Source organism: Lytechinus pictus, chromosome 15 (genome assembly GCF_037042905.1).
Source record: "Lytechinus pictus isolate F3 Inbred chromosome 15, Lp3.0, whole genome shotgun sequence".
NCBI classification, from domain to species: domain Eukaryota; kingdom Metazoa; phylum Echinodermata; class Echinoidea; order Temnopleuroida; family Toxopneustidae; genus Lytechinus; species Lytechinus pictus.
The window spans coordinates 11,457,894-11,518,841 of NC_087259.1; the positions used below are offsets into that span (position 1 = coordinate 11,457,894).

Here is a 60,948-nt window from a genome sequence, read left to right on the forward strand (position 1 = left end):
CCATCCTCATCACCATCATCATCACTATTCAATTAATCTCCACATTCAATTTTCCGCTACCATCATCATGATCATTAAAATATCGGCAGCATCAACAATGATTGACAGTATTTTTCCCAATGCATACGTCGACATCATCTTCATAACGCAAAATAACAACATCAACAGCATCAGCAAATTTTACAATAAAAATCATAATAATTTCTTTCTCACAGCAGACCCCAAATGTGTTTGGGATTCATCAGGTTAGATTAATGTTTTCATTATTAAAGGAAATCAATATGACACCATTTACAATAGATAAAATAAAATGGGGAAACAGAAAATGATATTTTTAAAAGTAAAGTGCGACTTACTCTTGAAACGAAGGAACTGATGTCCAAACGTCTGAAAACATTGATAGGGTAAACATTTCTCTCAAATTCTTCTTTTTCTCCGTCCGCATGAACTAAGATGTTCTTGCCTTCCGTGTATTCAGGGTGTGTCTCTATGTTCAGTTTGTCCAAAAGTTCAAGGATTGTCCTTTGTTCTCTATAGAACATAGATTTTAAATACAAAAGAAAATACTGTATGTGGATTTATTGGATTAGAAAGAGGAAACATGCAAGTTTACTTAAAATTATATAGATGGACATAATATTGAGGCCCTCCATTCTTTTTGTTCTATTAAATATCAGGCACTTGTACTGTTCTCTGACTGTGATGATCAATCGCTATAATGTATAAATTATCATACATTTTTTCCTTGAATACTCCATTTAGGTTAAATAAATTTTGTTCAATAGTTCAGCACTCCCTGGATAATATTTACAATCTTTATTATCACAATTATAGTTACCATTATTACGGAGTATTGCGTTACGTGACCATGCTAATTTATCAATCAGTATATCATGTACATAGGGAAGCAAACATGACTTCAAATCTACTTTGGATATCAAATTTATCATTCTTTACTTACGTATTGACCCACTGGTCACCGAGGTCGAATCGCCTCGTCCCTGTGGCCGTGTTTAGCATGGGTGAATATATTCTGCCACCCACATTATCTGTTCAGAAAGACACATGAATCTTATTTAAGATCATAGGCAGAAAGATTAAACAGATTTTATACAAGGAATACTCCAGAATCTGGAAGGTTACATCTTATAATTATTATAAAAAACACATTTTGTTATATGTCTGAAATACTAACTATGAAGTCAAAGATATTGTCATGAATATCTGTATTTTCTTAATAGGAAGTTCGCCCTGTTGTAAAAATACCAGAACAAAAATATAGAGGTAAAGGTTTGAGGAAAAATCTATCAAATATTACGAAAGTTATTATGTTAATTTTTTTATTTGTGACGTCACAAGCGAGCAGGTGCCCCTACATAAATTTCAATTTCCTGATGGCCCGGTAAATTGCCAATTCGTCCACTGCCAACTCGTCCACTCACCTCATGGTCTACCTTAAATAATGCCACTCCGTCCGCATTTTCGTCTAACAGCCATTTGGTCCAATAACAGTTTGGTTAAATCATCACTTCGTCTCATTACTAATTCGTCTATGACCGTTTCGTCTCACAACCAGTTGGTCTAATATTTGTTTTATTTTCATTCATTAATTCTTGCCCAAATAACACTTATCCAAACTAGACCAAATTGTATATGGACTAAATGACTATTGGACCAACTGGTTATTAGACGAAATGGCAGTTGGACCTTGTAGATATTGGACGAGCTGATGGTAGACCAAATGATAATAGACGAGTTGCCAATTGGACGAATTCGCATTGGACCAAATGAAAATAAACGAATGGCCCACGGTCACTAGTTTGGCTCCGCATGTAGACAAGCTTTCATAGCTAAATAACAACATACATCCAGTTCAGTAGCTTTGATGAAAGAGTAAATAGCTTATCATAGCCTTCTTCCCATTATGAAACAACATAGCCTGATAGATTTAAAAATAAAATGTTTGGTTCCCAATCACTTTTATACTCTTGAAGCCATTATTCAAGTTGTTTTCATTTGTAACATGCTATAAGTCTCCATTAAAGCACCCCTTGATATAAGAACCTCATTCATCTCACCCCCCCCCCCCCTTCATCTCACCCCTTTCCCCGTCTATCCCCCTCCCCCACCCCATCACCCTTTTACATACCTTTTGCTTCGAGAACGACGACACTGAGTTCCGGTTGCGCCTGTTTGATGGTATAGGCGGCCATCAGACCAGACAACCCTGCACCGACGATAGCGACGTCGACAGCGGGCTCGGGTTCGGGGAAACGGTTCGAAACGAGCTCTGGAAGCGATGACGAGATTTTGGGCGACATGGGGTCAAGTTTGCTATTGTTATCGTTTTCGTCGCCAGTGAAAGATCGACCGAAGATGAAACTCCGGGATCGGGTCTTGACGGGCGAGTCGGTTCCATCTACTTCTTCATTACCCGTCACCACCTCCTGTAAGAAAAAAAAGGTATATATTAGGAAATTACAATATCGGTTTCTTCATACACCCGTCGCACATGATATACCACTTAGCGTCACAGTTCCAAACGCCATTGATTAACGCAATGAACCAAGTCAAAAACAAAGGACCGTATTTTTTTCTTTGCAACGGTCTAAGAAGTTATTTCGTAGAATGATTTCAATGAATCATAATGCAACTATATCGATGCGTTATTTTAAGACGTCACTCACTAGCAACCGAAGTTGAGATCAGTCTATTTTCAAAGGATTTTCACTACCTTGTCGATGTACTTTGAAATAGAAACTATATCAAGAAGACTGCAAAAAGGATTAAGGATTATAAAGTAAGGTTTAATTATGCACAACAATATGCAGCAAGACTGAATTTTCGAGCGTTCAAGCTTAGTCTTACTCACACAAAATCTGTGTAAAGTAACGTATGTACTATACATGCACAAGTAGATTTTCATCAGTGAAAAAAAAATCAAGACTAAAAAATGATAAAGAATTTATAAAGACATGTACAAAAAAGGGGAAGCAAGTTTAAGACCCTTATCGAATGTATCTTTAGCTGTTCTTTGGCATGTGACACCATATCTCATTACCCCCCCCTCTCGATCTCTCTTATAAAGTTTCCACTTTTCTATGACTTCTGATCATACAAGTGTAGCAAACAAATCGGACGCCGTATACAATACGTGTTTATGTATTTCTATGTATTCCCAAACATGGTTGTGAACAAATTGTACTCCTTCCACTCCGTAATCCCGCGTTTTTTTCGCAATGAAGCTCGAAAGTATTCAACAAGAAAGGACGAATTGTATTCTTCGAGGGCACACTTCACAAAAGGGGCACAAAAGGCTCTTAAAATCAAACAGTACTATCATATAGCCGAGCTTTGATACAAAAATGAACTTGGTATTCAATCTAAATGCTTACACAGATCCATAGCATTCAGAACTGATGCAAAGTATTTGTGAACGTATTAAATCTTTGATAGCTGCACGAACCCGAAAAGCATTTCTGAATAATATGAGAAATGTAATACAAAAAGTACCGACATGAGGCATTCTATGATAACTGATGTTATTTTGACACTTAAATATGTCCTGTCCGTGGCATCATTTGCGATGTGTTTTTCCCCCAAAGAAATAATCCTGTCTTTCATTTCATTCTGATGTTATTTGTTATCTCTATAACAAATTCACATGCGTTTTTATCATATTTTTAGACGAAATTCTAACAACTACATGTCTTTATTATGTAATTCCATATCTGTTACTATTTATTAATCAAATGCAATACGAGAAATGTGGAAGAAATGGAGGTGCCAGTTATGCTTCTACAAATTACAACAGACATCGCATGACGGGCTTAGATAAGGGCTAGCAATGTGTTATCGAAACAACCATTTTCTACATGTTCTATGCTTCGATGTGGCCCAGTCGTTAGACTATAAACATGATAAATGTGAGAAATTCTAGGGTGTCTTCTTTTAATAAAGAGAAAAATGGGTTCAGTAAATAGAAATGGTAACCGGCTGAGGAAATCAAGGAGAAGGTTCTTTCAGTATACCTGCTCATAAAACATCGAGAGAAATTCAGATATAGCGGAGAGGGAGAATCCTCTGTTATGTCCAACTTTTACAGATGTATTTCTTTCTTTGCAAAAAGTGCAAAGTATCTTTTGACATCCTTATACTTTTTAAATCCATCTTAAGGTCATCCATTATTTCATTTTTTGCTCTGATGATTTCCTGAAGAGAGAGTTTGATATATTTTATGAGAATGGGATTACAGGTCAACAGGGGGACAAAATCGTGAGGAATATAGGTATTCGACCGTTGATGAAATAGCCGGCTAAAGAGGTTTGTACAGAGTTGCTAAAAGAAGCTGGAATCATCTTTTTGTCCCTTTTGTGCCTGGTCGTGTTTGGCTCACGATGCTCGTATGGATCTCGAAAACTCATCGTATCTTCTAACATTATACTGCAAGGTTTCCGTGCGACTGCCAATATGTCCATCTGTTAATTTGCATGGTTAATCGTGCGATTTCCGTAATAGACTTGATCTTAATTGTAGCCTTTTCTGGTTTTCAAAAGTCAAGTCTGACTAACTTTCAGCTGACATCGTAAGCCCTAAACACGAAACTCACTGCATACAAAGCAGCTACAGTCATGACAGTAGCAACGGTTCATTTCAGACCATGGGTATACTGTATGGAAGCTTTGCTAATCGTATATAGAAAGTACGGTTTTGATTCATCATCCAGGGGCCGCGGAACGGTTTTCAAAGTGGGGGGGGGGGGCTGACCATGCAAAAAATCACAATCATATGGTCATTTTTACGTTTTTGTACATGGTTTTGGAAGCCCCCCCCCCCCGCTTCCGCGGCCCCTGTCATCAGCAGCAGCAGCAGCAGCAGCTTCTTCTTCTGGGTTGATCTGCCTCTTTCAAGATTGAAGATTCTTGCAGATTCTTGCAGCTGTGCACAGCATCACGTTCGGGAGTGAAGCAGCCCGTTATCCTCGTACCCTTATTCATTAAGGATGATTTGCACCACCAGTCTTGATTTAAATGCATCAGTGGAGTCCGTTACCTCTTGTAACGCGTTTTTGTTTGCATCGTCTGGGTCTGTCTTTCAAATTCTTTAGAGAGTGACCTCAGAGATAATTGTTACTTGAAGAAGCGAAGAAGCGAAGAAGCGAAGAGGTGATTCGTGTTTTTGTGTGTATATAGGCCTGTAGTCTGGGTCTTTCTTTGAATTTCTTTAGTGAATGACCTCAGACTATTTTTACTTGAAGAAGTGAAGATGTGAGTTACCATGCCCTAATTGCCTTGTTATGAATACAGGTTTACCCTCTCCTATAGTGCAGTGACTGTAAGTCCAATACTCTATGAAATACGAACCTATCTATGGATGTTATCTACGACGTATCAAAAATACAAAGACAAGATATCCTATGAAAGACAGACTTAAGAATAAGATAATTATCAAAATATGTTACTCTACTTGTGGTCTTAGTCCTAGGGTCTAATTGTACCTAGAAAATAAAAGTTCGCCTGATCAGAGAACAATTTCTTGGTCTGATGAATGTTTTGTGATAGCAAACTTTCCAATTTTGACACTGCATGTAAACTTCATTGGTCAATCGTGTGATTAAGCTTTCAACGGCTTTCCGCCCTTTTCTTCCCTTTTTCCCCTCCTTATATCTTTTTTATTTTCCATCCTTATCCCTCTCTATTCTGCCCGTTGTGCGCCGCTTGAAATTGGTACGTGGGGCAGGCGCCCCCATATCCCTTTAGAGTAACCACAGTTAGCAAATTAGTATTTTGGGATTATAGTCATTGTTTGGGTTGTGTCGAATTTAAAGGGATGGTCCGGGCTGAAAGTTTTTATAGCTTAATAAATAGAGTAGAATTAACTGAGCAAATGCCGACAATTTCATCAAAATCGGATAACAAATAACAAAGTTATTGAATTTTAAAGTTTAGCAATATTTTTTTTAACAGTCATGAATATTCATTAGGTGGGCTGATGATGTCACATCTCCACTTGTTCTTTTGTATTTTATACGGAATTAGGTTTATTCAATTTTTTTCCTCCAAGAACTAGAAAAATTGGATGGACAACCGATTCAGTGCATTATATATTTTTTGCTGCAACTTATTTCATCATAAGGGAGACATATTATTCACACAAGTATGAAATAATGAAAAAAAATATGATTTTATGTAATAACATAAGAAAACGGAAAGTGGGGATGTGACATCAGCCCACCTAATGGATATTCATGACGACTGTTTTCACAAAATATTGCTAAAGTTTAAACTTCAATAACTTTATTATTTTTTTTCCGATTTTGATGAAATTTTCGGCATTTTGCTCAGTGAATTCTACTCTATGTATTAAGATATAAATATTTTCAGTTCGGACCATCCCTTTAAAAATAAATGAATATAACCAATATTTATGCAGCCATCATGCGTTAGTCTCCCCTCTGTGGAATGGAATTCTTGCAAGGTGATATTCTGTAATTGAAATCATGTGGATGAGGTATAGCCTCGCCCCCCCCCCCTTCCCTCCAAAGTTACAAGGCCTGCATGCACCAACATTGATACTTATATATATTTACCCTCATATAATAAAACCTCAAAATAGAGAGCTATTAGCCAAAAGGGTGCGCGGGAGAAAAAACTTACAATGTAAGTAGGCCTCTTCATCTTCAGGTAAGACACCGTTACGTAACGATCGACATCAGCATCATCCATAGTCGCCGAGATATCTGTCCCGTAAGTTGTCCCGTTCATAATGAACGCGCCAAAATAACTTTCGCAGACGACTTCAGTTTCTCGAGATTTCGTATGACACAGCGTATAATGGTGAACCAGCAATAAAACGGAAAGCACTTCACTTTTATTCAATTGAACTGAAGCAGGGTAATAATAATACACTTCTAAATAGCTAAATAGCTATTCAAATAAAGGGAGTGCCAGTCTTGCTTGCTTGTAGTTGATCGCTTTTCACCAGAAATACAAAGTTCCATAAATGACACTTCGATTATACAAGCACAATCTTGTTGCGTTTCAATGCGTTTTGTTCAGATTTCGACTTCACTATAGGAACTTCGAGTTTACTGTACCGTGTACCTCGTCCCGGGGAAATGAGAGCATTTATTTCCCTTCAAAAGCTTTGAGGTTTTGTGTGAAAAGCAAGGATTTCGCGCACCTTGCCAATCCTTTTATGTCTCGAAACGGACCGATGCGTTTGAATGTTTCTAATCAAAGCTAGAGCTTTGACTGCGATTACAAGCATGGTCGGACCGCCGAAATCGCAGGTTTCGTCCTGGGTTTCGTCAAGGTCGTTGTTACATCCAGGACGCATTTTGTTAAGTTATATTAGACCCCGGTATTAGCTATAGATATATATATATATGTGTTATTCCCACTATCCTTAACCCCGGACTATCCTTCAAACCAACTATAGTATTTCATTTATTATTATTATTTTTGTGTGAGTTTGGGGGGGGGGGGCGGGGTCAGACCGTCTTTCTTACCCCCCATCCATGTTTAACGTTGATGATTTTAAAGATACCCCCTTCCCTTTGCCAATAGCCCCCCCCCTATCTGGTGCATGGGGTTCAAATCATGTTTGTAGTTTGGAAAGAATAAAATAAACGGGAACACCTGCCATCCCCCTCCCAGAAAAAAAAATCGTCAACCTAACGAGATGGCGTCCTTCTCGTAGGCAAATCTTTTCCATTAAACGTTGGCCTACTTTGACATGACTTTGTTTGATGAAATAACATCGAGGTGGATATAATATGATACGGCATGGCATGGTATAATTCTAATAATTTAACACAATCTAGAAAAAATGATAGTCTAGCGACGTCATTGTTACACACACTCTCCCCCTCTCTCTCTCTTGCCCCCGATCTTATTTTGGTTCTCGTGATATGTCATAATTTAACACATGCGTCCCCAACATAATAAACATTTTTTATGCGTTTTGCTGTTTCTTATGATGAAGAATTCGTGTAAATTGAGCTTTTTTATGTTTAATATTTTTTATATAATTATTTTGTAAAAGGTTATGCAATTCAGTTTTTCAGCCGCTATAGATACCCTTGTTTTCATAAACCGTTTTAAATAAATAATTAAAAAATTACCTTATAATGTACCCGTTGGGAAGGCCGGGTGATTGGAAGAATTGGTACAATCAACCGTTTCCCCCTTTTTCTTAATAGGCCCAAAAAAGGGTTACACTTCGTTATTCCGGAGGTTCGTAATTCCGAAAGTTCTTTATTCCGAAGGTTCGTAATTCCGAAACACGTAAATTGCCTATACCTCGATGTTCGTTAATCCGAAAACGTAGAAGGGTTCGTTAATCCGAACATTTGTGGCGTTATTCCGAAGGTTCGTTATTCCGAAGGCTCGATAATCCGAAAACGAAATAAGGTTCGATATTCCGAAGGTTCGCTAGTCCGAAAACGAAATAAGGTTCGTTGTTCCGAAGGTTCGTTAGTCCGAAAATGAAATAAGGTTCGTTAATCATTACGTTTTCGGACTAACGAACCTTCGGAATTACGAACCTCATTTCGTTTTCGGATTAACGAACCTTAGGAATTACGAACCTTACTTTGTTTTCGGACTAACGAACCTTCGGAATTACGGACCTTCGGAACTACGAACCTTCGGAATAACGAACCTTCGGAATATCCGAACCTTCGGAATAACGAAGCTTCGGAATTACGGTTGTATGCGCCAAAAAAGTATGGTGACTTAAAAATGTTAATAATGAATGAGCAAGGTGCAAGAAAACCTGACATGTTGCTTTATCCTTTCATAGATTTTTTGGAAAACTCAATTCAGCTGTAACGCTTCAATTACTGAAGGTCTATATGATGTGTATATTTTCATATTAAATATATATAGGAAGAATCTAGGCAAGAATTTAACTAAGCTAAACATGCTAAAAATGAAACTCTAGCCTTCTACCAATGTAAAAGGTTAAAGGTCAAGTCCACCCTACGAAATTTCTTCTCAAATAAATAGAAAAAATGAAACCATTATTAACACCGCGCTGATAATTTAATCAAGATCGGAATGTAAAATGATCACATAACGGTATTTGACAGTTTCGCTTATTTTCACAAACACTTATAACATCATTGATAGTATGCAAATTAGAGAGCAGATGGTATCACGCACTCACTAGGCCTATATACCTTTTATATATATATATATCCTTTGAAATATCAAATAACGTATACCCTTTCCCCTGCAATGATATATTCGTTTTATACTCCTACTAGAAAATGTGTAGTCTTAATTTCGTAATTTCTTACTATTCAATCAAAGGCATCTTTATTATCTTATGTATATCAAACGTCCCTCCCGCTGACAGCACCAACTCTTCGGATGTCACTGACTGCAGCAGGAGCTGGACATAGAGGAAGATCCCGCGTCCAAGACTGAACCTTAATACCTTGGTCACATTTGCTCTACGGCGACCGTACGGCGAGTCGAAAACAGCCGTTTTATTAATTTTGATTCAAACCACCTATATGTAGTTGGTACAAAAAATGTTCAAACGGCTGTTTTCGACTCGCCGTACGGCCGCCGTAGAGAAAATGTGACCAAGGTTTTAGTACTACAATAACCTGGTTTCTATATCGGTAAACACCAGGGAAGTGTTGAAACAACAGTTTTGAATCAAATTGATATTGTTTTTACACTCTTGGTGTTGCTTTAATGCCTATCTGGTGTTACGGTGTTGTTTCAACACTTCCCTGGTGTTTACCGATATGGCGTTTTTGCAGTGTATGTATTTATGTTAAATAAAATACACACGAAAAAAGAAATGCAATCGGCTCCATCATTTGGAAAAGAAAAAGAAAACACTTCTTTTTATCGCACCCATTCCCCTTGACACCAAGGACCCAAAGAGCCCCCCCCCCCCCCCCAAGATCCGCCAAGTAAAAGATTATGTGCAGGGAGAAATACAGACGAGGCCATAGTCACAAAGCATTTGGTATATAGGTCTACTAATCGATGTCCATGCCTATAAGTATACTAGTAACTAACCATTTCCCCACTCGATTACTTAACTACTATTATTTTTTTCATGGAATAGATCTATTGACGTGTTTATTCTTCAAATTACCATAATATATTTTGGGCAACTTATTGGATTATACAGTCTGTTGATTAGACCCTGGAATATAATTGCTTTATTTATCAAATATATTTTGCCATATTGTACAATTAATCAAAATTATAACCCTGCTCTTGTGTGGCAAAATCATTGCTGGTAGATAAGTGATAGTTGAAAATATATCCATAATTATATGTAACATATTTGCATTTTCAGCACCGACTGCGTTTAATTGGATATGCGGGTTGTTAATTGAATTAATGTTATTATTTTTTTCATTTATATCTATATATCTTAAAGGTTGTACAGTATGTCGGAACCTGAAAACTCCGAACAAAAGAAAAAAATGTGAATGATATCAAAAGAAAATACGTGACTTAATTTCATTTTGTTATTACTGTTACCGCTTTCCTCTCTCTCTTAACAGTTACTGGTTAAGATTGTAGGTTGGAATATGTCTCTTTGCCTTTCTACATCTACTTGGGTGTAAACCCAATAATGATTGAACACGAGTATTATTTTAAATGATAAATCGATGTAAACATCTGTAAATGGCAGTAGAAATTGTACATTGAAACAACACTTTAAAAACGGATTGGTCAAAATCACCATTCTATCGGTTGATATTGTGTCCGACCGATAATATTGGTCAAATCAACAAAATTCTTGGTAAATTTTACCCAATAATTTGGTTGCTTTTGACCATGTTTTCTCAGTTGGACACATAACAAACGGAATGGTCATTTTGACCAATCGTTTTTAGAGTAGATAATGTTGTCATCATGTTTTCTATCAATTTTTATAAGAAGGAAAAAAATGACACGATATTTGAGCATGGTTCTGCCGATGTGATGATTTTCTATTCGCTGTGCTATAAATAAACATGCACTGCATTCCTTTACAATCTATGGACACCATAACCATTTCCAATCGATATAACGCTCTTCAATGGTGTTAATATTAGCGACTCATTTGATCTACCGCAAGATTCTCAACAGTTCGTCAGGACAAGCTATATTGGATCCCTATATACTATATACACAGTAAAAAAATTATACAACGCTGTTTACTATATGAACCTTACAGTAATTGCTTAAACAGTTTAAACAAGTGTTTAAATCTTAAGCAACAAAATTTAATCTTCAATATCTTATCTTCAATAAATTAAACATGATTGTTTAAACGGTTAAAAAAAATTGTAAGGTTCATATAGTAAACAGCGTTGTATAAAATCTTAAACAGCGTTTTTATTAAACAAACAAGCGATTTGCCTTTTGTTTTCTATACTTTTAATACAAATGAAATTCGGCCTATTCGTACCAGATCCAGCATAAAGTGTGCATTAGTTTGGCTAAAAATGCTAAAATAAGACAACATGCATTCTCATTGATCGAAGTAATTCATTTTCATTTTTTTGTAGTAAGGAAAATTCAATGGCCTAATTATTACCCAAACATTATCGTAAGCATATGACAGGTGTGGGTACACATTCATCCAAAAGTGTGAATGAAGGGAGACTCGGTAAAACGGGACAACAGGGAAAGCAAAATTGAAATACGGAGTAAAAAGAAAAGAGGATTAGGTGTGGAAAAGGGTGAACAAACATTCACAGTAAAAAAAAAATTATACAACGCTGTTTACAATATGAACCTTACAGTAATTGTTTAAACAGTTTAAACAAGTGTTTAAATCTTAAGCAACAAAGATTAATTTTCAATATCTAATCTTCAATAAATTAAACATGATTGTTTAAACGGTTAAAAAAATACTGTAAGGTTCATATAGTAAACAGCGTTGTATAAAATCTTAAACAGTGTTTTTACTGTGTTGCATATTGAATAACACAATCTAGTACTATTTCTATAAAAAAAAAATAATGATATAAAAATCACCTTTCTTACAGAAAATAATTAGACGAAAAATAATAAGCTATATATACTCTTATCTAGAATGAATCTACTCACTTTAATGTTGTCGAACACTTTCTCGGCATCGTCACCTAACTTTTTAAAAAATGCTTCCATGACAGAGATTACAAATAATAAATAATTGAGGAAACCCTCACGAATTTCTGTGGCAAAGTGTATATCTGGTGAGCACTTAGAATCGACTACGAACCTCTGTTCGCGTGGTGCCTATACTCGGGTATTGTTTACATAATTTGGATACAGTGTGCGCCAATCATTAAAAAAATATATGAAAGAAAAGACACATCAATTATAAACTGATTTTATTGGAGGATAAGATTTGACCTCTACGTCACTGTACGGGGTGTGAGAGCAAATGTACCGATGCCGATACGAGAGGGGGCAAATATGAAAAATCAATTATATTTTTTTAATGCTGAATAATGCTATTAATATAAGCAGGGGCCGTTGAAGCGCGGGGGGGGGGGGCTTCAGCTCCTCCACTTTTTTCCAAAACCGTGTACAAAAACGTAAAAATGACCTTATGATTGTGATTTTTTTTCCATGGTCAGCCCCCCCCCTCTTTGAAAACCGTTCTGCGGCCCCTGCACGGTCTAATAGTTCCATAACCAATCAATCACTAACCTCTTCCACTAATTTAATTTTATTTATTATTAAACATTGTTATTATAATTTAGTGTGTATTATTGTAATGTGTAAATATGTCCCCTCTTTCAATATCACCTACCCCACCCCAACCCCTGGCCTCTCCAACGTCTACATTTTTCTTTAACTCTCTCCGTGACTCAATCTCGCCTTATATACTCCCTCTTTTCCACACCCTCCCCCTCTCTCACTGTTTTAATTTCATTCTCTCTGTCTCTCTCCCTCTTCAGGTCTGTTTTCCCCCAATGTACTACATCTCTTCAAGTATTTTGGATTTTATATTGCACCCAATCATGTTTATTTATGTTTATACTTGTATTGTTATATCTTGTCTGCCCAATTTAATTTTGTTTATTGTGAAGGGCCCTCCGTGATAGCAGTTTGTAAATTCAATAATGGCACTATACTTTTTTTGTGTGTGTAAACGAATATCTTTGAAAAATCGTTTCTCAAAAATGGAATCGTTCAGCGCCGAAATTTTTGGACATTCTTTTTTTTTTCACTTTTGCCTCCCCCACCAGAAACAACCCCCTGAATTAAAATGACTTGAGACAGCCAAACACTCTTTGTTGCGATGCATAGCATTTTTTTTTAAAGCTGATTTCCTGAATCATAAAAATTTTAGGTGTATTTTTTCGCTCAAACGTTGGTATAGATCGCTCTGATCTTGATAAAAAAGATTGAACATTAAAGGCAATGAGTGATAAAACAATTTTTAAAGAAGGGGGTGAAGGGCGCAAGGTAATTGTGAAAATGCAAATGGAGTATAGGCTATTCATGTACAACACTCCGAAACAAAATACACGATGTTGTATAAGATAATATGATTATCCACGATGAATAAAGAAGCGCAATATTCGTATTTCCCGTTAGAATCAAGAGCGCCCTCCCCCAAAATATAATATAAAAAAAAATTAGGAAAAAAAATATTTCTAGTCTAGTTTTCGCGGAATACGATCCTTCTTAAGTTTCTAAAATCCCGGACTCAAATTCATGGATGCAGCTAGCTATAGGGTCCACTATTTATCTGATATTAGTGAATTGATTACGAGGCCTCAATCTATGTATGTTCGAACCTCTGGGGAGGTTTAGGGTTTTCACAAACGAATTTTCTTCCAGCTATTTCTCATAATTATAATCAGATAGTGAGAGCCATACTTTTAGTTTACAATTCGCTGTGTAAAGACTTGGGTTTATATGTAAACGAAAGATGAAAATTGTAATGAATATATCTTATGATTACAATGTATACATGAATACGCAAAATGTTGACTATTGAATGAGATTCAAGTAAACGGGCATACACTCCAAAGAAAGGGTTTACCCAACATGGGGTAAACAAAATACCCAGCAAATATGCATGTTCCCTTTTTACCCAATATTGGGTAAAATTTCACTCAGTGTTTTTCGAGTGTAACTAGATATGAAATATGTTTGTAGAGAAAGAAATACGTTTAAAAAATTACATTCCACATTCAAGTATTTAAGCACAGCATGGAACATGGTATATCTCTTAACTTAAATCATATAGAATATTCAATTAATAAAAAAAAAAGAAGATCACTAGATCTTACCTTTATGTTTTCCAGCAAATTTTCAACTGACAGTTGCTTCAAAAAACTTTTTCTTCCTGATGACATCTTGATTTAATGATTTCTCTTCGTTCGTTCGATGCTTTTATTTTATTGTTTTAAGTCTAGGTTGGTCGTTATATTGCTATATGTTCGCGAAGTTAATCAGACTTTTTTTAAGTAATACGGGACGAATATGAAAGAGGTCGCCGTCTTTTGGTTAAGCCAGCAGTGTGAAATTAGAGAAAACTGGCCATTTCTTCGGCCTCTTGCCGAACTTATACGAAGAATGCACGTTGCATCTGCGTGGCTATCTTGTAATTCAATACTTTCCCAAGGCAAAGAGAAAACTAAGTTTTGAATTACTTTCATATGGCATTGTCTTTTATGAGACCATGCAGTTTAATGGACGATTTATTATGATGGACTCACCCTCATGAAATGATATTACCTTATTGTTACGCACAAAGGACGCCTATAAAACGATTGGCTTAAAAGCTGCATGGTTTAGTATAATGATCAGTGAATTGTTGGTGAGAATACACTGGTATAATAATATTTTACATAATATTAAGACGTGACATTCGATTCGTGATTGTCTTTGGTCTCCAGTCAATAAAACAAAGCTTAATGACTTGTCTAACCTGAGGGTCATTTTGGTCAAAGCAAAGTGTGTACCAGCATGATAATTTCTAGAACACATGCTTTTGGATTCTATATATCCTCTATACCGTTATTGGCGACAGAGACGTCGCCACTGACTGCAATTACAGCAATTGCTGAATGCCTTTATTGGGCTGCCCCTGCGCCTTAATATATCATGATGCCCCCAAACGTATCATTGTCATATTCTAATTCCGTCACCCCCCCCCCGATCGCCGCCCATGGTACTGTGGCTATATCACCAATGACGAATATGGGATGGGGGCTTGGTAGCCACGGACCCCTATACGACTAAGAAAAAAAAAAAGAAAAAAAAAAAGGAAAGGAGAAGAGTGAAGTACTTTTGTCTATATATCATGTCGAATCTATAAATAAAAATTACATCATCTATAAAAGGTCGATTTCGGGGCTCACTCCCTTCGCTCACACGCATCTATTTGATATATATTTTGCCCCATACGCCATGTCTGACCATTGTTTTTTTTTTTGGCTTATTAAGTTTCTTGTATTTATTTTACAATTAGCTTGGAATTGCTTCATGAATATGGGTCCGGATCCAAGTTGCCAACTCCAAGATGCCCAAATTAATTGGCATATGCCTATAGCTTATTCCACTTTCACTATCACTTTGTATAGTCATAATATTGTTTAAACACGCCTATAATGCTTATACCGTCATAAAAGGGCTTCTAAATTCAGGCATCACATGTGAAACACTATTTTTTAACAAGTTATCATATTTGTTTATTTGTTTTAAATTCCCATTTAAAATCACGCGGGACGCTTTAAAGCGCTATCGACTTGATGAGATGGTGAGATTTTCTTTTACCTTCATGTTAATCACATTGACAATAAAAAATATTAATCCAGACTTCATGTTCCAGAGAGCAACGTATCAGAGTATCAGTGGTCATTCCCAACAGTACAAAACTCATTCCAAACTGCCGGGATATTAGGAAACATTTCTTCGGCAAAAGAGTTATCGACAGCTCGAATAAACTCCCAGAAGTCACCAACACATGACCAAGTCGCCCACACTCCTCGGGTTCCGCGGCCCCTGTATCATAATTGACAAGCACGCCAAAAAAAAAAAAGATTATTAAAAGAACTAAGGTCGTTGAATATAAAATTATTTCGATTAGACCTCTCCCAGTTTTCAGGCGTTCAAAATTTAAAAAGTTTTCTGATGGAGTAGCTTGTCCCTTTTTTTTTTTTTTGGGGGGGGGAGGTATAGGAGGCAATTAATTACTCTTTTACCATTTTATTTGTAGGTCTATATGCTCTTTTCCTTGACTCTTTGGTCACAGAAGAGGGTTTGTGTATTACCTTCTTTCGGGCCTCGGAACCGGCTAATGCTAAAGACCCTATATACCCCCAACATTTTTCAGTAATTGCAAAAATGACCTCCTGATTATGAACTGTCGATTTGTTCGGCGCCATTTCAGAAATTGTGCAGGCCCTATTCCCTTTTCTTCTTCTTCTTTTTATTATAAATGTCAATCGCGCCACCAAGCGCACATCCACACTCCAGTAGACCTATTCATTATATACTGGTTGGGAATTGATGTTCGGCTGCCAACACGGAACGGATATTAGCTGTCCTTGAGATATATGGTTTTTATACTAACACACAATACTAGTATTTTTTCATGCATGCGTACAGTCCTGATGACTGTGCAGATATTAATTTTGTGAATTCTATACGCTTTTCGTAATAGTTTATGAGTGATTTTTCCCGAACATCGTCTGGAGGGCATAACAATAACTTATAATTATGGATAAGCTGAAATCTATGGCTTCAGAGGCAGGGACGTTTATCAATCGGACAGTCCAGGTAAAAATTGCATATAATTTGATTTACCATGTTGATTTGCCAAGAGCTCTGGCGTACAGAATGTGTGTGTGGGGGGGGGGGCGACGTGCCCCCCCCCAAAAAAAAATTTGTTTTCCACTACTATACAGACAATAAGGAGGGGGGAGGGGAGGGGGTAAAAGAAAAGTAGAAGGTGTGAAATATAGATATTTTTTTAATACCATGTCCATAATTGTGCCCCCTTGATATAAGTTCTGCAGGTCAAGAGCGGCCTATATTTCAAATTTTCTTTATCGATCCTGTTTAGAGAATCACTTAGCGCGGGACATTTTCTTTGGAGAGCATATTGGGACACAAATCCCTAACAGTACACATCCAATACATTTATCCCGGACATTTATTAACTCATTTGACATTCAAATTGTTCATAATTGTCTGGGAATGATAACTGAAGTGTTTTGAAGTATTTTACTTTATTATGAAAGCAACAAAATGCAGGAAACAAAATAGTAAACATGAAAGAAACACTCGAATTTTCGAATTTTTGGCTCCCCATAATTTTAGCACAGAGTTTGACTGTGGTCTAATTAAGTTAAACTTGACTTAATACGGGCCAATATGTAATTGTTTTTTAAGCGCCTTCAATCTGCACTGTGTTAAATTTTTTATTTTGTGTATTTTATTTGTATATTTCCCTCTTCCAATATATAGAGCGAGCGCATTTGGGCGCCTTTGACCCGTCCCCCACCACTTTCAGTAGGCCTATGAAGCCAAAACCTCTGATAGAAGTCCTATGGATATTCAATTCAATTCAATTCAATTCAGTTCATTTATTCAATACTTTCATTAAAAACAAACATATATAAAGACATAATACCATAGACAATATAATACAAATAATTATGACAGTAATAGTAAGCAAAACGATACAAAAAACCAAGAATGAAAAATTACTTTACTCGGATAGAAATGAAAGTATAGGAGTGGCAGAAAGGCTGAGCCTTATATAAAAGCCAAGCTCCAGACATGATTATAAACCAAATTATGTATTACCGATTTAAACAAAAGATAAAATTTAAAAGGTATACGTGCATACATGCCATCACTAACACCTGTTAAAAAAATGGACAGACACACCCACACCCACACCCCCACACACACCACACACACATTGCACCTGTGAATAGTTTTTAAGTAAATACATTTCATTTTTCCTTTTGAAACTATTTAATGATGGGCTTAATTTTATTTATAATGGTATGCTATTCCAGATTTTGGGACCTCTGAAAAAAATATTATTTTGGGAAATTGATGTTCTTACTATAAATTTAAAGGGAATGTGAAAATTTTCTGCATACCTGGTTTGGTATCCATGAATATCTTTATTCAACTGAACCTATTGTAAGAGAGAACTTGGTAAGATTTTTTTGTAACATATACATAAAAATTGCATGCACTATAATAAATATATAAATCAGGCATTCTCAGATTTTTCAGGCTATGAAAGAGAGGCATGGTATGGGCAAGATATCGGCTATGTGTAACAATTCTTATCATTTTCTTCTGCAACAATAGAAGTCTATTTGTATTCCCCAGGACCAAAATCCAATTGAAACCAGTTGGATTTCCAACTGGTTTCAATTGGTTTCAATTGGTTTTAACTGGTTTCAATTGGTTTTAACTGGAATTTAACAATTTCCAGTTGAAACCAATTGAAACCAGTTGGGCAACTGGAAATCCTAACTGGAACCAGTTGGGTAACTGGAAATGACTTCCAATTGGAAATGATTTCTAACTGGAACCAGTTGGGCAACTGGAAATCCTAACTGGAACCAAATGGGCAACTGGAAATCCTAACTGGAACAAGTTGGGTAACTGGAAATGACTTCCAACTGGAAATGATTTCTAAATGGAACCAGTTGAGTAACTGGAAATCCCAACTGGAACCAGTTGGGCAACTGGAAATCCTAACTGGAACCAGTTGGGCAACTGGAACCAGTTGGGTAACTGGAAATGACTTCCAACTGGAAATGATTTCTAACTGGAACCAGTTGGGTAACTGGAAATCCTTACTGGAACCAGTTGGGTAACTGGAAATGACTTCCAACTGGAAATGATTTCTAACTGGAACCAGTTGAGTAACTGGAAATCCCAACTGGAACCAGTTGGGTAACTGGAAATGACTTCCAACTGGAAATGATTTCTAACTGGAACCAGTTGGGTAACTGGAAATCCTAACTTGAACCATGCAGTTGTGTAACTGGAAATCCTAACTGGTACCAATTGGGTAACTGGAGATGACTTCTAACTGGAAAGATGGGTAACTGGAAATGAATTCTAATTGGAACCAGTTAGGTAACTGGAAATAAAACTGGAACCAGTTGGGTAACTGGAAATGATTTCCAATTGGTTTCCAATTGGAAATTTTCCAGTTACCCAACTGGATCCAATTGAAACCAGTTAATTTGCATATTATCAGCCAGTGTGCACAGATTAATGTTTTATGAGATCCATCATCATTAACAATGTATCTATTTCATTCTTTTCAATTTCAAGTGCCACACTTTTTAAAGATAAGTATTTAGAATACTTAGCAGTGAAAACCATGTTCATAAATGTTATAGATTATAATTAAAACAGATTAAAGGATAATTAGTACACCACTAACTGTTACCAAATTACATCAAATAAAAATACATATATTTGAAGATCTTCCATATAATATATACATATGAAAGTCTGTATTTTATCAATGCCCTTTACATTGGTATTAATAGACATTATAATACTGCTTCTGTGTTGGCAAATGAGCAATAGTTAGTGCAAATGCTAATTAATTTGTAACTAATTAAGTTCATTCCAATTAGTTCCAATTGGATCCAGTTGGAAACCAATTGGTTTCAACTGGTTCCAGTTGAAACCAGTTGCCTCCAATTGGTTTCAACTGGAACCAATTGAAACCAGTTGCCTCCAATTGGATTCAACTGGTTTTAATAGGGAAATTGGAACAACTGCACCAATTGCCAACTGGTTCCAGTTGCCCAATTGGTTTTAACTGGAACCAATTGGCAACTGGTTTTCAATTGGAACCAATTGGTTTTAACTGGAACCAATTGGCAACTGGTTTTCAATTGGAACCAGTTGTTCCAATTTCCCTATTGAAACCAGTTGGCCAACTGGTTTCAATTGGTTTTGCCCTAATTGGTTTTAACTGGATTTTGGTCCTGGGTCTGCATACTATATGCCCATACTGGGGCCGTGGAACAGTTTTCAAAGTGGGGGGGGGGGGGGGGTCTGACCATGCAGAAAATCACAATCATATGGTCATGCATTTTTACGTTTTTGTACATGGTTTTGGAAAAAAAGTGGGGGGGGGGGGCTGAAGCCCCACCCCCCGCTTCCGCAGCCCCTGCCATATGATAATACAATAATATAAATGGGGGTATAATTAAGGTGTTTTATATATAAAGAGTCATAAGAAATTTCAAACATTACTATAAAATACTTCTGAAGAAGACAAAATTAACTCTTTCTATATATTTCTTACCTCCGGGTCTTACCTATTTATCTTTAAACCTTTTACGTATTCCATCTTTATATTTCGTGTAAAAAAAACCTTCAGGCTATATAATAATACTTTTAGCCTCGTTATTTTATGAGGAAGGATCATAGAGATATGGGAAGGATAAACTGTGTGCATTTGAGATATATATCACAGATCAGAGCGAGAGAGGCGGGGTCATTCGAGGTCATTTCCTTTTCTTTCAATATGGCAATGGACAACGTCAAAAAATTTGCTGGCCAAGCTGGCACATTTCTCTCGAGAGCGAAACAGGTAAATTTGATCCCATTTGATGTAGTTTAACTGTTCACTTGTGTTTCATATTGTGTTTTTAACAGGGAATAATTAAATGACTGAAAAATCTAAATATTGTGATATTTCATCCCGTTCTTCTCATCCAATGTAACCCAGTCCCATCCAAAGATTTTTGTGTTTGTAGGATCTGGTGATGATGTTAACGCAATATGGCAATGCAAAATCAAAATTTGCGTATCAAATGCGCGCATGCATTCGTAATATTTTGCAATGTACAGGGGGCCTAGTTGGGGGGGGGGGGGGGGTGGTGTAGGATGTTTATAGTGTATTCTTGCCTTGGAAACATGTCAATATTTCAAATTCAGAGAGTTAACGAATTATGGCCTATCGTGAAATCAGTCGACTCTTCTCGTACTTGTGACTTTGTGTGTGTGCACTCGTGTACAAAGTCAATGGAAGAGGAAATAAGTCACCAGAGGCAGAGCTGACAAAATAAATGGCAGTGAATGGACTGGTGACTTAAACCAGGATAGTGCCCAAATTACAACAGAAGAATTTCACTTTGAGTTTGATTTTCTGTAAAATCTTTAACTTGATTGTTTAACCCGACTGAAAAGTGACATACTCGGTTGACGTGACATACTTGTAACTTGGCTGAAATACTTTGGCCGATCCTATAATGATTGGACCAATATTATGTGAACAAATCAAGGATAGAATGATAAGAATGAGAGGAAAAAGGAGGAGGAGAAGGTGAGGAGAGGAATAAGATGTAGAAGGAGGATATTATATTTATAATACTGCTACTAAAAATAATATTACTAAAACTTGAGTGTCATAGGAAAAAGAAAGCAACAACAATATCCTGATAGAGAAAATTGCAAACTTAATCAACTTATCATAAAAAACATTTGCAAAAAGTACTAAAACCATTTGTAATAATTATTTCATTCCCAGTATTTGTCATTGTGGCAATATTATTGTTTAATATGTTTGGCAAACATATTAAACAATAATATTGCCACAATGAAAAATACATGTAGGCCCTACTGGGAATTGAATAATTATTACAAATTGTCAGCTGTTGAGTGATTAATTATTATCCTTTTTTAACCACAAATATAATACCTGCCTGGAAATTTTGTTTGATTAATAACTTTCTGTGTCGCTTGAATATTAATAGGGTGTCTGGAGAAAAAAATTATTTTTCTTATTTCAAGAAAATATCACATTTTCTTTGTGAATTTGAAGAGAAATGACTTTCAGACTGACAGAAATGTAACATTTTTGAAAAAAATCCAATTATTGGCTGCAAAAAAGAAGAATGAAATTAGGTCAATTTTCAGCATGTCTCTGCCATAGACTGTGTAGTTAAGAAATGGACACACACAAATCCAAATTTTTAGCTCCCGAGAGCTGTTATGAATTTATTATTAATGCCAAAAACTTGTCCATAAAGAGTCCAATACAATTTTTTAATGCTCTATCTGATGGTATGATTTTTATAAAGATTTGGAAACCAGATCACAATGAAAAATTGCGACAAAGTGAAAAAAATTGTGCAAAACAGAAATTTCATTTTCCCATAGAAAACGCATGGAGATATTGGCAATCTCACCACACACAAAAATAAGGGTTTGCAATTTATCTCTAAATCCTTATTTAAAATGATCATATAAACTTGTCCTTACTGTCAAAAGAAGCCCCTGAATTTTCTCTTTCCATACATGCCAAACACAAGTTGATAATCAATTCAGATCACATTTTTCTAGTAGCCTGAACTTCCCCGAAAAAATGTGCCACATTTTCCCCTAAATCAGCCTGTTTTATGCTGACACTTTTCAGTGTGGCTTCAGACACCCTAATATTAATTTTATGGCAGAGTGCCATAAACCGTTCCATAAATTGTACATAAATCGACACACGTTTTGCAGATTCAATTTTGTCCGTATTATTTTAAAATTAAGCCTATGTGAAATGGATGTTTGCATTCTCTTCTTTTAATTTTATTGCGTCAGCATGGACCTTAGTTTGATTATTCAGGTTTGTTTTTATAGTATGATTTCTATGGACGAAAAAATTATCATGTCAGTTTATTACGGGGCCGCCAAATGATTTTGAATGGGGGGGGGGGGCGGGCGGTGCATAAAATCACAATCATCTTGATGTAGTGTTCATTTTCACTTTGGGGAGGGGCCCGGACACTCCCCTTGTATATACTTTTATTTGGATTACAGTGTTAAAGTGAATTTGCTTGAGTGCGTATGTCACTTCACCCCACCCCCTAAAAAGCAAATGAAAAATACGATTTGAACTAATTTAAAAAGTGAAGGAAAAATAAAAAGCAAACAAGTTGGAGCAATAAAAAGTCATCCTAGACAATTATTTTTGAATAAATATTTCATTTTCGGTGTTATATAGGCCTACAGATTTGGGGAATTTATTATGTTCCTATGAGAAAAAATTAATGTGTAGGCCTACTCACTCTAAACTAACCCAAAACATAACAAAACAAGTTTTGACATTGATAGCATAACAGGGAGGCTCTCCATGGTAGAGATGCCCTTTGAATACTACACTACTTGCTAATTAAATAATAATAGCGCATAATTATAATCATACGTCAGGGCTCCACACTAACCCTTTTTTTCTACTGGTCCAACCTATTCATGTCGGACCAGTAGATACCCAGTTTTTCCGTTTTTTACTGGTCCGAACCTAAAATGTACTGGTCCCCCAAAATAAAGAAAACATTAAAAAAAGGCGTGAGTTTATTTTGCTGTCCTTTCTTGTTACCCCCCCCCCCAAAAAAAAAAAATGAAGGAGTGAAAGACAAAAAGAAACAAAGGAAGAAATAATAAAAGAAAGGAAGGAAGAAAAAATAAAAGGTAAAGAAAGGATAGATGTGAAAGAAGGAAAAAAGAAAGAACTAAAGAAAGAAAGAAGGAAAGAAAGAAAGAACAAAAGAAAAAAAAAGGAAAGAAAGAAAGAAATAAGGAAAAAACAAAGACAGAAAGTAATGAAAAAAGGAAAGAAAGGAAAGAAGCAATAAAATCAGAAAGAAATGGTATAAGGAGAGATGGAAAGAAGGAAAAAAGATAGAAAGAAAGAAAGAATAAAAGAAAGAAAGGAAGAAAAAGGTAAAGAAAGGATAAATGTGAAGGAAGGAAAAAAAAAAGAACTAAAGAGGGAAAGGAAGGAAGGAAAGAAAGAACAAAAATAAAGAAAAAACAAAAGAAAAAGAAGAAATAAAGGAATGAAGGAAAGAAAGAAAGAAGGAAAGAAATGAAGCAAGCAATATAGAAAGAAAGAACAAAAGACAGAAAGTAATGAAGGAAAGAAGCAATAAAAAAAGAAAGAAAGGGTAAAAAGAATGAAGGAAGGAAGCAAGCAAGCAATATAAAAAAGAAAGAATATGTAAAAGAATAGATGAAAGGAAGAAAAAAAAGAAAGACCGAAAGACAAACAAAGGAAGGAATGAAGGAAAGAACGAAAGAAGAAAGGAAAGGAAGCAAGCAGTAAAAAAAAGAAAGAAAAAAAAAGGTAAAAGGATAGATGGAACGAAGGGAAAAAAGAAAAAAACAAAAGACAGAAAGAAGAAAGGAAGGAATGAATGAAAGAAAGAGAGAGGGCTGAAAGAAGGTAGAAATAAAAAACAAGAAATGGTAAAGAAAGGATGGATGGAATGAAGAAAGAAACAAAGAAAGTAACAAAGAATGAAGGAAAGAAAGGGTAAAAAGAAGGAAGGAAATGAAGAAAGAAAGAAGAGATAAATATAGGATGGATGGACTCGAGAATAAAAAAAAAAAGAAATCAAAAAGAAAAAGAAAGAGAAAAAGAAATAGAGAAAAATATTAAAAGGAAAGAAAGAATGAAAGAACGAAAGACAAAGAAAAAAGGAAAATTAAAAAAGAAAGACAGTAACAAAAAAAATTTAAGAAGAGAGGGAAGAAACAAAGAAAGATTGAAAAGAAAGAAGGAAAGAAAGATAGAAAGAAAACAGAGGAAGAAAGCTAAAACTATCATTAATAAATTATCAGTTTCTTTTTGGCTCAATTATTAAGATATAGCTACGAAAGAAACCAAGTGTATTAACACACACACAAATGCATATATGTGGGGCTATCATGTATTCAGACGATATCACTCGAAACCCGATCTCTTTGAACTAAAATAGAAGTGAAAATTTCTCCTTTTACTGCTTACAAATGACAGAGTTACCCCAATTTTTGTCTCACCTGCATAGCAGAGTGAGACTATAGGCGCCGCTTTTCCGACGGCGACGGCGGCGGCGGCGGCGTCAACACCAAATCTTAACCTGAGGTTAAGTTTTTGAAATGACAGCATAACTTAGAAAGTATATGGACCTAGGTCATGAAACTTGGCCATAAGGTTAATCAAGTATTACTGAACATCCTGCCTGAGTTTCATGTCACATGACCAAGGTCAAAGGTCATTTAGGGTCAATGAACTTAGACCATGTTGGGGAATCAACATCAAAATCTTAACCTAAGGTTAAGTTTTTGAAATGTCATCATAACTTAGAAAATATATGGACCTAGTTCATGAAACTTATACATAAGGTTAATCAAGTATCACTTAAAGGAGAATGAAACTCTTGGAGCAAGTTAGCTTTTGTGAAAGCAGAAAAATCAAAGAATAAGATCAACAAAACTTTGAGTAAAATAGGACTAGCAATAAAAGAGTTATGAGCATTTGAATGTCGAGATCACTAATGCTATGGAGATCCTCCTATTGGCAATGCGACCAAGATCTGTGATGTCACACACGTACAACTCTCCCATTTGGACAGTGAAAATATACCCCAAAACATCTCTTTTTGCTCATTCTAATCATATGACAAACGATTCATCAATGATATAATGTTGTGAAACCTCTGTACTTGTCATCTCATAAAGAGAACACCTCACCTTGTGATAGACTCTATAAAAATGAGAATATAAGTGAAATAAGTACTAAAGTAATGAGGGAGTTGTACGTGTGTGATATCACAGATCTTGGTCGCATTGCCGTTGGGAGGATCTACATGGCACTAGTGATCTCAATATTCGAATGCTCATAACTTTCTTATTATTCATTCAATCTTCCTCAAACTTTCAACAATATGTTTCTTTGATTTTTCTCTTTGATATGGATTCAGCTGGTTTCAAGGGTTTCATTCTCCTTTAACATCCTGCATGAGTTTCACGTCACATGACCAAGGTCAAAGGTCATTTAGGGTCAATGAACTTTGGCCGAATTGGGGGTATCTGTTGAATTACCATCATAACTTTGAAAGTTTATGGATCTGATTCATGAAACTTGGACATAATAGTAATCAAGTATTACTGAACATCCTGTGCAAGTTTCAGGTCACATGATCAAGGTCAAAGGTCATTTAGGGTCAATGAACTTTGGCCAAATTGGGGTATTTGTTGAATTACAGCCATAAATTTGAAAGTGTGTTGGTCTAGTTCATAAAACTTGGACATAATAGTAATCAAGTATCACTGAACATCCTGTGCGAGTTTCAGGTCACATGATCAAGGTCAAAGGTCATGTAAGGTCAAAGAACTTTGGCCACGTTGGGGGTATTTGTTGAATTGCCATCATATCTCTATAAGTGTATTGGTCTAGTTCATAAAACGTGGAAATAAGAGTAACCAAGTATCACTGAACATCTTGTGCGAGTTATAGTAGTTTTCAAAATCAGCACTGCTGCTATATTGAATCGCGTGATGCAGGTGAGACGGCCAGAGGCATTCCACTTGTTAGGAAATGTGGACATTATAAGAGCTTTTCATTAGTGTGAAATGTGAATTCTGACAGTTCTGTGAGAGATTTCTGCCAGAGGTTTGCCAAGCTTCGCCAAGCTTCGCCAAGCTTCGTTCGTGCAGCCAGTAGAAATTTTACCATGTGGGCTGTGTGGCTGGCTAGCCATATGTATGGCAAGTTCCCCCAAGTCTGCGCAGTCCCCCTTGTCTGCGCACTCGCGTATCTGCGCGATTCTATGAAAAGAAGATACGCAATGAACACAGACTTAACACATGCAATAGATAGACAGGTATTCATTTAAAAATTGACTCAAAATAGTGGAAAAATAATGAATTTAGGGCATTTCATGTGACGGCCTCAAAATGTAGCCTTTCTCCTCAAAATCCCTGAATCGTGTGCAAAGTGAATGACTGCGCAGACATGGGGTACCATTTTTTTTTCAATCTGAAAATGACTGCCCGAGGTTTTTAAAAAAAAATCCTATATTTTCTTTCATTTTTCATTGAAAAATTTGGTACACTTACTCATAATAATATAAGGAACATTATTAACTGAAAGATTTTGTGAAATAAGAAGAAATTCATGTTAAATCTTAACTCAAATTGTTAGGTGCGCAGACCATTATACACTGTATGTTACCCTAGTAAAAATTGCATGCGATTCATTCTGTGTGTATTCTGTGTGTGAATGACAGAATTTAACGGGAGGAAAATGGTTTGCAATTTGAGTCATGTAATATTTTTTATGTTTATGTTGGACTAGTGAATTTGACCATTTCTGGAAAAGTTACTGGCACAACAATGGTTTTTATTACTGTTTATATCGGACCCATAAATCTTGCTATTTTTGGAAAAATTACCGGCCCGACAATGATATTTTCTTACTGGTCATGTCGGACCAGTAAATCTTGCTATTTCTGAAAATTTACCGGCCCGACAGTGATTTTTACCGGTCTGGGACCGTCGGACCGGTGCTAGTGTCGAGCCCTGTCATACTTAAAAACACTAAATTATACAAATTATTATAAAAAACTATACAATTTCATACAAATTAAAGCAAGCCTAGAATATAGAAATTACACAAAAAATATATCCAATATCATAAACATTTAAAAAGTGAATGGAACTTGAAAACACGTTTAACGTTACACATAAAGGTAGGGAAATCCAGAGAATAGGGGCTGATGATTTATTCATTGTCTTTTGAAATAATTGTCAACCTTGCTATTTACGTTGTATGTTTTAATTTGTTTCTATTTATGTGATATGAATATGTCGTTTCTGTATTGTATCTGCTTCATATTATTGTATTTGTAATTTATTTCTTTGTAAATCATTGTATGTACACAGGGTAAGCTCTTTCGTAAGCAGGACTTTGGGTGAAAATAAAATACTGAAAAAACCCTGTTTTTGATAAAACTGCATAAATGAATAGATAAATAGGGTAAGGTAGGTAGATGAATGAATAAATAAACTATGAAAAACCGTTGTTTCACAAGTTCACCTGTGAATAATTCATGCATGCCTTTCAAATATTTTTTTGGTGCGAATCAGTCCATGTGGGCCTGAGATACGACCTCCTCAATACATACAGTAATGAGCCCCATTGAAGTCTATTTAAAATATTGGACTGGTTCTAAAAAGTTAGGAACCAGGCCAATAATACATTTACTTCAATGGGGCTAATTATGTATTCATGAGGTCATATCTCAGGCCCCCATGGACTGATGCACACCAAATTTTGGTAGTGGAGGTATTTCATCATGCTCTACCAAAATATGGTATAAGAATGCTGAAATGCAAAATTGGAAAATTTATGTCACACTTCGGTACTCTATACAAAATAGATCATATTGTATGTCCATCTAATTGCCACAGTACACAGAGGAGAAGCTCGGCAATGCAGAGAAGACAGAGTTAGACGCTCGCTTTGAGAACTTACTCCAGAGAGCAGACCGAACTCGACAATGGACAGAAATGATCTTGGCCAAAATGGGAACTGTACTAGAACCAAACCCAAGTGAGTTCTGCATGCAATCCTTGCATTGGATTTTTTTTTTCTAAAATCCTATCATCAGTAATCAGAAATAATCTTGCCTTTTCATTGATTCATTGCACACTTTTGAAAGATCAAGACCAAAACTAGGATCTGAATTTGTAGAACATTTATATCCAGGAGTGTAGCAAAAGACTTTTCTTTTAATCTACGGATGTGTACAATACATGTAAAGACAAAAGGGTTTAATTTCTTATAAATTTTCGTTTGATTTTATGAGGGCAATTACCGGTCAAACAGATCATGATGGTCTATAAATGTGGCATACATGTACATGTATATTGTAGTACAGCAAAGTGACCTCGAAAGTTGAATCTTGAAATTGTTTTATCTTGAAAAGATTCCAGGCTAGAGGACTATGTCAACACGAAGCTAGACCGCCGCACAAGAGACAGAGAGAGCAATAGTGAGCAGTTTGGAGGTGCAATGATCGATGCAGGGAATGAGCTTGGCCCAGGAACACAGTATGGTATGTGATAGGTCAGGCAAGGTGTCAAGTGTCATTGAATTAATGATCTTCGATATTGATGTCATATTATTCTTTATGGTAGGTCTGAATTCTGGATGCAGTTTCAGTCATTTGAAAGTTTTATGTATGGACTGAGCTCAGTTGAAAAACACTATGTGGTTGCTGACGTTGTGTCCATGGCTCAATGGTCAAGTGACATTGATTTAGTTCAATTGCTGAGGATGGGTCTTGGAAAAGGTTTTTTGGTTTCATCTTTGACCTAGAGATAAATGTAATAGGAAAAATTAATATTTGGATATTTTAAAAGCTATGTCCTGTTGTTGTGTCCTTATTATGGTCTTACTTGAGAATAATCACTGATTTTAGAATGTCTAAAATAGACTTAAAACCTAAACATGTCAAGTGGCATTAGTGTCATGGTGTAGTTGTTCTGACAGTCACATTTCAGTCAGAGTGTTGTAGGTTTGAATTCTTCTCCAGTCGTCAATTTCCTTTGAATAGCAAGAAATTGAGTTCACATTGACTGCACTCAACCCAGGTGAGGTGAGTGTCCACCCATTAGGATTTATTCCTTGAAAGCTTCACTGCTCATATCTTGGCTAATTGAAATTTGCTACACAGAAGAAATTTTGTATAGCAGTCATTAAAAAAATGTGGAGCCATAATGGGGATGTAATAGCAGGAAAATTGTTTGCTACTGTTATTATTATTGTATCAAGCACTAATGTCTCTTTAAAATCCAGAACCCCTTATTAATATTTGGACTTCTTTTTGAAATCATTTGCCTAACCAGGTGCAACACTAATCCAGGTTGGACAGAGCCAGAGAAAGATTGGTCAGATCCAGAGAGAGTACATTCAGTCATCGCTGTCAAACTACATAGTACCACTCAGAACCTTCCTAGAGGGCGATATGAAAACCATTACGGTATGTCCTCTAGAGCTGCTAATATTGATTTGGGTATAAGCAGGTGGTCTTATTCTCAGATGGTCTCACATTATCACGGCTAAACCTACTCGTTCCAATTTGGTCTTATTACTGTTGGGTACGATTATTAATTTGTCTAACATTAAACTCTTCATCTGTCAGTTGGTCTAATGCCAGGTCAGGCGGTCTAACTCTCAGATGGTCCCACGTTATCATGGCTAAAACAGACCTGCAGAGTGGTACTGGTTTTCGGTAATTATTACTAAAAAATGAGAAAGAATAACTGGTGGTTTCATGCAAATTACTGATTTCTAAAGTTTTAGTTTACGTGTTGTCCTATGGTATTTCTGTGAAAATACTGATTTTCTTACCAAAGTACAGATTTTCATACCAAAATACAGATTTTCAGCCTTTAAAATACTGAAATGTTCTTGATCAGGTTGGCATCCCTGCTAAAACTACTTAGTCTAATTTGGACTAATTATTAGTCCAATTATTTACTCACTTCAACTGTCATTTGGTCTGAAGCCCAGATGGTCTAATTTCTACTTTGTTTACTTATTATTTTGCACTTTTTTCAAGTGAAAAATTGGTTCATAAACAGTTCTTCTACTACATATGTAGTCTAAGTAGTAGTATTCCAAGTAAAATATTAAGTGAGCAAGTGAGCTGGATATAGCATAACTGGAAATTAGACAAATTGGTAAATTGGCTTTAGACAAAATGGTTAGTAGACAAAGTGGGTTTAGACCATTCTGCAGTATGAGGGTTAGAAAGATGAAGGGAATCTCGATTGGTGTCCATAACACTACTTTGGACCATCTACATGTATGAACATAATTGATGACTGAAAGATTATCTCAATAATATCTGAGATTTCATAGGTCAAATGATGTGAAATTTCAATTTCACTATGTACATCCTACTGAGGTGTGTAACGTAGAAATTATAAGCCTATTCGTTAAACAACATTTGAAGATGTTAATGCAGAATTGAAAAAAAAATGCCCTTCGTAATTGGACATCGGTCAGTTTCGCCTAAAGAATGAGCTGCAAAAGGGAACTCTTAAGGTGCTGCTGACAAGAAAACGGTCCTTATCGTTTTCTTATGAATGTTAAATTAACTCTGCACATGACTGCAACTGTTACCTATATGTTCATTGAATTTTGTCTTTACAGAAAGAGCGCAAAATTCTGGAAAATGTCCGGCTGGACCTTGATGCCGCCAAAGGGAAGGTCAGAAAGGCTCGATCTGCTGAGGCCTCCAAAACAGTAAGTCCAATGCTGCCTAATGCCACAGTTTTTAATACACTGATGAAACGGACAACAAACTGTTACCAAAAACGCCAGCGTTGTTTTCAGTGACATACCATCGGTCGGTTTGAAGTTGGTCTCATTTGTGTGACCGTAGCATAAACATGTGGGGGGGGGGGAGGAGGGGGGAAGGCTCACATGTCCCATGCACCAAGTGCCCAAAAGATTGCAAAAATGAAGGAGTTCAAAACACAGGAGAAAATAACCCTGAGAGTTGCCATGGCATTGTATTTAATACATTGAATAGAGTTAAATTTTCAGTGCTTTTCCTACAGTATTAGATTTTGGGGTTGGATATTTAGTGCTATTTTAACATATATATTAGAATTTGGAGGGGTGTGATATGAGGCTTGCACTGTGTACCGTTTCTCCAAATCAGCCACAGATTCTGGCATGTATTTTTTTAATGAATTGAGGCTTATCTCTATGTAGTTGTAGGGTAGGGTGGGGGGGGGGGGAGTTGAGTTTTTCATTCCTTTTTGTCTCTCAAGCATGATATTACTACAGTGACAACATCTGCAGGGGCCCGTTTCATTATTATTATTGGTATAATTTGTTCGGCAAATAATACAAAAATATATTTCCGTAAAAACAATACAAAATAAGAAATATCAACCATTGGAATGCCAGGGACAGAAAAAATTAACTGAATTACTGTGGCATGAAGCCTCCTGTCCCGATTCCAATGGTTGATTTACAATATATATTTATTAATAACTCATAAAGGACTTACAAAGTTCTGTTGTAACTTTGCCATTATGGCAACTACCATGGTAACAGGGCTCAGCAGCAAATCACAATCAGGGTTGCCACATGTGGTAGTTGCCATGATGGCAAAGTTACCTTAGTTGTAACTCTTTATGAAACAGGCCCCTGGGGGGTGTTCCACAAAGATTTAAGTATGACTTAAGTCGCACTTAAATGCGGACGCGTATCTCAAATGCAACGCGCAATCTAATTGATCAATACGCAGTAGTGCGCGTCCTCTTTGCATGATCTGACCAATGCGGTCTCGCCTTTTATACCGCACGCAACTAGGCATTAAAGTGCGACTCTAAGTCATACTTAAATCTTTGTGAAACACCCCCCTGGTCTCTCGAGAGTTAAAAGGGCAAGGCTGCCTGAACACTGGGGTAGGACATTGATATCTCATCTCATCGTTTTGAAAACAAAACACACTATTTTCCCCTGATTTGTAGATGTCCATGAAACTTAACACCCCAGTGAGACTATGATTTCATCGCATACATGTGCTATTTCATTAAAGAATGATCATGAAAACAATCTGAATTATCTTTTGCCTAGGTTTTGGCAACAGTAAGTAATCTCTTTTAAAATTCATCATTTTGTCATTTTCTAATTGGAACGTTATTATCTTACACCTTTTTACCATTATTAACTTTGTTTACTTACTGGTATTTTAGGTTTGCATGATTGATCTTCCTTATTTGATTTCAGAGGATCCCTTTTTTTCATGGTCATTTCTCCATTGTTTCTCATACATTGCCATACACTAGCCTAACCATGAAGAAATGATTAAAGCTGTAAGTTCATAATGTTGACTTATTGTTTGACTATCCAATAGTACTCTAAGAGTGCAGACTGTTGAATGCAAAAAAAAAACCCAGTACAGTATGCATTTTGACATACATGTAAACTGTGAACCAGTTGAAAATTCTGTTAAGTTAATTTTTGTTTGTCAAGGATAGCAATTGTATCTACATGTATTTATTTGCTTGTGATGACATTACTCGATTTAATATTTTGAAAAAAAAAAAAACTTCCATTTATAATCTATCCATGCTCATGCACTTAATAGTCCCTTTGTAATGCCCGCAAGCCACATGTATGCCATGGGCAGTACTTTTTATCAATATTATGATTTGAATAAAAAAAAACCTCTTATTTTGATAGCATACTCTAAAATGTCTTGATCCCATGTACATGCATGTTGTGTATACCTGCATATATGCGTCTGTACCCCATTTTTATTTGTCTTTTAATATGCTTGTCCAATATTCCTGTGCACATCAGAAATGATGGATGAGCCTATGTTTCTGATTTCTTTTTTTAACTGTTTATTTTTCGTAATTTTGGTTTGGAATTTATTGGTTGGTATTTGTTGCACTCTTTAATCTTTATGTACATATTACAAAAAAAAACATGCATGGTCAATATACATGTTTATTTTCCATTGTTATATTCAAGGATCTGAACTTTTTAACAAAGCTTCCATATAGTGCACAACCTACATGTATTAACCAATTGACTTCTATAATCTGCATGCAGATCTGTACATAACCCTTGTCTATGTCCAAGGACCACCTGGTTCGAAGAGGCAGTAGGATAAAATAACCACTCTTTAGTTAATACCCGAATGTGAAAATGGTTTGATAGCATGCAAATTTAAGAGGAAAAACCAAAGAAATTCGGAGTTGCTTGGCAATGGCATGTACATATACTCTCCTTTCTATATATGTTTCTTGTCTATTATTGCCCTTGCAATGTCTGTGTGTTGGTCAGTTTCTTGGAAGTGGTGACCGTAGACTTCATAGCTTGCTGTGTTCTTGTAGTTGATGGCGGTATAAGAACACTGGGATTGCATATACATGTATTTGTATTCCTGGTGGTAGTAGTACTTGATACTTCTTGATGAAGTAATCCCTTTGGCAGCTCATACAGAAGCTATACTGGGATGACGAAAAAAGAAAATGATGTAGGCAGGATGAAATTGGAGTATGAGTTTCACATTTTTAGTATTTATTCAAATAAAAAATTGAAGATCGTCTGTGAAAAGCGTAGGAGTCATTTGGAATCACACTGCTTATCACACCTTTACTTGGCCTGGCGGGTGTTTCATAAAGCTGTTCGTAAGTTAAGAGCGACTTTAAGAACGACTGGTGATCCATTCTTGTAGTAAATGGTACACACCATTGCATGATTGGCGATGATTTAGCGCGCAAGAAAGGATCACCAGTCGTTCTTAAAGTCGCTCTTAACTTATGAACAGCTTTATGAAATAGCACCAACATGCATCTGATACATGTACATGTATTTCATGCACAGTCTAATTCTCGCTACCCCAAATAGTGATTTTGCCGAGATCCGGGAAAATCCCTGTAACCCGCATTGCATTATGGGATAGCTTTTCGGTATTACAACTTCCTGTTCGGAAGTCCAATGCACTGTTTTGCCATTCAGATCAACAGTGCCGTCATGCACAACAACACAACGTCGCTTTCGCTCGGAAAGTTCGTGATCACAACCCTCTCTTTCACGATACAGTTTAACAGCCTTTTCTGCTAAAGTCACTAATTCTGCCCGACGCTTTCCATTGCACGGTATTCCTCTGTCAGTTTAGATTTTTTTAAGTTCCGAAACTGATTTTTTTATCCATTTTGTGGTCGACGAAAAATTGAACGGAATGAATGCTGTATATATTTAGTGTCTAGTCGAATACGATCGTGATGTCAGGCCGGTCGCTAAATGCAAAATTTTAAGATATTCATTTTTTGTTTACTATTTTTATAACCAAATAAAAACATGAATAAAAATTATTTTCACGTGAAATATATTTTTCCTTTTTTATTAATAGTTCAAATGGAATCAAAACTGACCAAATTAAATAAAAAGTATTATAATCTGTACATATTACGCTGATTGGCATCGATTGCAGCGTGGTGGAAAACTCAGTATCGCGAACGCTGAACCGCAAGTGGTGATGACGACCCGACGGAGTGAAAATTATCTCGTCTCGCGCATTATGAGATTTTTGTTCCTATTTGAGGTAGCGAGAATTGATTAATACATGTATGTGGTTGTGTGCAACTTGAGGGCATAGTCTGACCAATGCGATGATGCTGTGCTGCGTGCGATTTCAATTTTAAGTGGAATTAAGTCATTTTTATACTAAATGTGAACCCCCCTGTGATTGTTTTTGGTACTAGACCAGCAGTTAACCGTTGACTGATGTACAAAAAAAAAAAAATTTCAAATTGAAGTTATATTGTATAGGATTCAATAATGTAGTTTAGAGTGTAAATATACATGTAGTATGGAACTTGGTGAATTTAATCATTGTGGCTCAATAGAATAAAAGAATTTTAGTGTTGATCATATTAAAGTTCTTTTTTTTTTTTGCTTAATGATGATGATAAAGAGATATCAAAACACTTTGAATAAGTTTCCAAAGTACATGACTGTACTAAATATGCAAAGTGAAAAATAGAAAGATTTTTTGCATATAAAGAATTAACAATTTAAATAGTATATATGTATGATACATGTAAGACTGCTTCACTTATAAATAATTCGTCCAAAGTCCATTAATATCAAACAACAGAGTACAAATAATATTACATTCACTTCTCCTTTTTTCGTGAACATTAAAAGTGCACAGTTTCATAATCATTTGAAGCACATGTAGATGAACACCTTTTTTTTTCAAATTACATTCATTTTTTTTCAATTATAAAACAGTGACAAGCGTGTATTAAATGTAAGTTGATCAAGGTTTATGGATACACGACTTAGAATTCATAATGTACTGGTACATAGAAATAACAAGGTTAGAATTCACAGTGGAACACAATGTCAATAACCCTACAGCAATTGTATGAAATATGATAGTATAATTAAAATAATGTTAATGATTATTACATTTGTAAACACGTGAATCACCTGTATTGAACAAGATCAAATAAAGAGCAGCACGTACATGTGCATGTGTGTGAAAACCTGCATATGATGTGTATAGACTATATAGACTTTGTGGAACAGCTGCTTGAGCCAAAAATCAATTAATCTAGGCCTGATAAATGTTTTATTGTACTTGAGAATAAGAACCAGGTTGGGTATGCATGCATGCAAGCAGATACAGGGATACAAGATTTTTTTTTTTTTCTTGAAGAATATTGATTTAGTGTCTGTGTGGTGGTTATACAGTAGTTTGGTCAGTGTAAGTCACCAGATTTGTCAAAGTAACATTATTATCCTCCTCCTCCTTCTCTTCCCCTTCCTCCTTCTCCTGCCCCCCCCCCTACTCCCCCTTGTCCTCCTCAAAAAAATCCACCACTTGGTAATAAATGTACACCCTTATGTCTCAGCTGTCTGTTTTGTTTGCTAAGGTCCTGTAATTTAATTTAATTAACGTCTGCCCCTTCTAATAAAACAGTACGTGTCAAATGGTACCCCCCCCAAAAAAAAAAAAAAAGTTGCTTGTTTATGACCAAAGTTTGAATTGGTTAGGACTGTCTGTCCTTGTCTAGAGATTGCAACCAGCTACATGTATTAAAAAAAGAACACAACTTTTGAAAGTCCTGTAAACCCTTGTACAATTTTTGTACTTTCTCAGACAGCATTGCATGTACATGTGACCTTTACTTTAGTCAAAGTCACTCCAGTAAAAACAGCTATATCTGATTCATTCAAATAAACCTGAAATTATTCTTCAAATAAATGTCTGCAGATACATGGCATTGGTAAAATCCCTTTGCCCCCCCCCCCCCAATTTTGTTTTGTGTAGTATACATGTAAAATAGTCAGGTTTTGTCATGGACCCACATGCATGCTCATAGCAATGCAACAATATTATCTACTGGTAGTAGGAGTGGGCTATAAATGGGTGATTTTTGGTTTTACTGTGGGAACAGTTTTTTTGTGTTCCTTTTACCTTATCTCAACATGAAATGACAATATTTTTTGTCTCGGGTCCGAGAAAAAAGTGTGCCGGGCCAAAATCCAAAATGGCCGCCAAAACCCCCCAAAATCACAGTTTTGGCCACAACTTTTTTATTTGGTGGTCATTTTCTATGGTTTTGGTGTCTATTCATATGTTTTTGGGGGCAGGCAATTTGTTTTTCCTATAATTAGTACTTTTAAACCATTATTTGTAGAGTTAAAAGGTAATTATACCTAAATTTTCCCATTTTTGTAACCTTTTTTCAGCCAAAAAGTGGGTTTTATCATCCTGGGGTTCTGGGATATTAGATGGTACGAGGTCAACAATAGCAAGCAGCTTCATGTAGCTTTTATTCCTCCACTTTGGGTTTTACGGATATTTGTGAAATATATCTTATCAAATAAAAGAAAATGTCATTTATCCATAGGGGCTATACGGTGTACAACTGAATGCACTGTACATACTACACTGCATATATCCATGCATTGACCACCATGGAATATGACAAGGCCTGTATATATAAACTATAGAGTATAGTGTCATAGAAATGAGCTTCAAATGTTTAGAATTAGATTGTAAATTTGATTCCTTGTCAGCTGATGTACATGGTGAAACCAGTAACGTAAATTAAACTTACATGTACATGTAAATATCACATACATGTATATACTGTACATGTATACGTACATCACATTTTTAGCCATATCTTCTTCATTTGGAGGCTTTTTTTTTAACCTGGTTCTGGTGTCTAACTGCCTGGGCCTATGTTTATGGGGTCAGGTAACTACTAGTATCATGGTAACGCTGATCAACAGCCAATCAGAATAAAGGATTGCATGCAAGTTACCATTAAGTTAAGTACTTAACATAATGGTAAATTTTTATGCAACGGGGCCCAGAATAGCTACATTGTAAATTACCTCTCTCCGCCCCCTGAATTAGCATATTTGACAAAACATGTCCTCAATTTCTGAGACAAAACACATCTTCAATTTCTGAGGCATCTAATTCTAAACCTGAGAGCTCATTTCTATGACACTATAGTTTATACAAGCTTTGTTATCTGTCATGGTGGCCAATGCATTTATGCAGTGCAGTATGTATGTACAGTACATTGTATATATGTATACTGTATAGCCCCAATGGATAATTGACATTTTTTTATTTAATAAGATATATTTCACAAATATCCGTAAAACCCAAAGAGGAGGAATAAAAGCAATATAGCTATATGAAGCTGCTTGCTATTGTTGACCTCATACCATCTAATATCCCAGAACCCCAGGATGATAAAACCTACTTTTTGGCTGAAAAAAGGCTACAAAAATTGGAAAATTTAGGTATAATTACCTTTTAACTCTACAAATAATGGTTTAAAAGTACTAATTATAGGAAAAACAAATTGCCTGCCCCAAAAAACATATGAAAAGACACCAAAACCAGAGAAATTGACCACCAAATAAAAAAATTGTGGCCAAAACTGTGATTTTGGGGAGTTTTGGCGGCCATTTTGGATTTTGGCCCGGCACACTTTTTTCTCGGACCCGAGACAAAAAATATTGTTATTTCATGTTGAGATACATTACAAGGAATAAAAAAAAACTGTTGTCATATTGAAATTACAAAAAAAGTATTTTTGACCCATGTATAGCCCACTCCTACTGGTAGTGATAAAATTTAGTATCATTTCACTGGTCATAACATTTCTGAGAATATTTTATCTCATTGCGTGTAATTGTGTTTGCCCTCCGATTTTGTGACCCTCGCCAACCACTAAAAACGTGAGCAGGGCAATTACAGGTCAGCATTGGTAACGTTGTGTGCCACAGTTATGTAATTCCCACCCATATAATAACATGTAATGGAGTAGAGTCGTAAAATGTAACTGTTTTATGCGATTGTGCCTTGGGAGAGATCCAACTCTTCAGCCTTGACGACAGATCCTTACATGAAAGAACACTGTCTCACAGTTCATTCAAAGTGTGGAACAGAATGTGATATCACCACTGGCGGATCCAGGGAGGGGGCGGGGCACAGCCGGCCCGTGCCGCCCCCCCCCCCCTTGAGAGGCACAATCAAAATTTGTAATGTAAATATGCTGTTCTAACACAAGTGTGCCCCCCTTTGAAAGCGATGACTTTTTTTTTGCTTATCAAATTTTCTCGGGGAAAATGTGCCCTTTTGAAAAATCCTGGATCCTGTTTATATGCTCAAATGTAACACTCTGAATATACTCACATATAGTCCATTATATGGACCCAATGTGAACTCTATGCAAAATCATCTTTACACTGCTACTTATCATGCTCAAATTGAACACTGCAGGGGCCGCGGAAGCGGGGGGGCTGGGGGGGCTTCAGCCCCCCCCCCACTTTTTTCAAAAACCGTGTACAAAAACGTAAAAATGACCATATGATTGTGATTTTTTGCATGGTCAGCCCCCCACTTTTGGCTCAGCCCCCCCACTTTGAAAACCGTTCCGCGGCCCCTGCACTGAATCGCATATTCATACGTGTACAGTCCACCATAGGCACCAATTGGCCGGCATTCTGAACTCGGGTTTTATAACTAAAGACCATGGTCCAACTCTGTGCTAAGAGTATGGGAAGCCAAACATGTCAAAATTTGTTCACATGGTACATGTACATGTATGTTTCTTATGTTTACTGTGCTCTTTCCTAATTCTTAATGGTGAAGACAATCATCTTTATTTTATCCTTCCCAGACAGTTAAAAATGCATTAAGAGTCGAAAGAGCTGATACTATGATTGTCAAGTACTGTTCTAGATGTGTGTCGCAATTGGCTATCCATAGTTAAACCACAACTTTAGACCTTGGGAGTGCTTCATGAAAGGACTTGTCAGACATTTTATCCGACTAGTTCTGTTTTCTCTGACAGTTACCATAGTAACAGTGCTACTCGATCAGCCTATCAAAATCAAGGAAAGTTGTCAGATCTGACAATTTGTCAACTTGTCGGACGAAAATGTTGAGGAAATGCTCCCCAGGCCAGAGTTTTCATTAAATCTGACTTCAGAATACAGGCCATCGTGTACACAGTACTTACAAAATTAATGTAAAATTTGATAAATTTTAGCATTTTAACAGTGTGAATCACATACATGTATGCACACAGTGTACTATGTGAGCACACTGAACGCACATACTGTAGCTCTGTCCACAGTGTGGAATTGTAGTTGTTAAATTTGAGTATCTTATTACATTTTAAACATAGTTATCACTTGATATGAAATTAAATTTTTGTATTTTTTATTTCTACTCAGGCTGAAACTGATCTCCGTAAGGCCCAGGCAGATTTCGACCGACAGTATGAAATTACCACATTGCTCCTCGAAGGGATCACTAGTGCACATGTAAGCGATGATTTGTAGAATTTGATCTCTAGCCCCCACCCCTCCCCAACAAAATTCTGAATTTCAGAGCTCTCGTTCCGCTCAGTTTCTTGTGTTTGCGTCATTAATGATCCCTCTATTAGTGCCAGCAACATTTTACCTGCTGCTTATTTTTCAGAGGTATAAAAAACATGGTACATGAATGCATGAGCTTATAGCATGCTACTGCACATGTGCCATCTGCGGGTAGGTGCGTTTGTACTATTTGGGCAGAGCTTGGACAGTTTAAAGATTTAACGTCTCATTGACTAAACTTTGCTTTGACAAATGTAGAATCATGTAATTATTCTGAAAGTTTACCCAAGATATTGAATGCAGGACAATTATATATCAAGCTTTTTGGAGGAAAGTCTTAATGTGTTTTTTTTTTGGTGTGTTTATAGGGAACTGGTGGGGGGGGGGGGGGTTGGTTGAGAGGTTTTTATTCTGGAAAGGTGTTTGGTTTTCATGAGAAAATCAATCAAAATATGAACTTTCAAATAATTACTAGACCATTACAACCTGGTGGGTGTTTCATAAAGCTGTTCGTAAGATAAGAGCGACTTTAAGAACGACTGGTGATCCTTTCTTTTGGTAAATGGTATGCACCATTGACGATGCTTTAGCGCGTAAAAAAGGATTACCAGTCGTTCTTAAAGTCGCTCTTAACTTACGAACAGCTTTATGAAACACCCACCAGGTATGTTGTATTTCGAGCAATATTAGCTATTAAAACCCTTATTATAAAAGCAATGGTATGTGAAGTATTATTTACTCATTATAATGGATTGTAAATATCTCCTCTCTTGAAAACTCTCTTCTTTAAACAGTCAACTCACTTGGAACGTTTGAAGGACTTTGTCGAGGCCCAGCAGACATACTATGCTCAGTGCAGCCAAACCATGGCTGAGCTGCAGCAGCAACTTGGAAAGTAAGTCACATGATTAGTCACATGATTACAATCAGAACTAAAAGCCCATATAGCTCTGGTAAAGGTTGAATAATGAAAGTACCATCTGACATTCCAATCTTGAAAAAGTGTAGAGGAACTTTCTCCTTTTTAACCATTTATTTCTTTGTAATTTTTTTTATTTTTTTATTTTGTATCTCTCTCAATAACATTTTAATTTTTCTTAAAAAAGGGACCCTTTCGGCACTTTTAATGAAATTTTAACTGTATTTCAGAAACTACAGACAATCATTTTCCAGCACATTTCTTTTTGAAGAAATGGTTTTATATAATAAAGATATGCAGACACATGTACATGTATTTTATTTGAGGCATTCAATGCAAATCCCCCAAATTATCAAATAAAACACATTTTTTTGTGTTTTATATTCTCTCCATTATAATATTGTTGGGTATAATAAATGCAAGTATTATTGTAATAGCGATATGCACTTTCATGGTGGTTTACCCAAAATTTCAAACATATATTTTTATTTGTAATATATTATTTTAGTTGGGGTTGAAGATGTGGCAGGTAAAGAGAGCTGTCAGCAGATTTGTTTAAAAGTTTATTTTTGAAGAAAGATTTATGTCCCCCCCCCTCCCCTGGTATTTTATATCAATCAGTAGCATCAGCATCAGATAACAAGTTCATGACATTGCCTATCTCAGTGCAACACCATTGCTCCTAACATCCTCAAAATGGTATTCTTTGGCATTACTATTTTCGTTGAAAGTTCAGAGTTGCCCCCTCGCCTGACTCAAAAACTTTCTTCAGACTCTTTATCCTTGTTTATAATAGATTAATGTCATAATGTCTGCATTATTCCGCTTCTTGCACCTCTGAGCTGTGCAACTATAAACAAAGAATGATAGTTCCCAGAATAAAATGACACCCCTGATGACAAAAATAAAAGCCCTTAAAGAAAAGGGGAAAAAAGTTGATTCATACTTGGTGTATTGGTTCCTTTCAGCATTTACTTATGTAAAAAAAAAAATCTATAATTATGTATTATTGTGATGGACATGGTGCTATATAGGTTTCTTGGTAATTATAGGAAGTTCATTTTGTGGGAGTGGAAAGTTTGGCTTATCGGCTCTTTAGCCAGATATTTAGTGCATTTAAGTCTTTAATTTGGTGCATTTCTAAATTCTTGAAACGTGTTTAAATTAGTCATTATTTTATGACATTTATGACACTAGCTTCTTAATGTGACTAAGGAGATATAAGTATTATGTGTAGTTCAGTAGGGATTTACATGTACGTATACACATTGTCAATGATCTAGGAACTTTTTTAAAATGCACTTTTTCTTTTATCTTTTACGTATTGTATTTAAAAGTATTTTACTTCAAGGTATCATTTATTTTGCTGAATAATGAAAAAAAAAATACAAATGCTGGTTGGCATGACATTTTTTCCAAAGACCTATCGTTTAGCTGCATGAAATATCACAGTGTGGCAGACTTGTACATGTACCCATATCAGACACGATGCTTGCTCAATGCTATGCTCAATATTGCATGCACATTTGTTCTCCAGCTCCATCAATCATTTTCAATGTTTGATTTTAAACAAATTTCACCAAAAAATAGTACTGTACTTCGGATAAACTGAAAAAAGCTTTGTTGATTACCCAAGTTTCCAATTCTCAAATAACGGCAAGCTTTAGTTTCCTGATTAGTTATTTGCATGCATTATAGTTCTATTCAATAGTTATAATTAATAATGAACAGATCTTATAATAATAATAATAATATGTCCATTTATACAGCGCAGTTACTATGTGCATAATAACTCAACTGCGCTTTGAAACTTGGGAGGAATGATGATGAATTATAGATTAAAAAAAACCTATAAAGATTTCATCAGGCATTAGAGGGGCGGGGCAGATGTCAAATCCTATTATTTTAATACAAAGTATATACAGTATATGCTGTATGTTTTCAAAGTATATTATCGTTCAGTCTAAAATCTAAAACATTGTTATTTAGGGGTTTGATAGCAAAATAATTGTGTAGAAGGATAACGTAGGGTGTTTTGATGTGACAATTTGCTATGACATATTAAGCTGAAGTTGCCAGTAAGCACCACATAATGTCAATTGAGTTAATTGTCAAAAGAGTTAAAATAAAATCCTAAATCATGGGAAGACTAGTTGTATGACACAGAAATAGAATTACAACTTGTAGTACATGTATTTGTATACTGTGGGGCAGCTACATGTACAGTGTTCGTGTTTTCATATTATAACCCCCCCCCCCCCCCCGTTATAATTTATAAAGAAATGAAATAGGAAAGGAGAAAGTAGAAGATAGAGAGGTATTGAAACGAGAGTGCTGGGTAATTTTCTTCAAACTACAATTTGTCTTTGCATGAAAAAAAGTTTCTTTAAACACCCCCCTCCCCCCTCCCATCAAAAGCCCCAATTAAACCCTGTATACATGTGCAAATGTACTTTAAAAAATAGTTATTTTCCCCATGGATATTTAACAATGAAATATAATTTCTGCTCAATCCAAAGCTAAAACTTACAGTGGATGGCTAAACACCAACGGTCTGCATTCTATTTTATACCCTTTAATTTGCTCTGTTGATTATTCCATTTTTTCCTGTTCAGTGATAATGCATTTTTTATAGATTGGTTGTTTGTCGTCTGGCTGTTGAAGTTTTCCACTTTGAATAATGAATTTTATGGGAAGTGCATGGTGTACATCTATCTATTGCAGCTTTAGAGAATGATGAGTTTGACCTATTTGGACAGTGTGATAGTATCATTGTACGAACTAATGAAAAAAATTTAAATTAGATTTTGACAAATCCTTGTACATGTATGAAGGGCTTTTACCTTTAAAATGCTCTCCAGACTCCAGATGAATTCTGCCAAATAAGGATGAAAGACTTTATAGAGAATACTCATGGCATTATTTGCATACAGTGTAGTCAACGTAACTTGCCACTCTCGCTCAAAGAAAAAAAAAATCTGCAGATGCCTTCTCACCATTTGAAACTTTTTTGAAACTTTTTTTTTTTGCTGATTAATGCATTAAGAACCCAATTTAATTTTCAAAGCCCACTTGTGTTTGCCACTACATGTAAAAGCCTGAAACCTGAAAATATGGATTCATTCAAAAAGTTTTGCAAAAGGGATACAAAGTACATTACAGAACAGGGATGTTGCAGATGAAACTTGTAGGATACATGTACATACTATTTCATATGCCTTAATTAACATTGGGAATAATTATTTGTTTCATAGAAAACTTTTCTTGATTTTAACACATAAGGTTTTTATTTGTCTAAGCTAACAACTATTCTTACATTACATCAATTTGAATAACAAAATGATTCTCACCTTGTCTGCATATAAAACTCAACTTTCTCTTTTAATCCAAATGTCATCGGGAGCATGAGTTGTATGTATTCAAATAGCTTGCCTAGCATCCCGAATCTATGTTTCTATGTACGCAGCATACCGGGTTCAATGGGTAGTATCAGGCCGCCACGCCCTGCCTCGGGCCCCCCTCAGGGTGTGGCTACCACCACGCCCATGCCCACAGCCCCACCCCTCGATACGATGCTCCCAGAGGATAAGTCGCGGCCGCAGAAAGGGGTCCGGAAAGCCAAAGTCCTTTACGATTACGATGCGGCAGATGATTCTGAACTATCACTTCTTGCCGATGAGGTATGAATGCCTGTTAGAGAGACATGTAACCTACTAATCCATTATTATCATGTGTGGAGTGTTAGTTTAAAACATTTTGTCAGTTTTTGAAGAGTGGCCCTTCTTATATCTATTAATGAAAGTTTCCCCTTCCTATTTACATATATGTATATCCTACTTAAACATGTGAACAATCTGTTGTAATTTAATGTTTAGTATAGGAGAGTAAAATTTCTTAGAAACACCAAATCTTCCAGCTATATCAAAGCAATTCCTTACAGTTGGGGGGGGGGGTTAGGAAGGGGAGGGTATAATTCAAAGTAGAGCAAATGAAAACACATGGATATTGTGTCCTAATAAATACATGTAACCCTCTCCCCTCCTCCCAAAAAGGAATAGATGTACATGTAATAGGTAATTATCAAATATGAATAATTCTGGTTTAAATTTTGGAGCTTGACCCTTTCTCCTGGAACTCTTAAAAGATGCCAAATCAAAACTTTGCAAGTTCCCTCCCCAAATGCTCTGTTGGTTGCATTTTTTTTTATCCCTGGAATTCATTGCATGATATTTTGATGCACATTTCATTGTTTATTCAGTGGTATTCGGTGGAGGTTTTCTTTTTTTTTTTTGCCTACCACTTCTATTTTTTTAATTTGTACAGTCTTTCGAGAGATTCTTTGTATTTTCCTCTTTTTTTCTTCTTGAAAGCTAGTAGCATGTTGTTGTGATCAAGGAATATTTAGTATCATGCAAAATTTGATTTCCCATCCCCCTTTATTTTATGGTGTAAATCTTGTGGATGAAATGTTTTCATTTGTGAAAAATGTTTACAATCATGTTTTGGATGATTCTAAGTTCTTGTTTGTTTGTGTAGCCTACTTGATAGTTGATAGAAAATTATTGTTTGTTTTTCACAATACCCATTGAAGTCCTACTTCCAGTTGGATTAATTGATTATACATGTAGCCTGTGATATGTGGTTATCTCCTGACTAAATGGTTTTGTGAAAAAGGCCCCTTAAAGGAATGTACTTAAATCAATATGTACAGTGGTGTTCAAAAGTTAGTGAACTTCTCCAGAAAAATGAACATATTTATAGTGTTCAAGTTCTGCATTATGAATTCAGGGGATAAAATTAATATTTTAAATATTACATTCAATGAATTTTGCTTCTCTGGGCTCGCTGAACTCTAGGGTTGTCTACATTCAACACTTGGCACGGAGGAGTGCATTGTGTGGTGGGGTTCACTACCTTTTAAGCACAACTGTACAGTTGTCATTGTGTTGAATGTTTATTAATTGGCTCTGTACTGTAGTATTGTCCTCAACATTTGTTTCTGCTTGGATTTTATTTTTAATTTATATTAAATCTTGTTCACCAACACATGCAATTTTACAGTATGCTAATACATTCATAAACTCAGCACTCTCACAATTTTTAAAAACATTTGTAATTGCTTTTGTCACAGGTTGATGTTATCTCACACATAATGTACACATATACACACATCCTATTATGATACATGTACTTCATACCTCAGTGCATTCATTCATGCAATCACTCATGCAATCATTCATGCAATCAATTGAATGTAGCTCGCCTACATGTAGACAGTGCCTTGAAGGTGAAATGTACAACAGCTTTCTCATTAATACACTAAATGAACCGTTCTCGATTCCCACACATGATTGTGACGGTTACACTTCGTAATTCCGAAGGTTCTTTATTTCGAAGGTTCGTAATTCCGAAACACGTACATGTAAATTGCCTTTACCTCGATGTTCGTTAATCCGAAAACGTAAAAGGTTTCGTTAATCCGAACATTTATGGCGTTATTCCGAAGGTTCGTTATTCCGAAGGTTCGATAATCCGAAAACAAAATAAAGTTTGTTGTTCCGAAGGTTCTTTAATCCGAAAACAAAATAAGGTTCGTTGTTCCGAAGGTTCATTAGTCCGAAAACGAAATAAGGTTCGTTAATCATTTCGTTTTTGGACTAACGAACCTTCGGAATTTCGAACCTCATTTCGTTTTCGGATTAACGAAACTTCGGAATTACGAACCTCACTTCGTTCTCGGACTAACGAACCTTCGGAAATACAGTACGAACCTTAGGAATAACGAACCTTCGGAATATCCGAACCTTCGGAATAACGAAGCTTCGGAATAACGAATGTATGCGGATTGTGACACTGTATTCATGACTTTCACTATGTCTCTGCCTGACTGTGACTCTGGCCGCATGACTGACTATGACTCTTCCATTTTGTTGAAGTAATACTGCAGAAACAGAAAGTCATATTGATAGAACATAGAGTGATTTCAAGTTCAGTGTTGACCTTTTGGTGTTGGTGTTAGGATCAATTTTTACACGATTATAATACCAAACAGAACATGAAGATGGTCCCGAAAAGTCACTCGCTAGTTGTTGAGATGTCAATATTGTGATCTGGATCAGTTTAACATAATCTGAATAATTTTTGTTGGAGCTAGTGGAAGCAATCCAAATTTCGACACCAACACCAAGGCCAACACCGGACTTGAAATCACTCATAGGGTGCACTTGCCACCCTCCACCCAGATATAGTTATTGGTACCTGGTTGGAAGGTTTCCCAAGGGGGTCACTGCCATTGGACAGTGTATAGCATATGTGACAAAGAAACAGGAAAAAGGGGGGGGGGAGTTTTTCGACGATAGGTGCGGAACACGAATAGTGACAAAAACGCCCAAAATAGGAAAAAAGCCTCCTAAATTACAATGGCCTAAAACGCGAATATAGTATGTTATTTGCACCGACTGCGACGGCAAGCCATTCCGGGCTCGAATCCCCAAATATCAACAGCACCAAACACAGGAAAGTATCAAAACAGAGTGTATGTTTAGTGCTTGTAGCAGTTGCCCCATGCAGTTGTTGCTTTCTAATCCACTCATTGTATGAGGGTGAGACCCCCGTGCACAAAGATTTTTTTTTTATCTAATGAAAATGTTGACTTCGCTGAGCGCTCGATCGCATGTTGATTCCTGCATAGACTGTGTTTTTCCCTTTTTTTCGCAGTAGGCGCGGAACGCGATTAGAGTGTAAAAAAGGCCCCAAATCCCTGTTTAGAGTGTGCAAATCTGGGACACCTGCACAAATCCATGTTTAGAGTGTCGTAGCAACCTGCGCTATAATTCTTGTTTAGAGTACTTTTTAGGACGATTTTCACAGACGCTGTCCTATCTTCAATAGCAGTGACGCCCCCCCCCCCTCCTGGAAGGAATTCTTTGAATGCTCAAACTTAAGATCAGGTGGCTGTTTCATAAAGCTGTTAGTTAAGAGCAACTTTAAGAATGACTGGTGATCCTTTTTTGTTGTAAATGGTATATTCATTGGCGATGGTTAAGCGCATAAGAAAGGTTTACCAGTCGTTGTTTACTGACGAAAAGCTTTATGAATCGGCTACCAGGGTAGCCTACCAAAGTAATAAGTAATAGTAGTACATGTACATGTAGTATGCAGCACTTTAAAAATTTGGTTAAGCGTAATCAAATTTATGATACATGTACATGCATTATTCTTGTTATTAATATTAATAGATAATTGATGAAATCTTATAAATTCATTCCATTTAAATTCGTCTTTTTTCAGTGTGACGAATATACTGTGTTCCAGAATTCAACATAAGGCAATTACACGAAACCACCTGATATTGCCCCATTTGGAAATGTAAAGTAGACCATTTATGTGCAATTAGTGTGAACTGCTGTTTGAAAGAAAAAAAAGAAGAGAATTAATGCCGCCTATGCAAGAATGCAGCTCATTATTCATGAAACTGATTATAAGTATACAAATAGCGAATAGGCATGAGTGCGATGGTGCGAGATTTCGCATGAGGTGAATGCAAGATGCTCTATTCAACTCGGCGTTAGCCGAGTTGAATAGAGTGTTTCTATCTGTCACCGAATGCGAAATCTCGCACCATTGCACGAATAAGAATATTCGCTATTTGTGTTGTACAACGCCTCGGAATCTACCGAAAATATGAAAAAAGAAAGAGTTTATCCCTATAGTAATCTATGAAAAGGGAGCAGAAATACCGAAAGCAGAAAGCAAAATCCCACAAGCGCACATGACCTTGGGCAGCCTTGCGCATTTAGCCAGCAGGCTTATACGCGTATTGTTCATTTTTACTGAGCGCAATGAATTAAATCATATTGTGACGTCACCTCCTAAAGCCGTGCAATGGTACATTTTGGATGGTACGTCTTTTGTGCAACGGTACGAATGTTTGACATTCAGCCTTCCATTTGCTCGCGTACAACAAGCTAAGTAGGCGTTGTTCAATAAATAACATACATTACGCTCTTTATATCCCAGCTTTCTGTGTTTTACAGTACAGTACATACATGAACAGTTCATGTACATTTTTAACTGCATGATCTTTAAAAAAGTCACACAACATGATACAAAATGAAAGCAATATGTTGTCAAATAATCAACTTGTAAGTGTGGCTTGAAATGCATACTTGAACATGTTCCTACCAGTACATTTCAAGCATGCTAACACTTAAAAACAAACACTTGAAAACACCCACTTTACACTCGTTCAGGTTTAGCATACAAACCAATATCATTGTCACAGACAGGTATATGGTCTGTGCTAGAAGTACTTTATTCATTCTCGAAAAAGTAAGCCTTCAAAAATAAAGTATGGCACTTCATTTTAATGATGACACCCCCCCCCCAAATATGTAGTGTCTAGAGTACTAACTTTGTGTTTTCTCATATCTACATTTATGTAGAAACTGTACAGTGTATAGCCAGCATTCATCATCCTCATGCCTATAAAGTAGCTCATAGAATCAATCATCTATTAACTAATGTGCCACTTTTCTCACATTCATGCTATATTGACTTAGTCATAGTTTGTAGTTATATACCAAATTATAATACTTCTTGAATACATTATCACTATTTTTCAATTAGTAACAGATCTTGGGATGTCCTTCCCGGGGGGGGGGGGGGGGGAGGGAGGATAAATAATAAATCTTTATTATTCTATAATAATGGATATTTTGAATTCCTTCGTTTAATTTCTTTCTGGTCTGATATAAAAGGGAAATGGATTTAACTTGAGGTCCTGTCTTTTATCATCATGCAGAATTAGTGATTAAAGAATGTCTTTGTTGTAATGTAAACATTCTACATTTTACTTTTTTGAGGAAGTGGATCGGTGGATTATTTGCTATGATATCAAATGAGAAATGCACTGAATCTTCACGATTTGAAGACATGTAATAATCAAAGCATTTCAATTTTCTGGAATGTTTTTTGTGAGCATGCAGTCAACCAGGATGATCTCTTTATATCAAATGATAAAAACATCAGGGTCATCGAACAAATTTAGAATGTTGGCATTGTTGCAAGCCCCGGGCTTTCTAATGTGAATTGTAAAAGCTACAGCATCAGTGGTACAATTATGGTAGAGCAATTATCATACGATGGTCGTGGAATAAGCTTCCTTCCTTTTAGTACAATGACTTTTTTTAAAAAATTGTGTAAACACGAGACATTGCAAGACACTCTGAAAAGTGTGACGTGGCACAAAATAAGTGGAAAAATCAGTTGGCTCTTGAAAATACCGCACTTCCATAGGATTCATGGAGATTGATTTTGAAAGATTTTCAGATTTTTAAAAGCCCTATCCAACTTCAGACAGCCCCTGGGAATATTCAAATGTGTTATATAGACTCTTTAGAGCACCTACTGTAAATTGTAGGCTTTCTTTATCAATCACAACAAACATGCATTGTACTAAAAAGGTGTTCGGGGGGCCATTTCATAAAGCTGTTTGTAAGTTAAGAGTGACTTTAAGAACAACTGGTGATCCTTTTTTTGGTAAATGGTATTCACCATTAATGTTAATTAGTGATTATTTTTAGCACGTAAGAAAGGATCACCAGTCGTTCTTAAAGTCGCTGTTAATTACGAACAGCTTTATGAAACACCCACCTGGTGAGGGAGGGAACATCTGGAGCCTGTTTGATAAAGACTTTCAATATGCTATGATTGTAACTACATGTACCATGGTACCAGGGCTAAACAGCCAATCATAATCAAGATTTCTATGGTAGTTAACAATAACTGCAAAGTTACCATAGTTTTCGGTGTTTATGAAACAGGCCACTGATCTTAAAGGTCAAGTCCACTCCAGGAAAATGCTGACTTGAATAAACAGAGAAAAATCAAACTAGCATAGTGCTGAAAATTTCATCAAAATCGGATGTAAAATAAGTTATGAAATTTTAAAGTTTCGCTTATTTTTCACAAAACAGTGATATGCACAACTAGGTGAGTCAGTCGATGATGTCTATCACTCACTATTTTTTTTTATTGTTTGAATTATACAATATTTAATTTTTTTATAGATTTGACAATAAGGACCAACAAACAATGCTAATTCCACATGTTCAGGGAGGAATTAATCGTAGTACCCAGGACCAAAATCCAATTGAAACCAGTTAGATTTCCAACTGGTTTCAATTGGTTTCAATTGGTTTTAACTGGTTTCAATTGGTTTAAACTGGAATTTAACAATTTCCAGTTGAAACCAATTGAAACCAGTTGGGCAACTGGAAATCCTAACTGGAACCAGTTGGGTAACTGGAAATGACTTCCAATTGGAAATGATTTCTAACTGAATGGAACCAGTTGAGTAACTGGAAATCCCAACTGGAACCAGTTGGGCAACTGGAAATCCTAACTGGAACCAGTTGGGTAACTGGAAATGACTTCCAACTGGAAATGATTTCTAACTGGAACCAGTTGAGTAACTGGAAATCCCAACTGGAACCAGTTGGGCAACTGGAAATCCTAACTGGAACCAGTTGGGCAACTGGAAATCCTAACTGGAACCAGTTGGGTAACTGGAAATGACTTCCAATTGGAAATGATTTCTAACTGGAACCAGTTGAGTAACTGGAAATCCCAACTGGAACCAGTTGGGCAACTGGAAATCCTAACTGGAACCAGTTGGGTAACTGGAAATGACTTTCAACTGGAAATGATTTCTAACTGGAACCAGTTGGGTAACTGGAAATCCTAACTTGAACCATGCAGTTGTGTAACTGGAAGTCCTAACTGGTACCAATTGGGACTTCTAACTGGAAAGATGGGTAACTGGAAATGAATTCTAATTGGAACCAGTTGGGTAACTGGAAATAAAACTGGAACCAGTTGGGTAACTGGAAATGATTTCCAATTGGTTTCCAATTGGAAATTTTCCAGTTACCCAACTGGATCCAATTGAAACCAGTTAATTTGCATATTATCTGCTAGTGTGCACATATTAATGTTTTATGAGATCCATCATCATTAACAATGTATCTATTTAATTCTTTTCAATTTCAAGTGCCACACTTTTTAAAGATAAGTATTTAGAATACTTAGCAGTGAAAACCATGTTCATAAATGTTATAGATTATAATTAAAACAGATTAAAGGATAATTATTAGTACACCACTAACTGTTACCAAATTACATCAAATAAAAATACATATATTTGAAGATCTTTCATATAATATATACATATGAAAGTCTGTATTTTATCAATGCCCTTTACATTGGTATTAATAGACATATAATAACTGCTTCTGTGTTGGCAAATGAGCAATAGTTAGTGCAAATGCTAATTAATTTGTAACTAATTAAGTTCATTCCAATTAGTTCCAATTGGATCCAGTTGGAAACCAATTGGTTTCAACTGGTTCCAGTTGAAACCAGTTGCCTCCAATTGGTTTCAACTGGAACCAATTGAAACCAGTTGCCTCCAATTGGATTCAATTGGTTTGAATAGGGAAATTGGAACAACTGCACCAATTGACACCAATTGCCAACTGGTTCCAGTTGCCCAATTGGTTTTAACTGGAACCAATTGGCAACTGGTTTTCAATTGGAACCAATTGGTTTTAACTGGAACCAATTGGCAACTGGTTTTCAATTGGAACCAGTTGTTCCAATTTCCCTATTGAAACCAGTTGGCCAACTGGTTTCAATTGGTTTTGCCCTAATTGGTTTTAACTGGATTTTGGTCCTGGGATATCACTTGACAATGAGGAGAAAATTAGAATATTTCATATAATAAAGTACAAAAGAGATAGTGAGTGGATGACATCTTAGTCTCCTCATTTGCATACCAGCCAGGATGTGCATATAACTGTTTTGTGAAATGAAGAGAAACTTTGAAATGTCATAACTTTTTTTATTTTACGTCCGATTTTGATGAAATTTTCAGTGTTATGCTTGTTGGATTTTTCTCTTTTTATTCAAATCAATTTTTTATTGGGGTGGACTTGTCCAGGAGAAATTAAATCTCAAACGGGAGAATTTGTGAAAGTGGATATTTGGAGGGAGGGTTGGAGTCACTGAATCAATTAAAGGGGGAAAATACATGTACATGTGTGTTCCGTGTTTGCGTCTTCAGTATGCCATTCATTAGCCATGATGTTCACATGTATTTCGCTATTAATTAACATATGTTGCTTGAAGCTGTACAGATATGTTCTAGTTGAAGCAATAAGTAGTGCACTAATCTCTATTCATATAAACCTGGGCCCCGTTTCATAAACCTTGTTATAATAACAATTTTGCAATAACAGTTAAAAGCTACTGAAATCCTTCAATCTGATTGGCTGATAGTAAATTTGTCATAGAAATTGTGCATTTGTTATTAGAACAAGTCTTTATGAAAGAGAACCTTAGTCTCAAGTCTGTTTTTCAGCTCTTTGGTTTCTAATGCAAAGTACATGTAGCCTGAAAATTATCCTTTTTTGTCTAAATTGTTCATCAATCTCAATGTTTGTAACTCAATTTGTTTACTTCTGTAGATTTACTTAATATAGGCAGTTACCACAGATTCTTCGCCTATGTTTCATCAATAATACAGAAAATATCTATTGAATTTAAAACCTGTTTAATAATGTTTTATGTATGTACATGTAGTTAGTATTATACTTGATTCAGTTGTATTCAGATTTTGGTATGCAGTAATCACAAGCTGTAGCTTACATTATAAACACTGACATTTATACAAGTACAATTAAATTTATTCAGTTATCAGATTCATAATTTCATATACAATGTAAATGTATTTTACTCCTTATTTTGTTTTTCTCACTTTATCTCTTTTATCTCTCCTTCTCTTTCTTTTGTCTTCTATTTACTCCTTATCCCAAACCCCAAATCTCTTCCTGCTTTTCATTATTTCCTCTTCCTCCCTTCTTACCCTTCCCTTCTATCTTGGCCTCTCCTCTCCTTTCTCCCTTCTTCCCTCTCAATTCATCTTTCTCTCATTATCCTTCCCCTATCACTGTTTATCCATCTTACCCTTCCTTTCTCTTTACTCTCCATGGCCTCCGCCCCCTCCCCACCTTCCCCCTCCCTCTAATGTCCCCCTTCCTTACAACACAGGTCATAAATGTCTACAGCATGCCTGGCATGGATCCCGACTGGATGGTTGGAGAGAGGGGTTCGCAGAGGGGGAGGGTGCCGCTCACGTACATAGAAGTTCTGTAGTCACCATATTCGCTGGGATGGGATGGGTTAAGTATAGTCAAGGATGTTCAACCTTACGCAAACAGTTACCTGAAGAATTCTCAAAATTTAGAATCTTAATGTTTTCAGCCCTGCTGATAATGTTTTTAACATACCAGCGTAGGAAATATGTGAGGATGATCAATGATTTTGCCCTCATGACAGCCCAAATCTCCACAAACTTCACAATATTGCCAAATGATTTTTGGGGTGACAAGCATTTCTGAAGTCACACCAGGATCTTCCAGCTTTATGGATCACCCCTCCCCTCCTTCAGAATACAAGGGGATACCAAATGGATTGAAAAATAAGAATCGTAATTACCGATATATTAATGTTTCTACTGATGCAAGAAAAGCTATTGAGAATTGAATTTAATCTTATTTATCTTGCCATATGGAATTTATTCTTAAAATCCATTCATAAAATCACAAACAGCTGTATTTCATATTCCCCTATCAGAGTGCGCTGATACAACAAAACTAAGAATTGATAATTTGCATAGCTATATTTAAACTAATGCTATTCAATTGATTGAGAATGAATTACATTTAGACTGCCATATGGTAGCCATTCTTAGAATTCATTTGTAACTTCACAAACAACTTTATGAAACACTTACTTGCCTCCCCGCAGAATACAAAGACGCAAAATAGATACAAAAGTGAGAATGGTAAATTACAGGATAGTAATATATTTACTGATGCAATTAATATCTTTGATATTGAAAATCACATTGAGCTTGCCGTGACAAATGGCTGTCGGTGAAAAAGTTGTTTATGAAAACCCTTCTTCAGCAAAATACTGTTCATGTGACACTTGGTCCTTCTGAATCACATGCTTGTGGCAAATTGCCCTTGAATATTATGAGAACTTCACCTTGTATCTGAGAGTTACCCTGAGTTTGGTTTCTCATTACCAATAATCTTAGCTCTTCTCCAGGCCTGGGGCTGAAGGACCATCAACACTAATAATTCTATACCTAAGTGTAGCATTTTACTTATTTGAGTGGTTTCATCTCTTAAGAAGCTAGATGCCTGAAGCCCAGGTGGCATAGGAGGGGACATGTAATGTATTAAGTGTCATGGCGTAGTGGTTCTGACATGTGTCACCTAACCTGAGGGCCATGGGTTCAATTCCACCGCGGGCCTTAATATCCTTCCGCAAGGAATACTTCCATTTTGTGCTGCACTCAACCTAGGTGAGGGAAAATTGGGACCTGGCAGGAATTTGTTTCTCATAAAGCATGACAGCTACTCTGCTAAAGCCAGGATATTTATGCTCCTTTGCTGCAGAGACTTCTGATAAAGAAAGTGCTTAGCACTATATTAGCAACTATGATTATTATTACAAGGGTTCAAGCCAAAATGATTGATTTGCTGAGGCATTTATCCTCATTACCAGGTTAATAATGATAGTAATAATGATAATAATAATAATGATGATAGTGATAATAATAATAATAAAAAACCCACAAAGTTTCCTCATGACAATAATATTTTCATAGGTCTCTTGGATAGCACTAAAAGTTGTTGGTTCTCCTTTTCCTGACATAGCAACATCTTAAGTATCATAATTGTACATGTATTATGCTGCATGAGTATCAGGTACAACTCATATCTGTGGTTTTGTAGCTCTATAGATGGTTGTAATGACTGGCATTTCTATTTTAGTAGTGAAATCATTATACATGATTTACGTACACAGGTGGCATTTATGCATATTATTCGTGTACATACAAACAAATTGTGGGAATATGTACATGTACATGTATTTATAATAAACTCATCCAAACATATGTCTCCTATGGCATTCTCTTTATACCAATTAACCATATTTTGGCCAAATCATATTTGGAAAATATTTGACAGGCCTGAATGATCTAAACTTGATCTCAAACAAAATACGCTCAGGTGATTTTCAATTTCTGCTTACATTCAGAGATTTTTGAGGTGAAACGTTTATCAGATTAAGTCTAAGGTTGGACATCCTTATGAAAAAAAATACCAAATACTGTTTATATAGTAATAATGAAATGGTTATGCATAGATATTTCTATTGTTTTAAATGTAAAATTTAGTTATATTATATAGTTAGCTGCTAGCATAGCTGGTGTATTTGTGTATAGATAATGCTCTTTAGCTACGAATCATTTGTGATGAATCCTACATGTGGTACTTTAATGACCAAATTATCTAGATCAAGCCATGAGCTTTGCCAAGTATATGTGTTCATTAGTTGCATCTGTTAGTATGTAGTTCATATCATGATATTTCCCCAATTTTATGGCAATCTTGGTATGACCCGAATAATAGAACAAGCTATTTTTTGTTGAAAACATGAAATCCCCAACATTTATAGAGGCTCTGCATGTGGTTATAAAGTTCATGAATCGACTTGTTTTTGTTCCATCATGGTGGATTAAATGACTTTGTAATGCATTTTTTCCAAATATTATTTTGGCTTTATCGTAGCATAATGATATTCAAATATCTTTAAATGAATTCAATGGAAAAATCTTTAAACTTTAAAACTTGTATTTTCCGCAGACCTATTGTATTGTGTATTTATGTAGCTTTTCTTCTACGGAATAGCTGGGATACTTTTTGGTTAATAACACAAGTTCTTAACAATAACTGTATGGTTATTTTATTATTATTAATATTGTTATTATTATGAATATTATCATTAGTATTGTCATGATGATCATTAGTATTGTTAATGTATATTATCAAAAGAGAGAAAGAGAAACAAAAAATTCCAAGTATTCCATCCTTGTTAATAATTGATCCTTTCTCCAATTCTATCCCATTATTTTGAAATGAGAAATGCATATTACCTAGTGGACAGTTGCTACAGCTCCGATCTGTTTACTAGTCCTTGCAAACAGTTTCATGTACATGTAGTTTTTTCTTCAGTTGAATAGAATGTTTTACATATATATTGATGCTTGTGTGGGGGCTATACTTAATATGATTTTCTGTTCAATTATATTCTTAGCCATTCCATATTGAGTAGCCTAATATCTCCATAGAAGTGTTTAATATACAACCACCAAAATATTACTCTTTTATTAGTGTAAGATATTAAAGTGCAATTACATAATATCCATATAAGGTAGTTCATTTTGGTTTAAGATTATATACCAAAACTTCTTTTCCTCAATTCTTGCTCACTGGTCTCACAAAGAAAGGATGTGTGGTATGGGAGGTATTATTGAAAAGACATAAATGTATGTATTTTTTGGTGAAGAATATTAAATATTATACACTGCATGAACAATTTGTATGTACTTAGAAACTATATGAAATATTATTGCATTTTGTTTGTTAAGTTAAGCCATACTTCTGGTATATCAATTCAACTACTCGACTTAGAGATGTACGTGTAGTACAATCTGATGTAGTTTTCCAAATCTGTTGTTTTTTAATGTACATGTACAGTGTATGTATAATGTATTAATTAAATCTGTTGCTTGTTTTGCTTACAATGGTGTTGCATTTTTAAAGAACCAGTAGGAATGTAATGGAATTTTTTGCATGCACTACTACATCAAATTTACCACTGAAGATTAAAATTTCATATATGTTTTAATTTTATTTATTTAATGATAATAATTACGATGTATATATATATCAGAAAATAAACCAAAATTGAATTATTGTGAGAAGATGTACATGTATGTGTCAGTGATGAGTACACAGAAAATAAGGGCATGTGATATTCAATGAACACAAATTGTAACAACCTTTTGTAAAATTATACAAACATTGTCCTTTCCCGATTGATTTTTTGTAATGGACCACAATATGGACTCGTACAGTGCAACACCATTGCGAATGGGCAGCTTATTTCACAATGTCCACCAAATTTCTTCCAAACTATTGAAAACTCAATGTATATCTACCATTGGACAAATTTATAGTCCAATTTTTAGCCATGCGTATTATGTGGACATTGAAAATACATTATGATGTATCGAGGGTGAAGCAGATCACTTAGAATGTGTATTAAGGTATGAATAACAAAATAGACTTGTACTAATATAAAGGTATGATAAATCAAAACTTGTGAAGTGATCATGTATGTGTGTGTTGTTGGTCATAGCAGTTAAAATGGTAAATAGCCATTTGGTCTACATTCTTGTCAAATTTTCATTTGGTCTAATTGTCGTTTAGCCCATTTACTTTGTATAATTTCCATTTGGGCTATACATATTTAATCTATTATTCATTTGGTCTAACGTCAACTTGATCAGCTAGTGCCATCACATCTGCAGGTTGTCTAGTCAGGGAACTGCATACACCCGACCATTCGAGAAAAGGCCCCCCTAACTTCCCGAAATGTTGGGTCCAGATTTCCTGACCATTTGAGAATTTTGCTATAGTTTCGCAAATAAACTGGACCCAACGTGTCGGGAATTTAGGGGGCCCTTCTCTCAAATGGTCAGGTTTCGCGATTGCCCGACCTGACGTGACAACCCGATGTGATGGCACAAGCCACTTGATCTACATGTATGATTAGATGGGCTGCTTTTGAACCAACTTTTCATTTTGTAAAGTACAAAATGATTAGAAAAAGTGGAAATTTAACGATCTGGGGCGGTATTCTGAGGTCATTTTATCTTTAAATATTTTATTTTATCTCTTAAAATGAAATTGGTATTCTGAGATGACATTTTATCTTTCAGATAAAATTTCAAATTTTATCTTGCGTAGAAATTTTATCTTGCGTATCTACAGATGATACGCAACAAGGGAGTGCCTGCGTAGACACACACTTCACGTATCTGGCCATTGCAACGCGGATGATGTGCTTGCGCTCATGTTTGAAGAAAAAATAAAATAAACTTAAAAGAGGGTAGGGGCTATTTTATCTCTGCGACGTTGATTTCATAATTATTTCTTGGTGAATTAACTACAAATGTTGGCATGAAAATGAAGAAAAATTATATAGTTATTGAGAATAATACCTTAACGTTATTCCTGTACAATCAGGAAGTATTTCATGAGACTTTTCTTGACTAATATTGTCTTTGAAATGATGCTTGAAAAGATGAAATATAGACTTCGAAAAAAGATGAGAGTATTGTCATTTTTTTTAAAAGAAAAGACGCGCAAGCGTATATTGCAAGCATATTTGAAGTCAATAAATTGACGCAATCTCACTCCTTTGCCTCACCTCCAGGCGGAATGGATTTTCATTGGTTGAGTGATATGAGAGCTATAAAAGCGCATTTCTAATTGGATAAAAGGTGTGTCTTACAGAGATAAAATGAAGATAAAATTGTTCTCAGAATACCAATTCGGAGAGATTTTAAGGGTATTTTATCTCACTGATTTTAACGGAGATAAAATATTTTATTTTATCCGAGATAAAATGGATCTCAGAATACCATCCCTGGACATTAGACTAACTGGAATGTAGCCCAAGTGAGTAGTATACCATCTGATGGTTCGACCATCTGATAGTAGACCAAGTGGGTTAGCCATGATTATTAAAACTGAGAATTTCATAATTCCATAACTTTTTTTAATTAAAAGTACACAATAAATCAATAAACAGCACATAGACAGTAAAAGTTCTACATTTATTTACAAGACATACCAATTTCCACATTCTCTATTTCATGATGAACAGTACACAGAAAAAAAGACAGAAAGTAATGATTTACACATAATGAACAGAACGAAGTAAAATATAATTTGAGGCAATCTCTTAATTGGATAAAGAATGCATGTTGTACAACGGGAATTTGCCTCATGTAACAACCCCCCCAATAAAACAAACAGCTACGTATACTTTGAGGCGGTGACCTTATTTTCAATACCCGGTACACACATGATTGTAATAATGTAATGTTTATGAGTCACATACATGTAATACATAGACAGCTTAAAAAATATATTAAAAAGAAAGTAAAAAGAAGGGGGGATCAATGAATTTGTTTGTTGCACTATCAAGTAAATTCATATGCCCATCATTCAGGAACCAGTGGTGATGTTTTCCATATTATATTAAATTAGCTTGATATCACATGAATGCCTAAATTAACAGTTTCAACTGATATCCAAAATCGATTCACGATGTTCCAAACTTGACACTGAAGATTCAACAGGCCAATTCTCTGTCACAATGGTCTTGACCGAGATGCATATTCATGGAAAGTTGGCGACAGCCTGCTTCCATGCGTAAAGTCATAGGAGTTTCATTGTCATTGACAATCCCGATTATTGTTCAAATGCACGTATGCTGATGAATATTCATTTTCATCAGTGATCCAATCCACATTCGCATGATAGTCAATATAAATATCACTGGTAGTACAGCTCCAGATTGGCCCCATCTGAAATTTCATCTAAAAGATACTTAGGTTAAGGAAATTCACCAGCACAGTAATCATAAATCAAAACAATTATTGTTTATGGAGGAGGGGGGGGGGGGGGGGTTGAAAAATGGCTATAATGTCAAACACAGTTTGTGTTGCATGATAAATGCACACATGGGCAGAAATCTGTCCCAAAAGGTAGAGGGGACCAGGGGCTGGAAACTATGACTGACAAGCAAAAAAAAAAAAAAAAAAAAGGTTATTACCCATC

General features: G+C 35.8%; 2 protein-coding genes across 3 annotated transcripts in view; one reads left to right on the forward strand and one right to left on the reverse strand.

Moving 5' to 3' along the window:
- The window catches only part of LOC129277272 (probable flavin-containing monoamine oxidase A), a 24,851-nt gene extending 17,526 nt beyond the window's left edge, over nucleotides 1-7,325 (reverse strand). The window contains exons 1-4 of the mRNA XM_064110166.1: nucleotides 6,657-7,325; nucleotides 2,150-2,447; nucleotides 962-1,049; nucleotides 357-531 (exon numbers count right to left, since the gene is read on the reverse strand). Coding sequence (XP_063966236.1) covers nucleotides 357-531; nucleotides 962-1,049; nucleotides 2,150-2,447; nucleotides 6,657-6,764 — 669 coding nt within the window. The 5' untranslated portion in view covers nucleotides 6,765-7,325. The remainder of the gene's footprint in view (nucleotides 1-356; nucleotides 532-961; nucleotides 1,050-2,149; nucleotides 2,448-6,656) is intronic.
- A 13,139-nt stretch (nucleotides 7,326-20,464) lies between these two features.
- Nucleotides 20,465-58,416, forward strand: LOC129277758 (endophilin-B1-like). 2 transcript variants are annotated; one of them, XM_054913919.2, is made up of 10 exons: nucleotides 20,465-20,568; nucleotides 28,203-28,344; nucleotides 28,721-28,849; nucleotides 29,643-29,776; nucleotides 30,955-31,047; nucleotides 32,607-32,633; nucleotides 40,054-40,143; nucleotides 40,992-41,092; nucleotides 44,583-44,796; nucleotides 54,227-57,076. In XM_054913919.2, the coding sequence occupies exons 1-10, from the start codon at nucleotides 20,503-20,505 to the stop codon at nucleotides 54,329-54,331; spliced, it is 1,101 nt and encodes a 366-aa protein (XP_054769894.2). In that variant the 5' UTR covers nucleotides 20,465-20,502; the 3' UTR covers nucleotides 54,332-57,076. The 2 variants fall into 2 exon arrangements, with proteins under 2 accessions (XP_054769894.2, XP_054769895.2); XM_054913920.2 differs by lacking the exon at nucleotides 32,607-32,633 and having other exon boundaries at nucleotides 54,227-58,416.
- Nucleotides 58,417-60,948: the final 2,532 nt, after the last annotated feature.

Excerpts from the sequence above, each read along its gene's own strand:
- LOC129277758 (XM_054913919.2), top strand. The coding sequence starts at position 20,503 with ATGGCAATGGACAACGTCAAAAAATTTGCTGGCCAAGCTGGCACATTT. Across the intron at positions 20,569-28,202 it reads TTCTCTCGAGAGCGAAACAG|TACACAGAGGAGAAGCTCGG; the intron begins GTAAATTTGATC and ends TAATTGCCACAG. Across the intron at positions 31,048-32,606 it reads CTGCTGAGGCCTCCAAAACA|CCTAACCATGAAGAAATGAT; the intron begins GTAAGTCCAATG and ends GCCATACACTAG.